This window comes from Pituophis catenifer, unplaced genomic scaffold (genome assembly GCF_029215685.1).
Source record: "Pituophis catenifer annectens isolate HBS135680 unplaced genomic scaffold, rPitCat1.0.hap2 SCAF_7, whole genome shotgun sequence".
Lineage (NCBI taxonomy): Eukaryota > Metazoa > Chordata > Lepidosauria > Squamata > Colubridae > Pituophis > Pituophis catenifer.
This window is the reverse complement of record NW_027256887.1, coordinates 57,905,315-57,977,403: the sequence shown is the minus strand read 5'-3', so window position 1 is coordinate 57,977,403 and position 72,089 is coordinate 57,905,315. Positions and strand designations below refer to the sequence as shown.

Sequence of the window (72,089 nt, the reverse complement as noted above, 5' to 3'; positions counted from 1 at the left end):
TGTCCTTCAAATATACTTTCTGTGCCATTTTTTTCTTCTTCAACTATCTGGTATACTTGCAATGTTCCATGCCCATTTATACTCCTTGGCAAAGTTGCTGCATGAAAGAAGGGTATGATTCGTTGTCATTATTTTTCTTCTCTTCCTATTCATGGCTTCTTCTTTAGCTTGATCACAGTCCATTGTTGCAGCTAGATATTTAATGACTGGAATTACCCAGGTGTTAATGGCCTTGATAGTTTGTCTGCCACTGAGCTTGGACTTTAACGTCTTCTTCACTCTTCTGATAGTGAACTGTATTCACTACTAACTTCCTTCTTAACGTCCATGTGCTTGATATTGTCACTTTGAAGGATGCCCAAGTATTTGTACTGATTTTCTTCATTCAGACTCTTGATATTATTTCCATAGGGCATTTGATTCCTTCAGTATTCACTGTTTTTCCCTTGTTAATGATAAGAGTAACACATTTGTCCAGTCCATTGCAACATCTTGACTGTATATATGGACATTGTAGAGCAAGGATTCTACATCAGCTGGTGTTGCAATTCTATTTCAGATGTTTTTTTCCATACAGTTTCTAATCATTCATGAAAAGGCGGTAAGATGGCATGGCAGATGTTTTTGGTGTTTAATAACCATGGCCTGATTTGTTCAATATTGTTGACAAAGAAGTCATATTCTCTGGGCACTGGGACAGAACCATAACCATCAATAACATTTACCATGGAAGCTGCACCAACTACATTAATAATCACAGTTCATGCTACTGACTTCCTGAGTCAGTAAATAAGCATATAATTTTGTGGCGCTCAAATAGCCCAATGAGTATAACTTTCTCTAGAAAGCTGTTTGGCCTCCAAGCCAAATAACCAACTAAATAGTTTTGCTTACATTAGTCAGGTGCTTATATTTGGCTGTTTTCCTATACACTTAGTCATGATACTCCATTCTTGCAGCACAACTTTCTGGCAACATGTAATAGTGTCTCTGTTAAGGTCCAGTTCACACATTCACTCAACTTGCCTGAATGTTCCAGCAGTCCAAGATGTTTGCTTAGACCAGCGAATCTTTTTTCAGTCTGGTACATATCAGACTAAATGAAGCATGCTTAGGAATAATTATGACATGACACAATCCAGAACTGGAAGCAGATGGAGTTTCCCCTAGGAAGTTCCAGGTCTGTTTTCAGGAGACTGCAGGGAAAGTAAAGTGGTCTGAATTAGTTCCAGCACATCAAACCAAAGACAGAACATGAATGCTTGCAATACTGTTGTTAGAAAATAATGGATGAGATAGAAATGAACTCCTTATTATCAGAAGCAGCTCTTTTTTTTTGCTTCTGTGTCCATTTCCCAAGATATTTTTTTACCATGTCCATTGCATAAAATGCTATTATCACATAGAAAAGAAATAAAAGGAAAGTGGACAAAGAGCCCAGGTTTAAGGCCAAAGCAGATGAGTCAGGAAGAAAATGCTCCATTGCTAGAATGAGTTGGAAATGCCAGTCATTTGGGGGGATGATTTTATGCTTATTTTGTCAGCAGTCTGAAATTTTCTGGAAGCATAATGCTAGTCTATGGGATGGAGCCTTGATGTGGAATTGAGCATAGTCTGTTAAACCCCTTGAAATATAATCCAAATTAAAGAGAAAAGCCTGGCTATTGTTTACATTAGTATGTGTGTATCCACATGGACGTACTTGATACACTGTTGGCAGTAATAATTGAAAATAGCACTGCGCAAAGAGTCATTACCAGGATCCAACAGGTTTAATCATTATACAAAATACAGGAATTATTCAACATGTTCTTGAGCTCCATCTAGTGGTGCTCCATTGGGAAGTAAATGCAGGCAATAGAAATTGTGGAATTATCAAAAGAGTACCATACATTATGATATGCAAGCTTAATGGAAGAAATACAATCAGAAAAGACAGTAATGCAAAATAAGTTAAACTGTACAAAACTGTGCATTTGCATATACATTTACATCTTTTGTTTGCTTTTTGTTAGCAGCAGAGTGCTCAAACATCAATAAGCAAAATACCTTAACTAAATTAAATTTGATAGACAAGAATTTAGGACATCCAACATTTAAAATAAATGTCCTTTTAAAGAGTCACATTTTTTTAAATTTTAAAACAGGATTGGTTATTATGACTAACCCAGGATTCAGCAGAAAGTCTTAGCTCACCAAACATTATTCTCTTTATTCAGCAATTGATTTCTCTTGGCAGAAGATACTCAGACATGACTGGACTATAGTAGAATCTTTATTGCAGACAAGAATAAAATATTTTACATAATTTACAATTTGCTTACTGAAATGCAAAGAATCCCAAATTATATAAATTTGTGGTCCAGATTTAAACTCTATAGCCATTTTCCTTGCCTTTCCAAGTTAACAGAATGCAGCTGAGTTATTATTACATCCTGTTAATTTAACCACTAGTTGCCATCTAACAAGATTCAACTCTTATTTAATAGCCTGATCGCTGTTCACATCAAACTTGTCCATATTTCTGGGAGTGCATGATTACAAGATTATTACAAGATTCGTTTTCTTTAAATCTGACCGGGTCTTTTAGAAAATTGTAATATGGTTGTGGTTTTTAAACATAAAGGGTTTTATAGTTCCATGATCAGCATAGTGATACGGATATGAACTCCAAGTCTCTAGGAAAACTGAGAAAGTTACATCCTTGTTGCCAACACCTTCCATTCTGGGCAACATGTACAGGTAGATTGTAACGGCATTTGATTTTTCTGAAGGAGATTCCTAATGATAATGTATCCATCTTTCTTTCAGGAGTTCAAGACAGCATATAGTCCTCCCTACTTAAATTTATCCCTATGACAAATTAATCAATTAATCTCATATTCTGTCAATATTCTGTTGAAAGGCTATAGTGAGAGAGGGACTACTTATGTTTAACTTCACTGAACTGATCATGGGAGCAAGGCTCAAACCTTTTACAGGGAGAATAAAAGCACCCCAGAGATTCCATAAGGTCTTCTCTTTATATAATGGGAAGAATAAATAGCCTTGAGGAATAGGAGGAACAACCACAATGAAGACAACTTTTGAGTTCAGGCCAGATTTGTAACCTGAGTAAGTATCTCAGACAAAAAGCTTCCCTAGTTCTCACAAAAATAAAGAGAGGCATTCAGATTTGCAAGTTTCTGTTACTATATATTTATGCTGAAAGTCTCATTATTTATTTTTTGTGACTTTGTTTCTTAATCTGGTCTATTTTGGAGACTGACATTTAGATCTTTTTGCAGTTGTATGTGGCAAAAGAAAACAAGTGAGTTAAGATTTAAATATGCTTAAAATTCTGGAATCCCTCTCTTAAAAGGGACTCTACTTTGCCCAGTTCTGAGTATTGACTCTCAAATATGCCGCACAAAGCATGCTGGACCCCTCAAACCAATGGAAGTTTGGATTAAGCAAGTCTTAAAGCAAATCAGACTATCCTAGCTTAAATCTGTAGTTCTTTCAGTGGAAGTAAAATCCCTACAAAGCGATGCAAGCTAAATTGGACCCTGGAAAGCTCAAAGTCTACTAGGAAAACACACTAGTGCTGAATGTACACATGACTTTGAGTCAATTTTTACTCCTGGTAGACTGCCTGGCCAAGTTCCTGAAGTTTTCTTGGCAATTTTGTTTTTTTTCTCAGAATACATTTGCCATTGCTTCCTTCCTAGAACTTGTCTGTCAGTTCCTAGCCTGATATCTTAACCACTACACCAAGCTGGATCTCAGTACTGCTGATAGGGATGAAGGTGTGGTGCTATTTCTTTTTTTTAAATGCAACATTTAGATTTCATATTTCCATGAAAATGCTAAAATGGAAAGGGAATGCAATCAAATGACTAACATCAGAAGCAATGCTTCACACAAAGTTTTATGCTTTGGAGGAATCCCATGCCCGTAACTCATATTATTTAATTCTATCCAAAGACAAAAGTTACACACAATTTCCTGTTTTTTAAAAAATCAATTTTTTAAAAAAGTCAGACTCCCCTTCCCCCTACACATATTTCTCTGAATCTGGCTCCTTATCAAAAGGATGTCTATCATCCCTGTAAAGTTTCAAAGATACTGCCTTTCAAATAAAGTCCCTGTGTGGGTTTGGGATGAGATTAATCAGTCTTTATTTTACCTTTCTGTTTCTAGAGAGTATTTTGCACAACCGTCCTGCACCTATTTGTTAGAAATCTGACAGTTATATTTATGTAGGTCTATTACACAAGCAAATGGCATCCCTTGTGGTAAAACGTTTTTTTAAATACTACAGTTATTTGTGTTTTCCCATGTTAGGTAATGGAAGGCATGAATTTTGCTTCAGGCTTGGGCTCAAGTCAATTTGCACAGTGTGATTTAGCTTGACTTTTTCTAGAACCAAACAAAATTTTGTGATTATTGACAGTATATACTCTTTTTAAATTGGACCAAATCTAGAAGAATTGAGGTGAATTCCTATGGTCATCTGATTGAATGATTAAGAAATAGAGATTCTAATTTCTATATATTTTATATGACAATTCCCATCAGCCCCAAAAAGCACAGTAAACTTCTAGATGATTAAAATCATAGCTCAAAATATCAGAAAAGATTGGGGAAATGTTTGGGAAGCACTTTGTAGTCTTTATTAGTTGCATTTTACAGATCTGTCTAACATTATGTTCCTATAGTTGTTACCATAGTTATTAGCATTTAACCTTCATGTAAATAGTAAATAGTTCTGAAAAATTAAATTTAATTAATTTTGAAGAGTTCTAACATGTAATTTTCTTCCTTTTTCTGGGAACTTGTATTACTTGATAGATAATAGGGACTTCTCAAGTATATACCTTGTATAAAATTTACTACTTTATTGTAAAATAGATTATGTCATATTGTGTAAGTAAATCTACAGGCCATTATTTGAATATCTGAACTGGGTGTGAGGACGACATCTGTCACCCCATTGATCGCCAGGGTTGATTCGGCTGATCTGGCTAGCTAGGCGGGTGTCCCCTTCCTCCCTCACTGCTCCATGTGCGTCCCTCCCAAAGCTGCACACTCGGTAGAAGAGGATGACCATCCCAGAGAGAAGGAGTGTACCGATCTTCAGTCAAGGGTATACGATAGCTGCATATCTGAACCTTCTCAATGGCAGTCACTACCATTTTCGATTGTTCAATGTGTTTAGAATAATCCTGCTATTTTTTTTTAAGAGCCACCATGTTTGATTTTCTGTTACTTCTGGAACTCATCAGCTTTGTTTGATGAGATCTTCTTTTCCTACAGGAATTCTTTCCTCTCTTGGTGTAATTGAAATATAATTTAACAGAATACAATACTAGCATTCTCTGTTTTATTTTTATGTAGGTCAGTTTTAATAGCAAATATAAGAAAAACATTGTTAGATTTATACTTATTTGGCTTATCGAGATATTAATTTTTTAACTAGAAGGATAAGATTTTAGCTTAAGAATAACATACTGCACAGCAAAACACTTGGATCTTTTCACATTCAAAAATTGTGTGTGTGTGTGTGTGTGTGTGTGTGTGTGTGTGTGTGTGAATGAATGAATCTAGAAAGATAAACAGATATCCTGTGGCTGTCTAGTCTTGTCATCTCAACTTTCCTTAATTTGACATCTAATAAAAAACATGTTTCAAAGTCTATTACCTAAATGTACATATTTCTCTATTTTATTTATTTTCAAGGACAAATACATCTTCTTTTATAAGGGTTGAAGCTGGCTAAGTAAAATTCAACACTTCTCATGGTAAACAGAAATGTTTCCTAAAGATGAAACAATTTCTGACTGTTAAAATTAGGCAAAAAACAGCTGTTGACTTGAAGGACCTGATGGTAAAAGTCTAGGTTTTAATATAAAGTATTAGTTCCTTTATTTATTCCTTCAGTAGGAATATCTTCTGTATTTATGTGACTTTTGTCTTCTCTATGTAAAAGCAATTTATCTAGCCATGTCAAATCTGTGAAGTTCTGATGTTACATGAAGTAGCAACTGGGTTTCTGGATAATATTTATTGCCATAACTGATGAAGTATTTTATCTTCTGAAAATAGATTTCAAAAACTAGTTTATAGTTCAAATCATATTTTATTTTGCTTCCGCCACCCAAAGAGGTGCGGAATAAAATTATTAGTAGCCTTTTATAATGTCATATTTTCCAAATCTGTTGAAATTTCAGATTCAGAATTCCTATTTAGCAGCTCTATTGATATGGCAAATCACTTACCTTTTGGATTTCATACTTTCTTTTTTTAATTTGATTTATATGCCGCCCTTCTCCGGAGACTCAGGGCGTCTTACAATGCATTAAGCAATAGCCTTCATACTTTTGTATATTTATACAAAGTCATCTTATTGCCCCCATAATCTGGGTCCTCATTTTACCTACCTTAGAAAAGATGGAAGGCTGAGTCAACCTTGAGCCTGGTGAGATTTGAACTTGCAGTAATTGCAGGCAGCAGATGTAAGTGGATGTTAATTAGTCTGCTGAGCCACCAGAGCCACCAGAGCTCCTTATCAATAAAAGGTAACTATGAAATAAACTTAAATAAACCTTTTAACTTTATTGATATCAGGTTTCTCATTAATTCATTGTCAACTGTCTGGAATTTAATTTAATTGATTTATAGCTCACCTTACTATTCTGGTGAGCACTTAAGGCTACTACCAGATTTAGGCAGGATATAAAAGCTTTAGAACATAAGTTAAAATTAACAATAAAATAAATACTGTTCTAGTTTCAGTTTGAGGATGATAACAAACTCAGGCAGAAGGCAAGAAAATGCTTGTAAGTATGTTTTTTTGTTAGCATATTTACAAAATAAAGGTGTCAACCTACAATGGATAGTCCACATTTGTTTATCTTGGATAATTTTCCTACAATTTCAAATATTTGAACCCACATTAACATTTTTACTCTATTCCTATGCCACTCATTCTTTATAGTCCTAGACCATAAATATTTTTTAACCAAGAGCCTTATACAATGTTTTCTATCCTAGACTTTTTTTTTTTTACATATTCCCAACCTAATATATTTAGCATCAAGACAATAAGAAAAACTCCAGTTGGTTGCTTTTTTTATTTTAATGGCATTTTTAAAATTTTAATGGTTTTAATTTTAATAGTATTATCATAAAAGCAGCTATAAAACTGCACAAGTTCATAGTATTTCTTTTCTAAATACTCTTGGCAACCTATTTTGTTGCGTTTTTTTATCTAACTCGTGACAAATTTTAAGTGTGGAAGGGCAGTGGAAAGAGAAGACATATAAGACTATTACATCCAGAGTCTTAGAATTTTAACTGTACCACTTTTGCTCCCATGTTCTTCACATGTCAGCTATGCAGATATTGTACTCAAAAAGAGAGATTATGGATAAAAAATTAGACAACTGATTTGGAAACCAGGGATGATCTCTTGAGACACTGGCTAGATTCACTATGTATATTCTGCTGTTCTTTGCTCTCCTTCATGTATGCCACAGTTTGTCATTTCTCATTACAGTATTTCTGTAACAGTAGTGCTAGGTGTTACCAAACTGTCATCTAAATGAAACAATAATGGTATAGAAAATACGGTAGGTATTTGTGAGTGTCTTGTTTATTCTGGGCTTCTAAAGGAAATGTTCTTTATGGCAGAAAGGAAAGCACAACTACAGTACAGAAGCCTGATTTATATCATGACTAACCTCTTGGAGGTCTGATTGTGAAATAAGATGAATGCTTCATTTGAGCATTGCCAAAAACAATTATGATTATACCCATAGGTGCATGGGATAACATTCAGAGATTTCCAATTTAAGAAAGTAAAATTGAAGAATTGCCATTTGGGGAATTTAATTAAAAATTAGATATAATCAACTAATGTCAGTTTAAAAGAATCCTGTAAGATTACAGCAAATTATTGCCATTACAAAGCTCTGGTTTTGGCATTAATGTGCTGACAATTATATTGGCAAGTAAGTTGTTTTACTCAGCAGAGGGCTAATAAATCTTTGGGATAGTAAAAGAAAAAGTGGGTAAAGAAAATTGCTTTTTAATGATTAGTTAAGCAACCTGATTTAATTTCCTAACTTGTCTTAAAATCTTTATGAATTCACATCCATCCCCATCCCAAGTTAGCCAACACAGTCTCAAATCTAAATTCAAAGAGCTTGAGTTCCACATGATCACAAGAAGCTGGAAGTATACCTTACTTAAGGATGTTTGTAAAGGGCCACTTCAAAGGCAAGAAATATTAATTTAAATAATTTTCAGAAAATGTCTAATTTCTGGCCACTCTCCAAGGAAGAAGACTTTAAATCCAGAGGCAATAGCTTTGCCAGATAACTTAAGGCTGCTACAACTGATTTTCTGAATCCTTCCATTGTTGATGCTTTAGTATATGGCCTAAAGACATTTAATCTCTGTAATCCATCACCAACAACAATATTTTCTGTTTCCAAAATAGCATATCCATTCTTGTTTAAGTACAAAGGATCTATCATTTTCAGGAGAATCAAAGACCAAAATGGAGCAGACAAATGAAAAATTGTTATTTTAACTTGCTTAATTTAACTTCTAAAGAATAACCTTCAAACTGCCCCTTAAAAAACATTATTTCAGAATAGAATTATGCTGTTTTCCCCTTCATGTTGCATTTTGTTTGTTCTTGTTTCATTTCATCTTCCCTCCATATACTAATCTTTTATATTTGGATTAATGTATATTTTCCAGAAGTAAACAGGATTAATAGTTTATCCAGTCCCTTCTATTATTTTCCCTTCTTTTAATAACTCTTCTTTTTTAGTATTCTTAATTGGATTTTTTCAATGCAATATCTATATACTACTAAAATTCTGATTCCTGTAACCTTTAACTGGGTGAAATGGTGTGTGATAGGGCAAAATGTTTTGAACCAAGTTTCTTCAAATGGGCTAACTTACCAAATGTGCCTAAAATCTGGGACCCATGACTTCCATGAAATTGAAATTTGGCAAATTTTATAGAATACCTATTGATATAAAAGTTACATAAAACAGTTTATGACATAATACAAAATGTAGTAAAATATTTCCTGGGCTGATGTTTTACTGTGCTATGCAGTTCAAAATGGTCTATTTTCAAATCCTGTATTTCTGTTCAAGCATTGATATCATCAATGGTGTATATCTACCAAACTTGTTATACATCACTATGAGACTCCAATCATAAAGAAAACATACAATTAACAGATTTTGATTAAAAAATAGTGTCAGGGTTCCAAGTAAGACCCCCAACAAAAGAAAACTCAGAGGCTTGAATTTCCTCAAAGTTACACTTTATTAGAGACGTCATATTGGCACATCTGGGAAAACCCGATTCTGAAAGCTTCCAGGATTTCCCTACCCAAAGGAAAGTTCAAGCCCCTGGCTAACACCCACATGTCCATCATATGGTCCAATCCAAACACCGTTCCAATTGGAGATGCCTCCCAGTTCCAGCCGCCCAGGTGCAGGGCAAGATGTCCTTGATTTATATCAACCTGGCTTCCATCCTCCCAATTTCCCACAGTAATAAATGTGGCAGGCCTGAAGGCCCAATGAAAAAGATAGCTTCCAGGCCTGACATACAGTTTTTAACTGCAGGCTTTTAGGTCAGACCAGAACTAAATCCTCAAAATGATCATTTTTCATTTTGAAAGCAGCACCAATGTGTTTTTCGCACCCTCCAAACTTGTCATAGGCTATTTAACCTTTCCACTCCACACACACCCACACTTTCACCACTGTTTTGTTAGGAAATTAAAATGAATCTGAAAACCAAATCTCAATATAGGATTCATCCATACATTATTGATAGATCTAATTCACTATTAACTTCTTTGATTAATATCAGATAATAATAACAGATAAATATATAGGATTTAAGTGCTTGTAAACTCTTGCTATCATAAGTTTGTTTGAAAATATTGGGGAAATTTTATTCTCACAAAATAATTTTTCCATTAACCATAATCCCTTTAAAAATGGTGATAGATAAGAAATAAAGTCAAATGGGACTCTGGACAGCCACAGCTTTCTTTGTCATTTTGAAGTCTCTGAAAAATAGAATTCAGGGAACATTTTAGTCAAATAAATCTGTATGAATAATATTTTTTGGGAGATACACTAACACCATTTCCTGATTGGAATTCAATATTTAGAGAAATACACTGAAAGCAGAAGTTGTTACACTGAATTCCCAGTCATTGGCATCCTTCAGTCTCAAGAGACTATGGTATTGTGCTCTGGAAAGAGGTCCTAAAACAGCATCTAGTGTGACTAAAAAGGCCAATTTGGGAGTGGCAATCCCTTCCACACTGAGGGCAGATACATTCTGTCCCCTGATTTCGCTGGTTCCGGGACTGCCTCTTTGCCTCAGCCTGCCGAAGAAGTGTCTCGTCGAATTGGAGAAGGCCATGCTGCGTCTTTAGCCTCCAAGCTGAACAATCGGAGGTCAAGGTTTCCCAGTTGTTAATGTCCATTCACAGGGCCTTTAGGTCCCTCTTGCAGATATCCTTATATCGCAGCTGTGGTCTCCCTCTGAGGCATTTTCCCTGCACTAATTCCCAAAACAACCAGGTAAAAAAGCAGTAGGCAATAAGAAACATTTATTAAATAGACAAATAATCTGACTGGGCAGAAAGCAGCTTCTGGGCAGATTATGCAGGGTGAATATCAGTGGTGGTATTCAGTCGGTTCTATCCGGTTCGGGCAAACCAGTAGCCGCGGCCGCGGGAGGCTCCACCCACCCACTCAGACATCATCATGTCCTGTTTTTGATGCTCTGTGCATGCGCAGAAGATCCTGCACATGTGCAGAGGTGGCATGTGCGAGCGAAGCGACTGCGCATGTGCTCTCACATTTGCGAACCGGTAGCAAAGATAAGTGAATACCACCCCTGTTGAATATCCAATTGGGATTTCTCAGAGTTGAGATAGTAAAGGGAAGGTGGATCTGAACTCCTGCATTTCTCTTTTCAGACCACTGAGAACAACTTTCTCAGTAAGTAAGTAAGTAAGAATAGAGCAGCATTGGGAGAAAATTCCTGGCATAAAAGACTTTTATGAAGCAAAGTTATAGGAATAAGAATGTCCATTAGAATCTCCAAGATAATAGATTATGTATAATATTCAGGCAGATCGACAGGTCACTTAGTAAATTTTGTGAGGTAATTAAAACATATAATTTTAATAACAATATTGTTAGCATAGCATGGAACTTAAGCAAAGTTCTGAGAAACTAGACAATGTCAGTTTTAGTTTCAAATCAGTTTTAATATGAAACCTTCTTTTGCATTTGCAAGTAAGCTGATGGTCAACAATCCAATGAGTCATGTGTAATATGAATGTTCCACAGGATAGTTCATCCTATGAAATATAGAGGATCTGGCTTTAAATCTCCTGGTCCTGAACAACAATGAACAAATACTTTGCAACATCTAATCAGTTAAGTATTTAGTCAGGAAAAGGGAAGTGGTTGGATAGGCATGTTAGTTCTGTGCTAAAAGATCTCTAGTATGAATCATTCAGCTGAGAAGAAAATGTCACTATCGTTTTCTTATTTATTTATTTATTTATTTATTTATTTATTTATTTATTTATTTATTTATTTATTTATTTATTGGATTTATTTTCCGCCCATCTCTTAATGAAATGATTCTGGGCAGCTTCCAACTTTAAAACATTAAAATCTTAACAAATAAAGATCTTTAAAAGAATAAAAATAGAAATCCAATAAAATTATAGTTAAAAGATGGGAAGGGAAGGAATAGGATGCAGAGGGAGAAGATGGGATTACTTCTTAATTCAACAACCACTTCCAGCGTGAAGCTTCCCTGTTAGGGGCCCAAGCCATCTGGCAGAGCCAGGACTTAAGGTTCCTGCAGAAGGACAGAAGAATAGGAGCCAATCTCACTCAGGGGGAAGATGTTCCAAAAGGTAGAAGCAAGGGTGGGATTCAGCCGGTTTGGACCAGTTCAGGCGAACTGGTAGCTCCAACGATCAGCTGAGAGTGAACTGGTTCGCTCCAACAATCAGCTGGGCCTGCCCGTCTGCCCCTGCGCTATACCAACCTAGATTTCCTTTGTTTGAAGCCCAGCTGATAGATACGGCAGAGCAGATTGTTGCACATCAGCTGTTTTACTCACCGGGGCTGCAGTAGAAGGTAAGTTTTAGAGCTGTTTTCAAATGCACTACTCGTGCGCAGAGCACGTGTTTGGCACGTATGTGAGCAAAACGAACCGGTTGTTACATCGGTTGAATCCTACCACTGGGTAGAAGCCATGGCAAAGAAGGCCCTTCACCTGGACCCCACCAGCAGGAATTCCTTGACCAATGAGGATTGCATCATGTCTCCTCTTTTGGTGCAGTTATGGCAGGCCAATCCAATGAAGTGAGATAGTTCCACAAGAAACCTGGACCTGAGCCACATAGGATTTTAAAGATAATAACCAACACCTTGAATTGCACTCAGAAGCAAACTGACAGCTAGAGCAGCTTGAGGGACAATGGTATAATATGGGTCATTCTACCTGCCACACTCTGAAGCTGAAGCTCCTGAATGCTTTTGAAGGGTAGCCCCGTGTAGAGTGCATTGCACTAGTGCAGACATAAATGACCAGAGCATGAATGACTGTGTTATTAATTCACTTGGATTACAGAAGGAAGAAAGTGATAAATATTGTTGCAGAATTTGAAATTCATTTAAGAATCCTTTGCCCTGCACATATATTGTTCATTTGTTCACTACAACTTGGAAAAAGATATTAAGTGACATCTTAATTATGGATTAAGAGCTGTGGTGGTTAGAATGCAGTACCGCAGGCTACATCTGCTGACTGACTGCTGCTGGCAGTTCGGCAGTTCAAATCTCACCAGGCTCAAGGTTGACTTAGCCTTCCATTCTTCCAAGTTCAGTAAACTGAGAACCCAGATTGTTGGAGGCAATATGCTGACTCTATAAACCGCTTAGAGTGGGCTGTAAAGCACTGTGAAGCGGTATATAAGTATCTAAGTCCTATTGCTATATGGTACTGGAAAGTCAAGACATCCCTGCTGTAGGCAACATCCTAGATAAAACTAAATTCAGAAATACTACAAAATTCCTGGAAGATTGCCATTCAGACAAATCAGCCATCAGTAGGCACATAGAGATAAACCACATTTACACACCATTCAAAAGAGACAATAAAAAGCTAAGAAGTAAACAAAAAGGAGTTTGCAGACCAGCTAATCAGGGATTAACAACCGAGAAATAATCAAGCAGAAAACAATGCCCTAATAAATGAACTATCAAGGGGGAGACCACACATACCTATTAACACTGGCAGAGCAACTCCACACTCATAATAGCACTGATATTACATAGTCAGGTAATAAAATATCTGCAAGCAAACAACCAAGTTCAGAGGGGACCAAGAAATCCACAGTTCAACCCTGAACTATTTCTCTTCTATTGGAATTTGGGAAATGTTTTGTTCTGTTCTTGAGATTCAAAAAGGAATCAGATTCAGAAGATTAAGGGGGAAAACGTTTGTGTCTTGGAGAAGCTAGAATTTTTTTAATCAAGAGCGACACTACTGATGATGTCAAAATGACATTGATATAATAACATAATAATAATAATAATAATAATAATAATAATAATAATAATAATAATAATAATAATAATAATAATAATAATAATTTTATTTCTATACTGCCCTTCTCCCGAAGGACTCAGGGCAGTTTACAGCCTATTTAAAAACACAAGACAAAACTGTGATTAAAATTTAAAATGATTAAATAGATTTGGCTCAATTTAAAAGAAATTTAAAATCCCAGAAATTTAAAATACCCCAATTTAAAACTATTATGTTGATAGCCCGGCCTGGTGGTACAACAGGGTCTTCAGTGCGCAGTGAAACACCCGGAGGTCGGAGACCTTACATATTTCCGGGGGCAGTTCATTCCACAGGGCTGGGGCTCCCACAGAGAAGGCCCTCCCCCTGGGTGTCGCCAGCTGACATAACTTGGCCGATGGCACCCTGAGGAGACCCTCTCTGTGGGAGCGGACTGGTCGGTGGGAGGCTATTGCCATGGAGCACTTTAAAGGTGGTAACCAGCACCTTGAATCGCACCCGGAAGACCACTGGGAGCCAGTGCAGCTCACACAGGAGGGGTGTCACGTGGGCACAATGAGTTGCGCCCATAATCACCCGCGCGGCCGCATTCTGGACCAGTTGGAGCCTCTGAGTGCTCTTCAAGGGGAGCCCCATGTAGAGAGCATTACAATAGTCCAACCGGGAGGTAACAAAGGCATGAGTGACCATGCGCAGGGCGTCCTGGTCCAGAAAGGGTTGCAACTGGCAAATCAGGCGAACCTGATAAAAGGCCCCCCTGGCCACGGCCGTCATATGCTCTTCTAAAGACAGCCGTGCATCCAGGAGGACACCCAGATTGCGAGCCCTCTCCGTGGGGGGCAAAGACTCACCCCCGATAGTCAGCGATGGAGTCAGCTGACTATATCGGGGCGCCGGGAGCCACAGCCACTCGGTCTTGGAGGGGTTGAGTCTGAGCCTGTTCCTCCCCATCCAGACCCGCACAGCCTCCAGGCAGCGAGACATCACATCAAGGGCATCGTTGGGGTGGTCTGGGGTGGAGATGTACAGCTGAGTATCATCAGCGTACAGATGACACTTCACCCCAAAACCACGGATGATCTCACCCAGCGGCTTTACATAATTGTTGAACAGGAGGGGCGAGAGGACCGATCCTTATGGCACTCCCCATGCGAGACGCCTCGATGTCGACCTCTGTCCCCCTGCCAACACAAACTGCGAGCGGTCGGAGAGGAAGGAGGAGAACCACCGCAGAACGGTGCCCCCTATTCCTAACCCCCTCAATCGCTGCAGCATGATACCATGGTCGATGGTATCAAAAGCCGCTGAGAGATCTAATAGGACTAGGACAGAGGAGCAACCCCTGTCCCGAGCCCTCCAGAGATCATCCACCAATGCGACCAATGCCGTTTCTGTGCTGTACCCCTGCCTGAAGCCCGACTGGTACGGGTCTAGATAGATAGCTTTATCCAGGTGCCGGGGAAGTTGTCGTGCCACCATGCTCTCAACAACCTTCGCCACAAAACGAAGGTTGGAGACTGGACGATAGTTATCATGCATGGATAATTACCTTCCAGGATCTCTTTCCCTCCCATTGGCTGAACTGATTCTTGGATGAGAAGCGAAACATTTTCAAATGAAAAACTAAGAAAGTCCAGTTGCCTTCTGAGAAAAAGAAAACGCATTTGGACAACGATGATTCTCAACGATGATTGAGAATCTCCATAGACATTCCCACTCTCTTCCGCTTCTCCTCTGTCTCTTATTGCATGTATTGCTCCTGAAATTTTAGGAGACCAATTAAATTCTACTGAAATCACTTTTTTTCTGAACATTTGGATGGCTCTTAATGATTTATAATAAATAACCGCAGTCATTGGCAGAACTGACATCCTGTCTTATTTATTCACATAAATCTTTTTTCCTCACTGAGGTACCAACAGTGAAATACAGCTATGACTTAAAGGACTATGGTGCAGTTCAGGTAGTCCTCGACTTGCAACAGTTCATTTAATGACCGTTCAAAGTTACAACGCCACTAAAAAATAGTGCTTTATGACCGTTTTTCACACTTACGACCATTGCAGCATCCCCCTGGTCACGTGATTTACATTCAGATGCTTGACAACCGACTCATATTTATGACAGTTGAAGTATTCAGGAGTCACTTTGTGACCTTCTGAGAAGCAAAGTCAATGGAGAACCCAGATTCACTTAACAACCATGTTACTAATTTAACTGCAGTAATTCACTTAACAAATGTGGGAAGAAAAGTTGTAAAATGGGACCAATTCACTTAACAAATTTTTCACTAAACAACAGAAATTGTGGGCTCAATTGTGGTCATATGTTGAGGACTGCCTGTAATGATAGCGGTAAAAGAAGTTTCTTTTTATCAAGTGATCAGGCTTAAATTTTCCTGTTCCATTTTTTTAACTAATAGGTTAAGCCCACTCTGTTGAAATGGGCAACTTCATTAGCAGCTGTTCTCCAGAAATGTTGGAACTAGCAATGAGGACCTAGCACCTCATTGCTAGAAATTCTGAAGTATTCCAGACTAGAAAAAAAATCTGATCTACAGAAGTCAGAGGAACAAAGGGCATGTAATTTGTAAAACTCAAATTTGTAAAATTAACTGAAAATATGGGAAGACATGGAAAACTTTCTTCATAAACCCAGATGGAGTGAGAGGGAAAGACACATTGTTCCTTTAAGTAACACAGTGCAATTAGAATTTGAAGGATATCGTGTGTGAGCTCTTCAATGCTGACATCTGCAGAGATGAAAGGCCATTAGCATAAATTAATCATTAGTGAATACATCATGGTGCTATCAAACTAGAGAGAGAGAGAAATCTAGTGCAAAGTTTAGGAGTGGAAAAGTAAGATAACCAGGGAACAGCAAGAATTTTTTTATCAGACTCAAGTTTTGAGTGATATGTGGTCAGTCTCATTAGCATATCTTAATTAGGAATTAGTCTATCATTTGTGGAACAGATTATTATTTAAGACAGATGGGGTTAGAAGTAATTAATTTATGCTTTGAAAAGGCAAATTTGGAGGCTGTTTAAATTATCTAGCTTTATACAATACAAGCTTCCCACTTAACTCTTCGTTTTTGCCTTCCCTTTGTATAAGACAAATAGTTCCTCAGAAAATAGTCTTTTAGCTTTGAAATGCTAATGAAATACAATTCCAGTTTCCCACTTACACATGGCCAGGACTGTTCATCAATGAAAAGCAGAAAAATGTTATCAGTAAAAATAATGATAATAAAAGAAATATTGCTCATGTATAAATTCATGCAGGCCTCTAAATAGAGCTTATTTCACGGATGTCTCCTAAGCATGCTTACTGCAGTTTTGATAGTGTTACAGATCCCAGTCCAAATAATCTGATATCCAGCCAACACATCATAGATGGGAAGCAGTCTTGATACTGGGGGTGGGATAAATTCCTGCTGGGAATGTTTCCTTTAAAAAATCTGAACAGGTATGTATATAGTATAGCCTTTATTGTCATTGTACATCACATATACAATGAAAATGGTTTAGCCTCTCTGGTGCAATCCATAACAGAAAATACAAAACAACATAAATAGTATAGAGAATAATCCCTATACAAGTAATTGGGGGGGAAAAGGCTAGTCACACTTTTCCGTATGAGCGTGGAGTGATTGTGATTGTGATTGTGTTTAAGAGTCTGACAGCCCATGGGTAGAAGCTGTTTTTAAACCTGTTTGTCTAGCTAGCTATGCTTCGATGTCTTCTGCCCGATGATAGAAGCGAAAAGAGACACTGGCCAGGGTGTGAATCGTCCCTAAGTATCTTCCTTACTTTGCTGAAACAGCGAGACCTGGCGATGTCATCTAGTGGTGTTAGAGGGCAACTGATGGTTTCTTGTACCAAATTTATCACTCTCTGTAGTGCCTTCCTGTCTGCAGCTGTTAGACCAGCATATCATACTGTTATACAGTATGTAAGGACACTTTCTATCATAGACCAATAGAAAGAAGTCATCAGCCTTCGTTCCACCTGACTTTTCTGCAGGACTCTAAGGAAATGAAGTCTCTGTTGAGCCTTACTAATCACCAGGGATGTGTTGTTTTTCTAGGTGAGATCTTGACTAATGAGCACTCCCAAGAATTTAAAAGAGGAAACCCTCTCCACACAGCCCCCTCGATATACAGTGGGGCAGGTTTTTCTCTGTGCTTCCGGAAATCTAGCACCATCTCCTTTGTCTTGCTAGTATTTAGATGTAAGTTGTTTTTTGAACACCATATGAATATCTTCTGGACTTCTTCCCTGTATGCTGATTCGTCCCCCTATAATTTCTATTTAGGAATTATAATGATTGCCTCAAGAGCTGATGAGTGTACTCTTGCCAGAAGTTCTTACATTCTCACTCTGTGGCTTTCTTTTCAATGCTGGAAATAATAGTTGATAGATGATAGAGAGAAGGTAAATTGGAATCTATTGCTAATTTATATATTTTATTAAATTTACAAGAGTTGTTTTTCCTTCAGTTTTTAAAGAATGCTAGAAATAAAACTGTTTCCATTTACAAAAAAATTTTAAGATAACAAAAGTAGTTTTTTAAATGAAAGAGAAATGAGAAGACAGGGAGGGAGGGAGAGAGAGAGAGAACGAGAACATATACACACATACATTCTTTCTCATCTCTCTCTCACACTCTTAATAATGGCATCTGGCTTCCATCTCCCCATCTCTGTGTTATTTAGCATACAAAGCCTTTTCCAGGCCTTTGATTCTATGAATTACTTGGAAACTGAAGCTTGAAACAAGAATTCACTTTCATTTAACCATTTAGCCATGCCAACATCTGGACAATTGATTACCAGATTATGGAACTCCCTGAGACTATTTCCCCTTGTTTACTGAAGCCTATTTAAATGTCCCATTTTCATGTTAAGGGATTAATTCATTTTCAATTATTGCACATATTTTGCCTCTAACAGTTATACCACCATATTTTACGTACTCTAAGTCACAAAGACCCTGATAAGGTAAATAAACACTTATTCCAAAAGACAGTTTCAAAGATATGATGTTCCTCATTGATTTGACTCTTTACAACTTTATATACTTCTAGATTAGTTGGACTGAACTCCCACATTCCAGCACTACTAATTCTTGCATAATGGGTGATAGAGATATAATCTACCACATCAAGGTTTAGAAGTGGCTGATCCCCTTTATTGGAATAAAGTCTTGTAAATCTTTAATCTCTCAGCTTCAATTCTTAATCTGTCACATGATAATAAAGATCTGACAGATCATTTAAACTCCCCAGAGATGATGAATAATCCACTGATATAGAGATGTGAAGATAAATCATATCCATTGAGATCATTTTAGAGGTAGCAAATAACAGAGCAGAGATTTTAAAACCAACATCTGCATGGTAGGACATTGAGATGCTGCAGAAGTGAATGTGAGAGGAAGTTTTTTGATAAGTCTTTTGGAGAGTCTTTGGATTTTGCTTGTAATGTTAATCCTTACTGCTGTTGACCAGCTTTAAAAGTAAAAATACAATATGAAGTCAAGACTTTTGTGAAAAGTCTCTGAAAACTCTAGCATGCAACAAGGTCAGCAGATCACATCAGCTAGCTCAAGAACATCTGCAGCTCCAGCTGCTTCCACCAAAATGATGACAGCTGTGTCATGCCACAGGCTCCACCCTTTTTAGATATCCATGTGATGTCAAAAGTCTCATATAAGTAGGGCAAGGCTGGTACAATAATGCTTTAATTAGATTGACTGCTTTGACCTCGTTGTGGCTACTGCTGAGCTAGCTTCTCTTTTAACAGCCATGCAATGGGGTAATGCAGATGCATATATGGGTTGTGATGGATAATGCTCTGATGATTCTCACAAGGGCCTATCTAAGCTCCACTCACAATCTTCCCACCACCACTGGGCAAAATTGTCACTATAATGCTGCCACTAGCATCTTTTCTCCTAAGGAATCCGTCTCTATCCAAAAGTTTACTTAAGGAGGAAGAAAGTGATAATCCTTCTTCCATCCGTAGCTTTAATAGAAGAGGGGGAAAGTAAGTTCGAATCTCACCAGGCTCAAGGTTGACTCAGCCTTCCATCCTTTCTAAGGTAGGTAAATTGAGGACCCAGTTTGTGGGGGCAATAAGCTGACTTTGTATAAATATACAAAAAGTATGAAGGCTATTGCTTAACGCATTGTAAGCCGCCCTGAGTCTCCGGAGAAGGGCGGCATATAAATCAATTTTTTTAAAAAACCTTGGGAGAAGGCCCTGAAGAGTAAGAGAATTGGGTGCGCAGGCATGAGAGGTCCCTTAACCATCCCAGCTCTCTGAGAGCAGAATTACTTATTGCATCCTTGGACTGCCATCTAGTGGCTCTTTTTTAAACTAATCTGGATCCTTTTAGAGAAGAACATGCCAGAAGAGCTGATGCCAGGCCTCTCTATGAGATGTTACTGAGCATTTTTAGATAAAATTTATATTCTCTCAAAATTTGAAGATGGTTGGACAGAGTCCAGTAGGGTCCTGGAGGTAATCTCCCCCCAGAGATACGTATAATAACAGACCTCCGGATTTTTCGTCGGGCCCTGAAAACCCATTTATTTCAACTAGCTGGGCTGGCTTGAGTTAATTTTAAATTGATTTTAAATTGGGTTGTTTTAATTTACGGCCAAAATATTTAATTATTTTAATACTGTTTTTAAATTTTGTATGTATTGTTTTTTACTTTGGCTGTTCACCGCCCTGAGTCCTATGTTGGAGAAGGGCGGTATAGAAATTTAAACAAATAAATAAATAAATAAAATAAATAAATAATCTCTTCAAGGTTATCTGGGAAGACTTCTGCCCCACTAGTGAAACATGAGGTTAGATCTGGGCTATTGTGAATGCTTCATTGCAGGAGGGGGAAATTTTACTGACCTTGAAGAACAGCTGGCTTTAGAGTTTAGACCCAGCTACATTGAACAACTAACACTACCAAGACTCCAAGCCAAACTTGAGAAGACTGGTGGACCAACAACTCCAAAGGACTCTGAAGAAGCATATTATTTGGATCTTTTAAAATTAGAGTTCAGATGTGGATGTGAGGCAGGAATCATGTTGATTATTCTTATGACCTGATTTGAGGTAATTTTTAGATAAGGAGAGTATGACTCTCCTTATTGTTGAATTTCTTTGTGACATTTGATACAATTCATAACTGTATTTTCCTGAATAGCCTGCAAGGGCTGATAGTAGATGATTCAACATTTTCCTGAATTCATGGTTCCAGACAGTGGGTGTATAGGAAGAAAGACTGAGTCCTAGGCCAATTCAATGGATGGTGTCTCGGGACATGACCCTCTTGCCTGTTTTCTCTTTTATCTACAGAGAGATATGTAAGGAAAGTAATTCAGTGGTTTGGTGCACATCACAGATATCATACTGGGGATATTCAAATCAATTCTAATCAGTGCTGTTAATTGAGAAGCTGATGAGAAAAGGACAAATAGAAAATGAAGATTGCCTTCCCTCAGATAAAAGCCCACATGATTAGTTCCTTAGTATTTGATTTTCCAGAGTATTTACCATCTTTACTCACTACCTGGATTGAAAGATCATCTCATATAGTCTTTCTGTGTCAAAATCTTTTGGAATAGGATTTCTTTCCAATTACAACAGTTCTCAACATCTGTTGGACTGAACAGCACATTATTAACAGAGCAACAGGCCAGACCAGGGCCCACATTCTATATGGGGGAATGGATCTCAAGTAAACAGCAGAAATAACTAAAGGTGTGAAAGATCAATATGCTGCAGAAGGGGGAAGGCTGGAAAGGCAGCAAGAAGATGTGAGGGAGATGGAACATGCAGTAGAAAGTGGAAAGCAAAAGAGCAGTGATTGCACTGAGTAGGTTGGGGAAGAAAAAGTACTTTGGTGCTGGGGAACTTTGGCAACATTAATCTGGAAGACCTGAAATGGAGTTTCTGAACATTTGCAAGTGACCATGAATTCTGCATTTCAGTTTAGATCCCAATGGAGCAATAAAAATTAATTTTATGTTTAATTTTATTCAGTAGCAAATTGAGCACCAAAAAATAATGACTATTTCAAAATGATGTCAAAATGTTTGGGTATGTCTAGTTTAATGAAAAGAAGGACTTGGGGTGATATGATAGCAGTGTTCCAAAATCTAAAGGGCTGCCACAAAGAAGAGGGAGTCAAGCTATTCTCCAAAGCCCCTCAAGGCAGTACAAGAAACAAAGATGGAAACTAATCAAGGAAAGAACCAACCTAGAACTAAGGAGAAATTTCCTGACAGTTAGAACAATTAATCAGTGGAATGACTTGCCTCCAGAAGTTGTAGGTGCTATAACACTGGAGGTTTTTAAAAAGAGAATGGACAGCCACTTGTCTGAAATCAATCAGAATAGAGCTGGAAGGGGTTGAGATCTTCTAGTCCAGCCCCCTGCTCAAATACCATTTCAGACAAGTGACTGTCCAGTCTCTTCTTAAAAACTTCCAGTAATGAAGCACCCACAACTTCTGTTCCACTGGTTAATTGTTCTCCCTGTTAGGAAGCTTCTCCTAAATTCCAGGTTGCTTCTCTTCTTGATTAGTTTCCATTCATTGTTTCTTGTCCTGCCCTCTGGTGCTTTGGAAACAAACAAACAAACAAAGAAGAAGCAGAGTGACACTTTGGTTCTGGATTCCTTGCCCGCTTGCTTTAGTCAGGAATTAGAAAAGAGGCAGGACCAGTGGAAAAGAAAAAGGAGGGGTCAATTTCTCTACAAAAGAAATAATGTGTTTGTTTATACAGTGGCACCTTGGTATTTGACTGCTTCAAAACTCATTGAATTTGGTACTCGACACATTTTGATGTAAAAATGTTTCCCCGAAAATAAGACCCTGTCTTATACTTTTTTGAACCCTGAAATAAGCACTTGGCCTTATTGCCATGCGCTCAAAAGCCCAATTGGGTTTATTATCAGGGGATGTCTTATTTTGGGGAAAACAGGGTACTCATTTGTTTGGTTTTCAACAGGCTACGATAGGAAAAAGGGGATGACCACAGATGATGGACAGGAAGTTGGCCATGCTGGGAAGGTCACTGACATAGGAAAAGGGATAGACAGGAAGTACTTCCCAGCCAAAACAAAGGGTCGTGTAGTAAGTCATGTGGTTTATTTGGCACTCATTGTTTTTAGTACTCATAATGCCTCCCAAAACTAGTTAATCACAGGTACTAAGGTACCAGTGCAGGGGTGAAATGCTCCCGGCTCGGACCAGATCGCCTGATCCGGTAGCGATGGAAGCGGGTGGTTCAGAGAACCAGTAGCAAAAATCCCTGCCCCCCCCCCCCATGCCCAGCTGAGCTGCACAATCATCAGAGGCTTTTTTTTTTTACTTTTAAAAGCATTTTGTCTACAATCTCTTCAGTTGTCCTGACATATGTTTATGCCCAGAGCATAAAGAAAAAAAACATTGATATGGAAATAAGACTTCAGAAGTTATTAGATCTTTAGTGTCCATCTCAATTTAAAGTTAAAAAACCAAAAATATTTTGATGCTCTAGGAACCAAAGCTCTGATCTTAAATAGGTGTTCAGGTGTTCTTGAAATCACATTCCACTGCAGTATGATAAGTATACTTAGAACTAGAATGTCTAATCAAGATGGCATATGCTTAACCAGATATTCTCATGCAAAATGTAGGGAGAGACTGGACAAAAAGTAACATAATTCATTACTTTAATGTAATTCAATTCAGTTAAATTTATTTATTTAGAAAGTTTATATGGCTGCCTAACTCACTCTCAGTGATTCTGGGCAGCCTTCAAGGATAAAACCCCAATACAAAAATCAATACCCCCCCCCAACCCCACTGGCAACAACAATCAGATGAACCTCTTGATGGGTTCCATATCAGTCAAGTGCCCAGAACCATGTCTTCAGGGTTTTATGAAAGAGTGCAAAAATAGGGGCTAATCTTATCTCTGCTATGATGTTCCATAGAGAGAAAGCCCCTTTTTTTGGTCCTATTAGATAGACCTCCTTAGGAGAGGGAACCCATAGCATTCCTGGCTCCCACTCTGGTGGGTGAGATAAATATGACTGAGAAAAGATGGACCTTCAAATAACCTGGTTCCAAGCTGTCTAGGACTTTGAAGGTGACAACCAGCCCTTTAACTCGACCCAGAAACAAGTCAGCAACCAATGCAGCTCCTGCAAAACGGTGACTCATGTGCAAATTCAGGCTTGCACAAAACCATACGGGCCACTGCATTTTGTAGCAATTGAAGCTTCTGAATACTTTTAAAGGGCACCCTGCAACTTAGTCAATATATCTTCCTTTCTTTGAACTTATCCTCACTTTGTGGAATGAACATGCTCCATTTTTTAATGCTATATCTTTATGATGTTACTTTTGTCTTATTCCTTGAGACAACTTAAATTCATATTTAGATGTTTCATTTTTTAAGTACTTTTTCCCTTTTTTCTTGCAATATTTACCATGGACATTATTTAGGATGCTTCAGTGATGATGTGAATGATTATATGGCCAGAAATTGAAATCTGCCCAGTTTGTATTGTTGTTTTAGATTGATCTGGCACACCCACTCCTTTTAGCCAATGGACGTTTCCCTCCAAAGAAGGCTACTTTGGCCTGGGCTGTGGGAGACCAGACACTGGTTTCTCTAGAGACATTTTGTGAAGCATTTGCTCAGATACCAGACTTCTCCCAAACTAATAGGCCAAATCATCAGAAAGATTCAAAGACACAGCTCTAGATAATTTTTAATTACAGATAAAATGGATGACGTGTAGATGTTTTCAGTTCTGTTGTTGCTTTATTGTTTACTATGTTTTAAATGAGCTGTTATTTTACATTAGTTTCTTTTTGAACTTTTTGTACACTGCCCAGAGTTACATCACTTTGAGAAGCACAGCCATATGAATGGAGGGATGGAGGGATGGATGGATGGATGGGAAATCCAATAGGTCAAAGAAAACCAGTAAGTGCAGCTGTGGCACTTGAGCCATATATTTAGCTGACCCAAGATTCAATCCTAATTTCTAATTCTATTTCTATTTCTATTTCTCCCTTCCATGCATGTAAAGCCGCTGGGCAAGATCATCCGTGGTTTTGAGGTGAAATACCATCAGTACGCAGATGACACCCAGCTGTACATCTCCACCCCGGACCACCCCAACGATGCCCTTGAAGTGATGTCCCAGTGCCTGGAGGCCGTACGGATCTGGATGGGGAGGAACAGGCTCAGGCTCAACCCATCCAAGACCGAGTGGCTGTGGTTTCCGACGTCCCGATATAGTCAGCTAGTGCCATCGCTGACTATTGGGGGTGAATCATTGGCCCCCACGGATAGGGCTCGCAACTTGGGTGTCCTCCTGGATTCACGGCTGTCTTTAGAAGAGCATGTGACGGCCGTGACCGGGAGGATTTTTCATCAGGTTTGCCTGATCCGCCAGTTGCGTCCCTATCTAGATCGGGACTCCCTACACACAGTCACTCATGCCCTCGTTACCTCTCGTCTGGACTACTGCAACGCTCTCTACATGGGGCTCCCCTTGAGGTGCACTCGGAGGCTCCAACTGGCACAGAGCGCGGCCGCGCGGGTGGTGATGGGAGCGACATGGAGTTCCCATGTAACACCTCTCCTGCGCGAGCTGCACTGGCTCCCGGTGGTCTTCCGAGTGCACTTCAAGGTTCTGGTTATCACCTTTAAAGCGCTCCATGGCTTAGGACCTGGCTATTTACGGGACCGCCTGCTACCACCAATAGCCTCCCACCGGCCAGTACGCTCCCATAGAGAGGGGCTCCTCCGGGTGCCGTCGGCCAAACAATGTCGGCTGTCGGCCCCTAGGGGGAGAGCCTTCTCTGTGGGGGCACCTACGATTTGGAACGAGCTCCCCCCGGAGATACGTAGGATCCCGGATCTGCGCACCTTCCGCCGCGCGCTTAAGACTTTTCTATTTTATCAAGCTGGCCTGGCCTAAATCTTCCCCCTTTTTAAATGTGGAAATTTTAAATTTTAAATTCGTCTTATTTATAGGGTCATGGGTAAGGCGTTTTAAATTGGGGAGCCATTTTGGATTTAATTCTGTTTTAAACGTATTTTAATGTTTATATTGTATGTTTTTTTAATTTTGGCTGTTCACCGCCCCGAGTCCTTCGGGAGAGGGGGCGGTATAAAAATCTAATAAATAAATAAATTCCAACAGGCAGAGAGATATCTGCTTTTGGATAGGAGAAGTAGTCACTGTCACCGAAGCACTTCCCTTGTTGCTATAATGGAATGGGCTGCTTTCAGGCCATTTGCATCTGATTTTGTCCAGTTCAGCCCTCATAGCCTGGACTTACACAGGCTCCTTATTTCCATGCATTTAGTTCTCTTTTGAAAGAATACTAAACCTGTTTTGAATACAGATAGGGTTGCCAGGTCTGCTTCCAAAAAATAGCGGACAAGCAGGGGGGGGGGGGTTAAGTAGTAAAAAAAAAAAAATTACAATTAAATTATATATTTTCTTACCAACATTTTAACACGTATTAAAATAATCACTTCAAAACTTTACTTAAAATTCAAAACATCAAATATATTATAATAATATGTAAAATATTAAATTACATTTTAATTTCATCATAAAGCTTTTGAATAAAAAAAATGTCCACTATTTTGTGAAAAAGAATAGTGGACATAATGTGAAAAAAGCGGACTGTCCGCTCAAATAGTGGACACCTGGCAACACTAAATACAGAGGTCTAGCAAATACTACATCTATATTTTAAAAACAGAGCTAAAATAAAGAATATTGAATCTATAGATATAAGGAATCACTGTAAGACCTTCTTACCATTTCGGAAAGGATTGTACACCAGTGCTCTGTTGCAGAGATTGTTGATTTCAACCAGGAAAAAGTTCCAAATTCTCCTAGTTTTGTGTTGCTGGTTCTGTCACTTATGAATCATGTATCTCCTTTTAAAGCAAATTTTAAACATAAACTGAAATTTGGATGATTGTCCCTTTTCTGTTTCCATTATTCTGGTAGAATGGGGCAGGGCTTTTGTGTCTGCTGAATGGGCACTTTTGACCTGAGTCACTCTATGCTTACCTCTTCTTCAGTCCTGTGGTGATCAACCAGGCTACTTTCAGAAGAATGCTAGATCTGTTTTCAAAAATAGACCACTGGCAGAATAGGTGTGTATTAATGAATTTGCTATGTATTCAACCATAACAGACCGAAGCATCTGTGACCTCTTAATCAGACAGTTGACAGATAGCTAGACATATCAAGGTTGTCTTCACATGATTTTCCTCTGTCTTTTTAATAATTTTCCATTGTCATATTCAACCTTATCATCTGTTGGCAAATTTTTGAAGGGTTTCTGGGTCATGTTGAAAGGTTGGGAACCAATTCAGTGCCAGGACCTCACATTGTGCACCTGGCCCTAGCTAAAACGATTCCAGCATGGAAGCATGACAGCACGTTTCAGTGCTTCTTCACCTTAAAAAAATGAAGTATTTGCATGATATATAAAAAGGAAGACTGTCAGAGAAAAGATTAGAGTGTAGACTTCTCCTTGCCATGTATGCTTTGAATATTCTGGAAATAATTTACTGAAAGGAGCATTTGACTATTTGTTTCCTCCACAAACAGTCTGAAGCAGTACAATCAGATTCTTATATTCTATGAGGCTGCCAATTATTCCGCTTCTCGGTGAGAAAAATATAGCATTACCATTTGCTGGCAAGATTTTTAGACTTTTCATCTCACTTATTTTTTTCTTTTCGCATTACATTTTTGTGCATATCTCTCCAGTCCAATTCATTCTCTCAAAGCTGCTGTTGCAACTTAGTCATAAAATGATCACAGAATCCCATTCTCTCTATTAACCAGTCCAATTTCTGTGGGCTGCTCTAATCTCTTTGCTGAGGTAGAAGCAGCTTTGCAAATTTCTCTTCCTTCAAAAATGAAATAATGGGAGCTGTAGCAGATGAGTGGTCACTGCAGGAGTTTTACAGAGCTCCCTAGCTCAAAATATCCCACTGTTATTTAAACTGAGAGGAAAGCAACAACTGTATGTTTTATCACATAGAGCAACAAGGCACCAAAGACAGGATGCTTGCCCATATCGATTAGAAAGAAGGCTGGGACAGGGATGAAGAACTTTGGGGTACAAGTAGCCAGGCACTAACTCTCCTTAATATTACCAATAATAGCTACTGTAATCTTCTAGATTTTAATGGGAGAGGGAGCTCCATGTAGTAGCAATAAATGGGTTGGATTCAAAAGTAGTATTTTCTCCCAAAGAGCTAGTTCATACCTGAAGTAAAATGCTCTCAATTCTTCTATTATTATTTTTTTCATGTGTAAATGTTTACAATGAAGCACTGGATTTCATTATATCATCATGATTATCTAGCATACTATCTCCCTGTTTCTCATTAAAACAATAATGACCTAAATTGAACTAAATTTTAAATGACTGCTTTCCATATCTATCTGTCTTCCAATTCTTAGTACAAAAATTAAATCCAGTTCTGTTGGATATTTCACTTAAAAGTCACTACTTCAGACTGTTTGTGGAGGTAATGAATAGTCAAATGCTTCTTTCAGTAAATTATTTCCAGAACATTCAAAGCATACATGGCAAGGAAAAGCCTACACTCTAATCTTTTATCTGATAGTCTACCTTTTTATGTATCATGCAAATACTTCATTTTAGGGGAAGAAGCATTGAAACATGCTGCCATGCCTCCATGCTGATACTTCCTTTGTGTCTCAAAGATCATTGATAACTTCATTTGTGCAGTTCTCATACTTCATCAAAAAGCCTCCTGAAGATTAGTAATGTAATGTTTTGCAGATTGAAACATCTGATGGGATTTCCTAGAAGATTGTTGGGCTTTCATAACTACTATGTTAGAAAGGACATTATTTTGATAAGGCATGGGGGACACTGTAAAATGTTGTTAAACTGGTTTGTTTGTTTTATTTGCCAGTGCTACTACTGGTCATAACAGCAGAGCTGCTTCACTGCTCAATGCTACCTCCAAACATACTATATCATAAAAGAATTTTGTGAGAGTTGCTATATGCCCTTGGACCTACTTGGCATGATATAGTGACCAGGAAAGGAAGGAACCATTTACCCCTTTTTTAAACAACTGAAATTTTAAACAAGTTTTTTAAGCAACTTAAATCTGAAGGCAACATATTTTTTTTCTATTACAGCCATCTCACTTACCACACAGCATATAGCAAAGCCTTTAGTTCTCTGTTTTTTACTTTCAGTCATCTTTAATATTTTATTGACAGATCCCATCCTCTAGAGTTTCTCGTAATATGTTCAGGTGTATATACACACACATACACACAAGTTTTTCTCCCTTTCCTTCTGTGATGGATTACCAGGCATTTTGCCAAATGGACCGCAGGTTAAAGTCATCATGAAAACTTCATATTATTGTCTACTATTAGCCACATGTAAGCAATTACAATAATTTTAAATTATTTTCATCTAGTAAATCTGCACTAGATACTAGCTGTAGAACTAAGACACATTTTACGTGCTACAATAATATAGGTTGTAGTATGAATTGAGACTTGGCCTGATCCATTAGAATTAATTCCACACCAGTCAGGAATATAGAGTAAGATTTAGAATTTATATGCACTCCCAAACTTCAAAATTTTATGGCGCAGTTAGCAGACGCAGGCCTATTCCTGGAGGCATTGAGGGCCCGCTTTGAGGATGCCTCCCACAAACATGCACATATTAGGAGGAGTTACTAAGAAAAGTGTGAAAAATAAAAAACTAAGTACAAAAAAATGCATTTTTCTATTGTAGATTGCACATGAAAGGTATGCAGACAAGGAAAAACAAAATCCTGCTTTAGAAATGCTTAGGAAAATAGGTTATCAATAATTCTGCAGAGTTCCCCCCCCCTTTGAAGTAAGAAAGGTAACAGGAATTACATTTGCAGATCTATTCTTCTTTACATAGCACTGAAGAGTCATGCTCTTCCACAGCAAATCCATTGTTATCCAATTTATAATTTACAGGAATTCTATCCAGCCAATGGAAAATAGTTTTACACATCTCTAAGGTGATTAAATATGTTTATTCACCTTAAATATATCAAGTTGATGTTAGCAATGTTTTCCTCTTTCAGTGCTTTTAGCATCTAGCCAGAGTGCATTTCCATTTTGTCCTAATATCCAGGTAACCTAGAAACCTGCAGGTTTCCATATCACACAATACAAATTTGAGGGAATATCTATTATGTACAGAGGGGTTAGTTGCTATGGTTGCAAATTAATATAGTAAATTAAGAGAATAGTATTACTTTATTGAAATGCGCAAGAAAATGATTTGATTTAATGAAGATTTGATTGACTTGTCCCACAATTTATTTATTTATTTATTTATTTATTTATTTATTTATTTATTTATTTATTTATTTATTTATTTTTTAAATTTTTATACCGCCCCCTCTCCCGAAGGACTCGGGGCGGTGAACAGCCAAGATTAAGAAACATTCAATACAAACATTAAAATGCATTTAAAACAAAATTAAATCCAATGGCTTTCCCCAATTTAAAACCCCTTACCCATAAAATTCACCAATAAAAATTCTAAGCCAGCCCGGCTTGCCAAAATAAAAACATTTTCAGAGCCCGGTGAAAGGTTCAGAGGTCTGGGATCAGTCGTATCCCTGGGGGTAGCTCATTCCAGAGGGCAGGTGCCCCCACAGAGAAGGCTCTTCTCCGGGGGGTCACCAGTCGACATTGCCTGACCGACGGCACCCTGAGGAGACCCTCTCTGTGGGAGCGTATTGGCCAGTGGGAGGTTATCGGTGGCAGAAGGTGGTCTCGTAAATAACCGGGCCCTAAGCCATGGAGTGCTTTGAAGATGAGAACCAGTACCTTGAAGCGCACCCGGAAGACCACTGGAAGCCAGTGCAGCTCGCGCAGGACAGGTGTTACATGGGAGCGCCATGTCGCCCCCATAAGTACCCACGCGGCTGCATTCTGCACCAGTTGGAGCCTCTGGGTGCTCCTCAAGGGGAGCCCCATGTAGAGAGCATTGCAGTAGTCCAGGCGGGAAGTGACGAGGGCATGAGTGACCGTGCATAAGGAGTCCCAATCCAGAAAGGGGCGCAACTGGCGTATCAGGCGATCCTGATAGAAAGCCCACCTGGCCATGGCCGTCATGTGCTCTTCTAAAGACAGCCGTGCATCCAGGAGGACACCCAGATTATGCGCCCTCTCCATGGGGGCCAATGTCTCGCCAATTGGACTGACTTCAGTGAAATGAATGAAATCTGATAGCCTCCTGCTTCCAGGTTGTTACAGAATATTTGCTTTTTGTTTTCCTCTTATTTGCAATGCTGGGGAATGACATGGAGTGAGTGGCATAATGGTCTCTTTCATTGGCATGATTAAATAGTTATTGAGCCTTACCATTTCCACAAATTGTCCTTGTTAAAAATGTTTGGGAGAAGAATGTCCCTTTGTTCTTCTGCTCTTTGAACATAATTTTTTCCCCACTGTCTACCCATGATTTTCGTGCTTTACTGTTCATTCTATTTTCTGAGAAAAAGAGAAGCGAGACCATTCTGTTGCTCTGGCTTCTTGTGATTGGTTCATTTTGTGTGTGTTTCTACCTTTTCATCAAATCCATAAACTATTAAAATCCTTCAATCTATCCAAGTGTGACCTCAGGGTATGGTCAAAAAACTAAAAAAAGCAACTGACATAGTGTGATCAAAGCTCTATCTATGTCTTATGTGAAACACATGTCCAACAGACAAAAGAAACAGGCAAAGCTTTGATTGCTCCTGTCATCTTGACTTTCTTTTCCCTCGCTCCCTCCAGACACCCTTGTATTTGTGTGATCTACTCTCTAACTTTACCCTTATACCAACGAATGGAATCTTACATTCTGTGCTAGCTGTTCCAATTTAACTTGAATTTCCACTCAGCACTCTGAATGTCTTAAATTTTATTGACCTATTTAAATCAAGCTTTATTTTAAAGTTCCTTGTGAAAGCAAGCTTTATAAAAAGTTCCAATAAGATGTGTGCTAGGCCAAATGTCACTGTTAAACATTTATTGCATTTAAGAATAGGTGATGGCAAAGCTACAAGTGGCTCTCACCTGCACAAGACAACTTTTTCTCTGAGCTGTCTGTCTCTGTGGCATTATACCTGCGTAGCTGCCTGCTTTAGATGATTCTGCTAAATTGAGCAAAATGTGGTCATAATCATTGTTATCTGTCCAGAAGGGCCCAAACTTTTCCAATGATTCTCGGCATCTCACTGAAGTCAGTAATGAAGAAAACAATTTTGCCAATCAGCTATGTCAACACTCCTAGCTTTCTAGAATGATCCCATTCAGAGGCAAATTAGTGGTCACTCTTTACTCTCATATCAAGCAGTTAACTTTTGACATAGTTTCAAAAATGTTTCTGGTAAGATATTTATTACAGTTGATTCAGCACAACCTGGACTCTGTTGGAGGCCGCGTTCCATCTATAGGCAATAAAACCTCACCCCACCATGATAGTGGATGTGGGTAACCATGCTGTTACCAAAACCCGGCTAGAAACATGATGCTGTTTCCTATTCAAGATCTTCTCACCAAAAAGGGGTGGCAATGATCCTTTGTGAGATCTCAACTGGTACAGGGTACCCTGTTCCATAAGTAGTTGAATACGAATATCTTTAACATAAAGCTGGGCTCTAGAAATAACCTGTGTATCACCACTTTAGCTGCATAGCAGCAATTTTACCTCAGCTTCTGCCAAGCTGGTTATCCTGAAAATACTAGATTGTCCTCATTTTTCCTTCAGGGGAAGAAGTGCTATTGATATATGCTACTGGAAAATCAATAAGACTCACATGTCTGAGAAACTGAATTTTATTTTATTTTACTTTATTTTATATATCCCTACTTCTAGGGACACTTGTATCAAAATATTTACAATGGCTGCACATAAAATAAATGTTGAGAAATGGCAAGTATGACAGAACATAATCTAGCAAATACATGTAAAAACAGTATAATGAAGAAAGCAAGAAAGAGAATACTGTTTATACTAAACTTGCAACCCTGAAGCCCTCCTTACTTTTCGTATCACTCAAGTACAATAAAGCAGAGAGAGTATTAGCAACTTCCTAAGCATAGTTTCCATTATTTTGAACTGATCTCTGTGGCAGGAAGGCAAACGGTAACTTTGATGTAATAAAAAGTCTTTCCACTTTAATATAGCAATTTTCTACTTGGCTCTCTATTTGCAAAATTTAATTAACCAGTCTTCTTATTCCTTGGGAGACGAATTATATGCAATAAAAACAGGGGGGAGGGGTTTAAGATGGGCACACACAGACGCACACAAAACTGAAGCATTGTTTCTATTATCACAGAATTCTGACTCAGGAACCCTGTTTTATAGTACAAATAATTTCTTTCTTGACCAATGCAATATTAAGGTCTGCCTCCGACATACATTATATATTATAGTTTAAATGCAAGTTCCAATATTGAAAGCCCCACTTTAACAATGTTCCACCCCCATCCCCCATTCTATTCAATGAAATGAGAAAATCTAATTTTATCTAATTTGATGCTGGGAGATGAGATCACATGAGCCAGAGTTGAATGCCTCAAGGATTGACAGCTTGAAGAACACAAACTTTATGGACCCAACAGTTCTATCTTCATAGTGTAGCTTTGTAAAATGGACATATCAAGTTTTGCTGAAAAATTGCATATCTTAATGACATGCTTTATAATTAAGAATATTGTTTGCCTTTCTCCACCTTCTCCCATCTTCCTTTACCATTCACCTCTTTTTCATTCCCCAATGGCTACTGCCTTCTATCTTCTTCAACAACAGCAGCAGCACTATTTCTTTACATGACAACAAAGAGTGGAAATTAAATATTTTAAAACATTAAATTTAAAGGGTACAATTTAGATAATATTAAAACAGGTTGATTTTTCACATTTTGTATCTTTTAATTCCAAGGAATTTTTGTATGAAAAAAATGAGATGCACAATGAAGTAACACCTCTTCCATTCCAAATTTGGGAAATAGGCACGGTGATCAATGGAACTGGTTATGGAACAGTTAGATGACTTAGGAGATGCTGGTTAGTTTGAGAAGTAACTACAGTTCTGTCACCCAGTACTTCATTTAGCATCAGATGCCTGAGACAAGGACCTCATTTTATTTTATAATGTGGCCAGCTCTAACAGTGCTTAATTTGGAAGGGAGGTTGATACTTCTAGTGTCTCACTTCATGATACCTTCTTGGAATGGGTGGGTAGCGTTCATTGGTGACATGTCATGGTGCTGAAGGATCAAGAAGGAAATTGAACAACTTATTTATTTCTGCTTTTTCAGCTGTCAGTGAAGGAGAACACTGAGGCCTTTGAATGGAGTCTGAGAGATATCACCCCTCTAAGGTGAAGATTCTTCAACCATCTTCATGGTCTTAAATTCATAACAGGAGAGAGTCTATAGCAATTCTCTCTGGTGGAGTTTTCTGTGTTTCGGCATTTTGGGTGAGTAGTGTATTCATTATTTTTGGCAAATTTCTCATAGCAAAGTGAGTTCACAACCCTCCCACAGGTCCCCCAATTTCTAATCTTCCCTCTCTATTTTACCCTGACAACTCTCACTTTTTCCTGAGGACAAGATACAGGATCCCAATAATGAAGCTAAAGCTAAAGCAAATCCAGGCAAGTATAAAGGAATATCCATGGTGACTGTCTTCATAATAGTGAGAAAATCGGGCAGTATAGATCGAGGCAGCAATCAAAATAAACAGCCCTGTGAAAACAAAAGCAAGCAAGCAAATAAATAATAAAATAAAGTAAAATTTGGAAGGCACTTTAAATCTTAAGTTTATCCAAACAATTGTAGATTTCACAGTGAAAAGAACTGGAAAGAAAAGGATTAACTTCCTTTAATTGAATATTGAAAAAAATCCAACTGCTTTGTTATTATAAAATAAAAATATATTTTGTTTTGAGGCATATGATTTATGATTACCTTATCAGGTGGATTTTTTAAAAAATCAAATTCAAAACCTAACACTAATACTGGTAGGACTCAGTTGCATGTCTGCAGTCATTCCATCTAGATCCATAACTGATATCCTGAACGCTGAACACATTATTTGCCCTTGCCCATTTTTCTGTCTTTTTTCCCTTTCTTATCACCATGCCTGATAAAAAGTTCTTGAAAACTCCAATACCTGCATGCTACTTTGTAATCTTGACTTGGTCTAAAAAAAAAGATGGTCTCAGACTCAATATAGAATACTTCTACTGTATAGTCTCTTATGCATAGACAAAGTTTATCTGAATGCCTTGGAATTATTATATTTTCTTCTCTATAGTAGGCCCCTGATATCTGTAGTAATGTAACTGTTTCTGGAGCCTGTCAATGATGATAGTATCTCTTTCCACATATGGTGAATGTGGGGTTTTGGGTTTTTTCATTTTTAACATTGGGGCCCCTTGTCCAAGTTCCCCAAATGAAAAAAAGTATAGAAGGTAACTATGATGAAAGACCCTTTTCATCAGTAGCCGTCACAATTATAAAATACCCTCCACGTGGAATATTTCCTGGTACCTTAACAGCTATCAAAGAAAGAAGACTTTATGTTTAAACTTTGGTTTTCTATTTTCTTATTTCTGATAAATATGTTATCGTTTAAGCAATGAACTACATGCCTCTTGGATTCAATAAATCTATATGACATACTAGATAATAGTACTTCACATAGTATTAGATAGGGTTTCCTACTTGAGCAGGGGGTTGGACCAGTGGTGGGATTCATCGAGTTCGCACCACTTCAGGAGAACCGTTAACTGTTAACTTTCTGAGCAGTTTGGCAAACTGGTTGTTAGAAGAAATCATTAGGGCAGAGAACCGGTTATTAAATTACTTGAATTCCACCACTGGGTTAAGACTAAAAGACCGCCAAGGTCTCCTCCAATACTGTTATTTTGTTATGTTTACATATCATCACTATATACCACCCTTCTCCAGTATTTTGGACTAATTTCCAGTTTGCTACTATAGACAATGGTTTTCCTTACAGCAAATCAACATAATGGCTCCAGTGATGTAGAAGCGTTTTCCCTTCTCCATGGTGAAGAGCTGTACCACAAACATGACCAAAGAGATGAAGGAAAAGATGATGGCCAGGATCATGAAGGCCTGCACAGCCTTGAGGGCACCTAAAGACACAAGGCAAGAAAGAGAGAAAGGAACGCAGGAGTTCAATGTATAGCAATATGCCATTAAAGCAATATCCATAGATGAAAATAAACAGTATATTACCCAAGTCATCATTGTTAACAATGAGATCCTGGCAACTGCTTTCTGAACATTGCTTCCACAGCCCTGAGTAGTTTGTTTTCTGAGAAATGGTTGTTACCATCCAGACCTAAAATAAAGCAGAAGCAGCTTTCATATTTGGATTACTTCCCTTCAGGAACTGACATCAAGCTAAAACTGGAAGCCAGTTTAGCTGAACTTTTGCAAAACTGTCATCAATAATTACTAGGTTTTCCACAAAGGCTGATGTTTTTATACCAAAAGACAATCTGGATTATGCTGAGATATAACTGATACTAGAGTGCTTTTTCAGCAATGCACATACAATAATATGTGATTGTTTGAATACACATACTATAATTGCAAAAATTGTTATGTTTAAGATAATATAAACTTAGAAAAAAGAGTTTGCCAAAACGGAAGGCAATTACTGATGTGAAATTTAACATTAATTTAATAAGGATGTATAGTAGAATGATTTATCTGAACAGAAAAACAAGTTATTTATAAATATAGTTGTTGTTGCAGGATCCAATCTGGGTTTGTCACTGGGACCAGAGGATTAGTCTTCAAAGTTTTCACACTGGAGCCCATCATCAGGGAATTTCTCTCTACTATAATGTGTGCCTTGGCTATTCTATGCATCATATTTATGTGGTGCCTTCCTATTGGTTGATCGGTGTGTTGATGGTTGGCTATTGGCTGTTGTTTCCTTGTGTTGTCAGGTCCTTGGCTCCTAAGTACTGATAAACTGGTGGTAAATCAGTACTCCTGTTGAGTGACAAAGGGTCCATTCCCAGGTTTCAATCATTTCCCTGGCCATGTTACCTGCACAGCCAACAATCTTAGTCACTGCGAAATTGAATGTATGTCCTTGTTCATTACAATGTATTTGCCTTCATTCAATAGTTATTGTTGCTCAGGAAATACTGTAATTAGCAAGTCCCAATTGGAAGCTCATCTAGAAAATCCATTTTGAGTTTCCTTTATTCTTGGGGAAGGGGAAGAAAGGAGATTGGTTTCCAACAAGTGAAATAGCTATTGATAAAATATTTATTTTTAAAAATCTTGTTATGCTCAAACTACTTGCAAAGTGGTATTAGGATTGCTGCTGTTGTAGTAAATTTGGAAATGTTTGAAACCAATCCTGATCTAAGATACAGAAACTGGGGAAAAGAAACTCAGTGGGTATAAAATGAGAACATTGGAACCTAAGAACTGCCAGCTGGATTAAACCAAAGGGCTATTTACTCCAGCACTATATCACACAGTGTCATGTCTGTTTCATCTGAGAAATTTATGAGACAGCTCTTTTCATTGTTGTTTCCCAGAGGCTAGTGTCTAAAGTACAGTATGCTGCATTTATTCTGGAGACAGTTTACAGCCACTCAGGCTACTAGTCACCAATAGCTATGCCTTCCTGAAATATCTACATCTCTCTTGAAGCATTTAAAGTGATAGCTATTATCATATTTATCTCTCTTGAGATTTGGGCTTCTCGGCTTGTGATAGGAAGACATATTTACTGCTTTGTCCTAGGTAATGAAAATGAATTAGCTTTGACTTTCAACACCTTAATACATGGTATTAAGGTACAGATTGCTTTGAAAACTGTATGACATGGTGATGGTTGCTCCAACTGATGGTGTTTTGTCCTTGTACACTAGGTATGAAGAACTGCCTTGTACTAGTTGATCTATTTCTTCATCAAGTCAGAAACGTAGGATTATCTTTTTCAAAAAAGAAAACAGAGATTCTCAAGTTTAGATTTTACAGGATGTTGCGCTAAAACAGACATTCTCTGATGGCCCCTTGACTTTTTATTGAAGAACTGGAATCTAATAACTAAGATTATCAATTCAGTGAGATTTAGAATAGCAAATTCAGGAAGGCATGAAGTGAATGACATAAAAGATGGTCAATTCAGAAATGTCTACTTTAAGTACTGACAATGAATTAAATAAAGAAAAGTTTGCCTCATCATCTCTTGCAATAATATATCTTGATGCTTGCTCTGTAACACAATGTATTTATAAATCATAAAGAAGGTTGAAACACTCCCATTCACGGACATAGACAGGAGAGGGGGGTCAAAACCACAAAAATTGTAGTGCAAATCACATGAAACTTTGCCCCTCCCTTGTCTGTTTTGACTGCCCCCCCCTCCACCACAAATGAACGGTTCCCATTGCCTTAATACCAGAAGCCAGACCGGCTGTTCCATGAAGGGTCTTCCCTATAGTTTTGAGAGTTCTCAATTACAATGCAGCCACATTCCCAGATTTTAAAAAGTGTAAATAATTTATTAACAAGTATCCTTTAAGAATCATTAAATGCTAGATGCCTGGAGAATGTGATGGAAAAGGTCATATTTCTGATATCATGAATATTATAGTCCTTCAACTGGATTTTCTCTGTGAGCTAAGCAGGGTCAGAGTTATTTGCTTTTTGATGCATTTGTATCTTTAAAATGTTTTTAATGCAATCTGATATATTTATTTCATTTATATATTGACCCCTTAGGCTAGAACTATATTTTCTATGCTTCTAGGTTATAGTGAACAGAATAGAGACCCATTTAGAGCAGATTTATTTAGAGGAGAGCCATTGAAACAAATGAAAATGCAGTTGTTTGTTTCTTTATATAATTTCCTTATGATTTTGGAGGCTTCCCAATTCTTAGGTTAGTATGTATATTCAAATAAACATAAAGCAACTTTAAAAACAAAAGTTAATGAGATATATGGGCATAAATTTTTCAGAGCCTAGTCTAAGATATAGATTTAGTATTACTTTATGAAAGGAATTCTTATAACTTCCAACATGAAAATGGTTTCTTGGGTTTTATTCCTTGTAAAACCTATCCAGATGAATGTAACTGAGTATTCCTAAACTTTTTAAAAAAATCTATACATTATTTATACAAAAAAGTAATTAGGCTGAGTACTTCAATGATACCCACACAGTTGATAGGGCCCATTTGGTCTAAGAAAATCTGAGGGAGAAAACATGGAAAAGCAGAGTAAAGGACAGAGCATTTTTGTTCTCTCCTCTTACTTCATAAAATATTTTGGAGGAAATCCTTGGGGAGAAATCTAACTGCACATTTGCTATCTTCCATATTCAAATGAGAGTCATGAGAATCTGGAATGCATATGACAAAGATATTCCTAAATCTCTCTCTTTATTCTATTCTCATGGATTTATGATGAGGGGAGATAGATGCCAAATACTGGAACAACAGAGTGCTGAGAAAACAAAGAACGTATTATGGTTTCCTGAGTTTTTTGGCTTCTGAATATCTTTCCTGTTTTTGTTCAATAGTATGTTGGCTTGTGTGCCATGGGTGTGTATGAGTGTGTGTATGAGTGTGTATAAAATAAGTAGGCTGCTTCAGATAGAAGTATCCAGCAGATGTCATCATAAACTAAAGCAAAGGAGCCAGTTGATATGTAAATATAAATGTGGCCAAAGCAATAACGAGTAACACATCCCACTGTCTTCCTGCTTAGTTCACTTCTACTGTTCATCAGCTAGCCGTCCAGAGTCAATGCTGTGAAATCCAATGAGGCTTCTTTCCTAATAAGTATACTTATTCATGCAACATTGGGTGTGGGTCATTGAAAATCAGTCCACAGCTGATTTTTTTAGTACACTGTTTTCTTTTCCAAAGGAAGTGGTGGAAAAAGAATCTTGAATTTTGAATCTTTTACCAGAAGTTTTTTAAAAGCCACAAGTACTTCCCCACTACCCCCAGAATTGCTCAACCATGCTGCTGAACCATTATAAAATAAATAATTGGGGGAAAAAACCTGTATCAACCGTACATTAACTTTACTGAAATATTAATAATAGTTTATAAAAGGAATAACAATAATTGGGGGATTCTTTTGTCTTTTGTAAAGGAAAAAGAATTTGATTGCTTGTTTTTTTATTGATATTAGCAAAACTAAAACCATCTTAAATTTATCTTCCTAACCTGATCATTGCTGGACTTCAAGCCACATTACCAGCTATATAGATTTTGGATTGTGGAAATTTTAGCACATCAGGAGAGAACCAAATAAGACCATGTTGCTTCACTTTTAACCCTGGTTCTTTTGAAGTACTGATCAACTTAAACATGAAAGGTTTATAATATAAGAGAGAGGGAGAGGGAGAGGGGGAAGGGGAGGGGAAAGTGAGGGGGCAGGGAGGGAGGAAGAGAAAGAGAAGAGAAAGCGAGTCCACAAGGCAATTCCTGCTCAATTAGAAAAAAACATTGGACCTCAAAACCTATTCACACAGTCACCAAGGGCAATCAAATATCAGAAAAGCGTCTAGCATGTGTTGAGTTAATTTTTTATATCTATTGTAGGAGAAGAGCCATGCTAGTCTATGGTAGACAAAAATCAGGACAACTCTGGGATCACTTTCCAGACTAACACATTTTATTAAAAGACATAAGACTTCACGAGCCACAGTATCAAATACTGAGCCATAGTTCCCAAAGGCCTATGCCTTGTAAATAAAATGTGTTAATTTGAAAAGTGCTAATAGACTCTTTCTGATTTGTGTATCTGTGCCTGTCCATGTATGTGTGCATATGTGTGTCCATGTGAACTTTGTTTTTAGTGAACTGTATCTAAATACTAAACTAAGTAGTTTCAATTCTTCAAGCAATTTTTAAAAAAGGCTACTTTGTGACCAAATTACATACTAACAGGTCCTTATTGCCTATTGCTCATCCGTGTCATTATAGCATTTTTGACAATTGTAGAGTCCTTGGTGTTCCCTGAATTTGGATGTTTGTGTGTTTGTGTGTCTTTGTGGGTGTGTGGGGGTTTTTTTTTTTTGTTTTGTTTTTTGTTTTTTGTTTTTTTTTGCAGGCATTTCATTAGCCAACTAGGTAAAATTCTCAGAGCTTGAAGGGAGTGGAGTTTGCTCTCTGTTTATATACAGTGGCTCATCCTGTTACTGTTGATATTTCTTGACATTTCTTTGGACCTCTTATCTTTTGTCAATCATAATAACAAATTAAACAAATCTTAAAATGCATGCAAATTTTGTTCAGAGGAATTTCTACAATGTCGCCCAAAATGCCAAGGACTAGGGAATTTAATGGGCGCATTATCTCAAGCCTACTTTTGAGAAATTCTTTGCTTCCTGACCAAGGGTGTGGTAGGGGGGCCTGTCTTTTTCACACAGAATGAAAAAAAAAAGCCTTTTTGGAATTTACGGGGTGGGATGCATGATTGTGCTTAATTTATTCAATGCATAAATAAATGCCAAAAGCTTGATCTATCTTTTTTACATTAAAAATGCCTTATCTGCGCCATTTCCTGGAATGATGTATTTAATTATTGAAAGAAATACTGATCAGAAGAAAGCTATGTGTAATGATCCAATCCTGACATCTAGAGTTCCTTCTCTTCTGATTCTTGGTTAATTTATTTGATGCTCTAGGACCGTGATGGCGAACCTATGGCATGCGTGCCACAGGTGGCATACGTAGCCATATCAGTGGGCATGCCAGCTCAGCTCTGGGGTGCATGCACTCGCCTGCTAGGTGATTTTCGGGCCTTCTGGGCCCACCAGAAGTAGGGAAACAGGCTGTTTCCTGCCTCCGGAGGGCAGGGGAGGGGGGAGGCCCATTTTTCTTTCTTACCTGGCTCCAGACCCTTTCTATTTATCTGGGAAGGGCGAAAACAGCCTTTCCCACTCCCTCGGAGGCTCTCCAAAGGCCTGAAATGGCTCATTTCCCAACTCCCGGTGGGACAGGAAGTGACTTTTTTGCTGTCCCCAGCCTCCAGAGACTCCTAGAGAGGCTCCTAGAGACTCCTAGAGGGGCTCCTAGAGACTCCTAGAGAGGCTGGGGAGGCTGGGGACAGCAAAAAACATCACTTCCTGCCCACCAGGAAAAAGAAATGGGCCATTTCAGGCCTTTGGAGAGCCTCCAAGGGAGTGGGAAAGGCTGTTTTTGCCCTTCCCAGATAAATAGAGAGGGTCTGGAGCCAGGTAAGAAAGAAAAACGGACCTACCAGGCCATTGCATGCCAGGAGCATGGAGGGGGAGGGGGGTTGTGCGCGCATGCGCAGGGCAGGGAGCATAGAATTATGGGTGTGGGCACGTGCGCGCGCAACCCTCCCCCGCCCCCCTCTCCTGGCACGCGATGGCAAAAAGGTTAGCCATCACTGCTCTAGGAACAAGGCTTTCAAGCTCAACATTTTGGAAGAGTGGAAGGATCTAATTTAGAAAAAGATTGCCTTATGTGGGGTCTTGCAAAGGGGTTAGACCAATTTTTCTCAACCATGGCAACTTTAAGATATGTGGACTTTAACTTCCAGAATTCCCAGCCAACATTCCCGAATTTTGAATACTGTTCAGCTACAGGTAATTCCCAGTCATAGAATCATAAAATTACAGAGTTGGAAAGTACCTCAGAGGTCATTTAGTTTAACTTCTTGCTCAGTGCAAGATGCAGCAAAACAGATTCCATGAAGTGCTAATCTAGCCAGCCAAGTGTAAGCTTAATTCTATTGGTTTTTAATTATCACAGAGGGCAAGTAAAATTGGTACATGACAGTCAAAAGAAAAATAGTTATACGGATTCATTATACAGTATAGTATTAATAGTGTATGTGAATGCAAGCAGATCTAATCAGTCATAAACTGAAGATTTTAAAAGGGTTCAGTTAATCAAAATGAGTTAATTTACCATATCGTTGCTTTTGTTACTGATTTTTTAATGCAGAAAAGACATTTGTGTAATAATATTGGAAATGAATGATGCCAGTCTGCTTGTCACAGTTTGATAGGAGATGGTGAAATAAAAGTTAAAGCTTTGAGAGGAAGAATTAAATCTGTTTTCACTTATTATTTGAATTTTCCACTCAGTTCAAGGGTGTCAAACTGGCGGCCCGTGGGCCAGATGCGTCACGCGCAAGCCATGCCTACCTCAGCTCTGCGTATGGGGAAAATATCACAAAACATCACGGCAACATGACACTATGAGTTTGACACCCATGACTTAGTTCTATGTTTTTGAATAGAGAAAGAGAGATACAAGCACGCTCCACTCAGTGCTAATGTTCATGTAGTCATAAGAACCTATTTTAATAATTTTAGTGCTAAACACATCTGGAAAACATCAGAGTGTGGATGGCTGATGAAATATATAGCTAGCTATTTAAAAGAACATTGTCAATACTGGTTTATATTTTTCTTTTGCATTAATTCAATCACATTTATTAACTTAGTTTTAGAAATGACAACACAGAAATGTGTACATCCTTTGTTCCTAGGTGTTATTGTGCTTTTGTCTCTGCTGCTCTGTATTTGTCAAGTTCCAGAAACTTTTATTCTTGAAAGTGGGAGAGGACACAGTGTTTCAGCATGGACAGGAAGGAACCAAGCTAGTCTTGTCATACAAACCAAGAATCCTGCCAAATGATATCCCCTTCTCCCCCATTGAGTTTGGCTTTGCCAAAGAGTTCATGAGAATGTTTTATGATTCCAAAACAGACAAGCTGGGAAAGACCTTGTAATTATACAACAGACTGTCTGGCAGGTGGGAGAGCAAAGCATCTTATAACTAGTATGTCCTAACTCACTCAACTTGTTTCTGAGTGGGCTGGGTCCAGGTGTTTTGAGGATCAGGATAAGAGAATGGAATGATCTCTATTTCACGCCTTTAGGCTGTTTTGAATTGCTGCTTTGTTTCAGTTAATAAATGAGGAATACGCCAAGCCTTAGGGCGTTACTTCTTTTGTAATTTTGAACAATCAGATTTAGAAATCTTAACCCACATAAATAAACCAGAGGAATTTTCTGTTGCCTTTTTCTGGAAGTAATTTGTTTTTGGAAAGTAGTTTAGCATAAATATATGGTTGATGAACTGGTTTTTAAGGATGTGTAAATCAAGAACATAGTGACCTGTCTTTCCCATGTCTGCCACTCTCCAAATACAGTCAATTATATTTGGTCCACACAACATCCAAAACTGTAATGTGATTTATTTGGTTTTGTTTTAACATGCCTTGTGTGATCACAGGCACTGTCGTTTGCATACCATGGTTAAAGGCTCATTATAGTGTAAATTGTTGTTTATTTCATAAAATGTAGTTTAAAAGATCCATAGTTTAGTGTGATGTCTGAAATCAGTGTAAGTCCCAGATTCTTAGGCAGGAAGAAAGGAGAAGTTGAAGTCTAACGCTATTAGATGATCCTGCATTTAGGAACATGTACTGGACTCAGTCTGAAAATGAAGGGACTGGCAGCTCAGACCACATGGCTCAACAAAATCTCTAGCTCTAGCCTACTCTGCCTTATTACAGTGATAGGATTTTTACTGTTTTATTAGCCAGGTAATAAGTAAACTGTATGTGCAAAACTTCCAGTAAGACTCACACATTTGTCTTTTTTTCAAAATTCTTGTGCTCCTTATCTCTCCCTTGCCCCATAGAAGGGAGAAGCAGGATTGAAAATTCTTGATTACCCACTCTTATACTTCCATCCTGTCACTATCATGGTGCCCACAACTACCAGATGCTCCCAAACACAGAAAAGCTTCTGACTACAAAAGCATTGCTTGCCGTAGATCTGAACCAAGTTGAGGAGACTAACAGCTTATGGCTGCTACTCCAGATCATAAACATTGAGAAGGTTTTGCTACTTACGTTAGCAATAGTGGAGACAAAGAGCATGATGACAGTGGCAATATGAACCACAAAAATTCCAGCCAGTAGTACCAACATCTTGGCTCTTCACTTCAGGAACGATCTCAGATGCAGAGAAGTCTTTGGGAGAGAAACAGATCTAGGTTAATCTAAAAAGCAAACACTGAATGTAAGAGCAGGGTTCAATATTAGCTCTATGCAGGCAACAAAGGACATATTTTTAAAAATCTGCCAGTGACAAAATGCAGTAAATTGGATCTGCAAACACAGGTTGACTTACAACCACTGTCAACTTATGACCACGATTGAGCCCAAAATTTCTGTTGTTAAATGACACATTTGTTAAGTGAGTTTTGCCCCATTTTACAACATTTCTTGCCATGGTTGTTAAACGAATCTCTGCAGCTGATAAGTTAATAACCCAGTTTTTAAGTGAATCTGGCTTCCCTATTGACTTTGCTTCTCAGAAGGTCGCAAAAGGTGGTTGCATGACCTTGGACACAGCAACGGTCATAAATAGAAGTCAGTTGCCAAGCATCTGAATTTTGATCACATGATCATGGGGAAGCTGCAGAGGTTGTAACCAGTGGTGGGATTCAAATTTTTTTACTGCTGGTTCTGTGGGCGTGGCTTGGTGGGGATGGCAGGGGAAGGATACTGTAAAATCTCCATTCCCTCCCAATCAGCTGGGACTCAGGAGGCAGAGAATAGATGGGGGCAGGGCCAGTCAGAGGTGGTATTTACCAGTTCTCCGAACTACTCAAAGTATCTGCTACCAGTTCTCCAGAACTGGTCATAACCTGCTGAATACCACCTCTGGTTATAACTGTGAAAAATGGTCATAGGTTACATTTTTCAATGCCGTAGTAACTTTGAATGGTCACTAAATGAACTGTTGTAAGTCAAGGACTACCTGTCCTAGAAAATCTTCAGTTTAATTATTTTGAGATGTTAGTAAAACACTGAGTAAAAGTCATACATATTTGAAAAAGGAGCCTAAATAAATAAATAAATCCATGAAAATGTATAGATGTGTAAACCTTTATTACATTCATTTTAGTTTAAATCCTATTTCTTTACTATTTCTTTACTATTACTATTTACTACATTTTATCCCATCCTTCATTTAAAGCAGAGATGGAAAACATGTGTTCCCTTGTTCTAATTTCAGATCTCACACAGTTTTCAAACTTTGCCCTGCCTCATTGGCTTTGCATTTGCCAACTTTTGCTCTGCCTTGCTCCCTCTAAATTAACCTTGGCAACATTAGGACTTCATCTCCCAGAATTCTCCAGCCAGCATGCTGGCATCTTGGCAATCAAGGAAACACAGGCATAAACAAGGAAAAGTACCGCAAGCAGTACTCTTACCTAGAGGTAAGGTGGGGCAGCCTATAAAATTTATAAATAAAGAAACAAATAAACAAACTTGGGAGAATCCTGGAAGAGGCTCATCCACCTGCTTTTATTTCATTACTATACTGTAAACTCAACAAAGGATTTTCTTTCCTTTTTAGTGGTTGGGGCTTTTCTCCTGGTCTAGTTCTTTATTCCAGGCACATGCTACACTTCCAGGGTCTTTGGAGAAAGCAAATATGTTATTGCTTACTCAGTTTAAAAGCTCCGATCCTCACTATAGAGACAATGACCTGTCAATCCGGATATTCAGATTCAGTAGTCTATGGTACACAAGCATATCAAATAATAATTTGCAAGCAAAAAAATATTGGTTTATGCATGATATAAGGTCTATCAATATTAGATGGCTAATGTTAAGCAGAGTTGCCTGAAGGCCAAGTCACATGTGTCTTTTGAATGTCTTGAGAATAGTACCTAAAGACTTTAAACGTTTTTCCAAATTGCAACTGTTAAAATGATAAAAGGGAAATATTTGCTGTATGACTAGTAAGTTACACATTACAAATTATCATATCATTGCTTAAGAGTTGCTTAAGAGAGGCAGCCATGTAAATAAAAAGAAATAAATTAAATTATATATTAACTGTACTTAATTTTAATTAAATGTAAATTCCAATTAAAATTATGCTTTGCCCTGATTTCAACTACAATTTTTGGCAATGTAGTTCCAAGCACACTGTTCAAAGACCCAGGAAAGCCTTGCCAGAAAAAAGGTTGCACACCTCTGAGGTGATTTGTTCTGTTTATCCCATTTAAATACTTCATTTTCTATCTAAGTTCATATAATGCTTTTCTAACTCTGACCATAAAGTAGGAATAAGAAAAGATCTATGGTTTTGCTCTGAGCAAAACAATGCTCATCAGAGAGATACCATCTTTCATTTCAGTAATGACCCGATCTTCCAAAAAACCCAGCCATGTAAGCTTAATGAGAATTAATGTCAACCATGGAGTGGGTTGTTGGCATTTGTTGATGGATTTTATTGAAAGTATATTCATGTCATTATGAAACTCTCAAAATTACAGTTAGCAAAGTATTGTGCTTGGGATCACATCAGTGGTGGGTTGCTACTGCATATGCACAGAAGCGCCCCGGGCATGCGAGCGAACTGGTAGCGATGGGATTTGGAACCCACCCCTGGATCACATCCCGCAGAATAGTGGGTGAAGTCAACGCAAACTTCAAGGAAGATAGGAAATGTGGCATGATATTGCAACATTAGAATAAGTGGGATTATTCTGGAAGCAGGATTCTCTTCCCACCACCACCCTTAAGCCAATGAATTCCATTTGTGATGGCAATGTCTTCATATGTATTTGCTTCCATAAACACCTCCAGGTGTTTATGGACCCTAACTCCCATGACTCCTTGTCATCACAACTAAATGAGATATGGAGTTTTTAGGACTACTGGACATGTCCATTTTAACATGTATTGTAAGTTTTTGTTTGAATTTCCCATAGCTAGGATAAACTGTTCTTCCTGATTTTATTTAAGTGATAATATATCTTGTCCTGTGTTTTTTTTTTTTTTATCAGTTCAGCAAGACAAAAACCTGCCAGAATATCTTATGAATGGGAAATACCTAAAGAAAAAATAATTTGGACTTCAAAAGGCAAAGTATTCCACAGAACCAATGGCCAGTTCCATGAAGGCCTTCACTCTTGTAGACTCAGCCTTCTCCATGTGTTCTTCAGAAAGACTCAAGGTGAAATAGAAACTGGTTTCATATATCAGAACAACCTGAGGGCTTTAAAGGTAACAAGCTGGCAGCCAATGCATGGTAGTTGCAACATGATCCTGGTTTTTTAAAAAGGTGCCTATTACCATCCTTGCTACTCCATTAGGAGATGTTTATCTGTGAGTATGTGAGCACTCTAGCAAGCAGTCTCCCCACGTACAGACTGCATTGGTTATTTCCAGATGGCAAGCTTATTGTACAAGAGTCTGACTGGCATCTGCATGAGAACATGCTAGGCTACTATCAGACTGGATGCAGTGACATTTAGGAAAACCTGTTGTTGGAGAAGAGGGATCAATGATGTTACTGTGGAGTTTTCTGCACAAGAACAATCTAGACTTTGTAATGTGGGACCCACCCAATTCTTTTTAATACAATAAGTCTGTCTCAGTACATTTCTGAAGAAAGCTGTCATTTATTTGTAATTAAGTTGATTCATGTTCCTATTCTTTCCTGACTGAACAACTAGTGATTATCTGTGGGATTTCTTAATGGCGCTGCAGTGTGTTTTTGTTAGGAAGTGGAAAAAGCTCAACATCTTAATCATCTGCGATTCTGCAGCAATATAGAAGCAAATGCTAAATCCTGCATGACAGTGTTGGAATCTCTGGTCTCATGGCTTTTTTTTTTTTTTAATAAGGGGATAGCTATACATATGCTTCCTGTTCCCAAGATACTACATTAGCACTTTTTTCATCTCTGACAGTGCTTAACTTTTGGTCTACCTCAGTGGTGGGTTGCTCCCAGTTCTGTCTGGTTCTATAGAACCGGTAGTAAAATCGGCGGGAGGCTCCACCCACCCGCACAGACATCATAAATGACGATCTGCGCATGTGCAGAAGTGCGCGCGCACATAGCCCCATTGCAAACCGGTAGTAAAGGTAAGTAGAACCCACCCATGGTCTACCTCACATCTCTGCCACACCAACAGATAGAGAACTACCAGAGTGATGGCGAACCTTCTCGGCACCAAGTGCCCAAACCGGAATGTGTGTGCATGTGCGTGCGCAGGAGCTCCAGAAACCCAAAGACCAGCTGGCCGGTGCAGTGTGCACATGCATACCAGCCAGCTGGTCTTCAAGTTTCCGTCATGCGCATGCGCGCCATCCAGCTGCTCTTCATGCATGCCAAAGCACTGGAAACCTGAAGACCAGCTGGCTGGCACACGCATGCCTTTTTTTTTGGCTATTTTTCAGGACGTTTTCAGGTCATTTTAAGGCCAATTTTTTGGTCATTTTCAGGACGTTTTTCAGGCCATTTTCAGACTGTTTTGGGAGCTGCTTTCTGGGCTGTTTTCCGATGCTCCGATGCCCACAAAGACCAACTGGCCAGCACACTTGTGCACACCCTAAACCAGAAGAGCAGCTGGCAACAGCGTGCATGCCCATAGAGAGGGCTCGGCGTGCCACCTCTGGCACGCGTGCCATAGTTCGCCATCACAGCCCTAGAATGAAATGAGTTCAATGCTATTTTACAGGATTGCAATTCAGTAAGGAGCACTAGAAGAATTTCTGTCTTAAGGAAAAGCTGGGAGTGGCATGGCAGATTAGCAGTTTAGGCTGTTATGCAGCATTGCCGTCAGACTAAAAACAGCTGCAAATAAGAGGTTGGGACTGTGGAGGCACTTGCAAAATAATCACTTTAGGGGTGGAGCAAATTTGCAATTGGATATCATGAGCTACACACTGTGAAAAAAATGAACAGGAAAGTGCAAATATCCATCTTGATTATTCTTGATAAGTAACATGAATACAAAACAGGCAAGTGGAACTACATGATCATGGAAATGCATTAATGCTAAAACTTTATAGGTGAGTATCATTGCAGCAAAGAGATAATAACCATGGCATAACTCATGACAGAGATTTAAAATAAATGTGCAATTTTAGGAAACAACTATTAGCTGCTCTTACCTCCTTTGTAACTCAACAAGTAGAACTAAAGACTAGTTGTTGCTTCTATTTCTCTAAAAGCTGGGAGTCAGAAATTCCTGTTGATCTATTCAGAGGTAGACAACTTGTTTTGCTTACCAAGATTACAAATAAAATTCCTGCTATCTCCTAGCAGAGCTGGGAAAAATTATTTTATGAAATCATGGAGAACCACCACCAGTCATGGTAGAGAATGTTAGGCTAGATGAACCAAACTTGCTTCTTGATATTAGGTTCCTGCTGCAAATCACTCAGAGTGACAAATAAATGCTGATATCCACTCCGATTTGTTAGTTATGCAGCTCTATGCGTTATTCAGAAATAAGTTCTGTAATTTCCAGTAGGGTTTATTCCTAGATACAGATGGTTAAGAAAGCAACTTTAATAAGTGGAGAAGAAAGTGTATTAGTGCCATTTTTGTTGCCAGCAGGCATTGCGCCTGTGATCAGAAAGTTAGAAACAGAATAGCTGTGATGATAAAATATATAATAATGCAAATTTCCTTTAATAATGCATGTCATGGAAACCTTAATCATAGAAATTTATAGAATCACATGTGTTACTCATTTATTCTATCATCCCCATTTGCTTTTCTTTATCTAATTGCAGGCCTGCATGCATGAGAGAACAGTTTTTAAAATTTATTTGACCTGTTTTGGAACAAGATATTGTTTTTACTAGGTCTATCCAATTTTATCATTTCTTCTCTAGCTGTCCTTCATCAAAATTAGTAACCAAACAGAACACTCAAGATTATAGAAGCAAGAGACAGAAATGACATATTTTGTGCTCTAATCCAGGTATTTTCTTCTGTGAATATATTCTCAAAGCCTTTTTCCCCCCTAAATCCCTTTCTGCTGAAATATACTGGTCTCGCATGTTGAACACTAGCTGTCCTTCCAACCTGTATTTTCCTGCTATTGCTTTGGCCTTATAGCTCCATTACCTTCCTTTCCCCCAGTACAGTGTAATAAATGGGAGGCTTATAGTGATGGCAGGAGATGATATCATAAACATGCATTTTCATTTAATATCTTCAGGTAAAGATATTCCTTTTATAAATGCCTAGAAGTGAAAGCCATCCAACGAAGAGATACTTATCCCAAAATGGTGATTCTTCAGGGCAAGGAAGTTGTTGATTTACTTAATTGGTAGTTCTATTCCTCAGTAATTATGGCTTAAATCCACTCCTATTCTGTGAATTCCAACAGTGATATTAGTAGTGGCAGATCTATATTTAATTATGGTATGACAAGTTTAATGTAGCTTATTTTCTAGAGAACATTATATTCAGTATCGCAAACCACAAAGATTGATTCTTTTTCTTTTCTAAGAAACATTGCTAACAACTCCTACAGTATTCACAGAGAAGAACTCTTGAACAGACCCTACCCTCAGAAAAGGGAATGTATGATGAGAAACACCTTTGCATTTTGTCTGTTATTTGTCCCTATGATGCAAAACTTTCCTGTAACTATCTAGTTTGTCTTTATTTATTGGAAAACATTTCTACCCTACCACTTCTTGTATATCTGACACAAAAGAGAGAATCAAGATGGCAACAGACATACTTCATTGGAAAGATTATTCCAAAGGCAGTTGGCTATCACAAAGAAGGTCAGTTCTGGGTAGCCACTTGCTGAACTTCATCATGGAGGATATCAGGAGTATGAGGCTAATGGAATTGCTATGCCCTAGTCATCTGTTAATTAATTTGTTTAAACTTCAGGAATCACCAACTTAAACTTTCATGTTTCAACGAGGAACTATACATTTATCCTACACAATATTTACTTACATTTGTCTATTTCCCATAAAGAGGTTTTGATAACATATTTCAGGGAACACTTGGAAATGCAAGGTTTCTGAAATCCTAGCAAGTTTTGCATTTTCCATGCTCATATAGAAAGGGTAGACTGAAGAAAAAGGAATAAATTATATTCTCTAGTACAGAAAAGAGATATGTAGTCACTCCTTGATTTGCACAGCTACTAAACCAGTTATGAACAGAATTTAGATCAGAATTTATCAATAGATGTGATTTGCAATAGTTCTATAAGGATATCATGCTCCCAGCTGCTTAACAATAGCAGAAACCAACCAATCTGCTCCATGCCTTAAATTTTACTGCTGACATGAATAAAGCTTGGGATAATAAGCATTGGAATTTGCTGCAAGCTCCAGTAAATTCTGGTATTCAAAACAGTTTTTTGGACTCAGAATTCTTTTAATGTTAAGCATATGTTGTTTGTACCAGGCTATGGTTTGATAGATTTTGGGGCTTCAGTACAAAGCAGATTCCATAATTTTGAAGTGTTTCCATCTCTGCCTTTAACTATATTTCTTCAGTGTAAGTTTCTTCAGTATAAGTTTGTGATGGAAAATTTTGCTATCCTAATGAGCTCAACCTTTGATGGCCAATTTGAAATTCCTCCACTAAGATCATATACCTTTGCTGATTACACACCTATTATTGCTATTAAAACAGCGTTTTTAAACTTGGCAGTTTTAAGATATGTGGACTTCAACTCCCAGCATGATGGCTAGGGAATTCTGGGACTTGAAGTCCACACAATATAAAGTTGCCAAGTTTGAAAAACACTGTATTAAAGTAATGAAAAGATGCAGCAATTCTTCAGTTATTTATGTGAGTGTCCTCCATTCCACTATTCCTTCCTGACCAATTCTGTGAGCTGTGTGACAGTTTTAATTTTATAGAAATATTGTTTTTCTTAACATGTTTTCAAAATCTCCTTACCCAAAAGAAAAACAACCATTTATTAAATGATAGATACAATTCGTATTTTGATGACATGTATGGAAAGACAAGGATGAAATTTAATCTAATGAAAGCATGATGATGTTAAAGTCCACCTGAGGCATGATTTTTTTTAAATGCCCACAATACATACAATAACTTGTCTAGAGCTACTTGCTTCTTTCACCCAAGTTTTCCGTCCCTCTGAAGAGACAAAATAATAATAGAAGAAAACCTTGTCTCCCACTTGCACTGTCAAGTGAGCAGTTGTTGCCCTGCCACAGTAGTATTTCATGATATGCAAGAGGATTGCCCTAGACCCGCGGTGGCGAACCTATGGCTATGGAGCCATATCTGTGGGCACGTGAGCTCAGTTTACTGACTTATGTTTCCGGCCTCTGGGGGGGGGCTCTGGGGGCACCGTTTTCATCCTCCCCAGGCTCTTAGAAAGGCTCTGGAGCATGGGGAGAGCAAAAAACGGGATTTCCAGTCCCACTGGAAGTTGGCAAACGGGCCATTTCCGGCCTCCGGAGGGCCTCCAGGGGGTTTGGGAAGGCTGTTTTCACCCTCCCCAGGCTCCTAGAAAGCCTCTGGAGCCTGAGAAAGGTGCAAAACGGGCCCACTGTGCCATTGCGTGCCAAAAGTGGGGGGAGCACAGGGGGAACACGCTCAGGCGCAGGGGGCAGAGCACATAGAATTATGAGCATGGGCATGCATGCAACCCCCCCCACTCCCCACATTTTTGGTACACAGTGGCAAAAAGATTAGCCATCACTGCCCTAGACCATGGGCTAGAGAAAATAGTTGCAAGACAAAGGGAAAAAAGTTGTTTCCAGAGCAATGACAAAACTCATCCCTGCCTTTCTGGTAGCAAGGAAAAGCTTCAAGTATTCGAAGTATTCATAAAACTCTGGAAGATGCATAGATGCAGAAGGCATAGGAGTGTTTGCAAAGTTCCAAACAGCCATCATTTTGGCAGTTGCTCATAGGCAGGGATTCCTCTTAGACTCAGAGGCATAATTATATGTGCCTAAGAGCTGTCTCATTTCAGTGGGAGGAAGGGGGTGGGGGAAATCAGCTTACCTGGGAACAAAATGCTTTTTACCATTCAGACAGAAGTGCCCTCACTAGTCTACAGCACTTCTGATCAATGGAAACCATGTAGTAAGGCGTAGTTTCTAGAGAAAATTAAAGGAGAGGGCTGTGATCCAGTGCTGTATTTTAAAGTATTCTTCATCTCCCTTCCCACTAACCCTACCCACCCACAAACTCGTACAAAGTGAAATATAAATAGGGGCTGGCAGGGAACATCCTCATTGATTCGCCTTGCAATAAATGACTTATTTCTAACTAGCCAGTTATTCATTTTCTGATGGATAAGACTTCCAAAGACATGCTCTCAAAATTCCAAAAATTATCCTTCCTGATTCTATTGCATTGTGAGAAAAAGCAAAGTGGAGATTCCTTATTCGCACAGTGATGGAAAGAAAGGTACTAGCCTTGATGAAGCCAACCACCCAAAAGCTGTTACTTGCAACGTTGTTCCTCTTGTAATTCACCCATCCTTCTGCTTGTGGATAGTTTTCCGAATAGCTGGTGGCATATTCTAGCCTATTTGACATCCAGAGTGTCGTTACCCAGAAGTGCCTTCACTTGCCAAATCACATTGTGAGGCCTCAGGAGCACCACTGGGTTTTGAGCAGCAATGACCCAACTCCACATCTGCCACTATCTCTCCAGATGGTCTCCTCCTCATCTTCAGCAGCATTCCCTTATTGTCTACCCCATTCTTTTATTTAAAAAGTTTTAACAATCATTACAACAATTTTCCCCCCTCCCCCTCATCCTCCCTCTCCCTCCAACCCCCCTCCCCCCCCGACACCCACCCCCCGGACTTCCCAGAGCAAAAACAGGGTATAGCATAACAAACATAAGCTAAAATAAGCTATCTTTCTGTGTTCTCCAAACTCCCCCTTGCTCTTTAACTCCCCTGTCAACTAACTAAACATATTCAAAAAGAAAACGTTGGTTTCATTCATAAGCTATTTGAAACTTTTTAGTCCGATATTTGTTTTGAATATAGTCAATCCATCTTCTCCATTCCAATATATATCTTTCATTTGAATGGTCCTTCAAATACGCTGAAATTTTAGCCATCTCTGCTAAATTCACTATTTTTAGTGTCCATTCATTCTTCAATAGTAGGCAAGTCTTCCTTCTTCCAGTACTACGCCACCAAGAGTCTGGCTGCTGTTATTAAATTTAAAATCAACTTAGTCTCTATAACAGTACAATCTGTAATTATGCCTAACAAAAAGAACTGTGGAGTAAATTTTATCTTCTTTTTGAGAATATTTTGAATAATCCACCATATTTTTATCCAAAATGCCTTAATTTTTTTACATGTCCACCATATATGATAATACGTGGCATCATCACATTCACATCTCCAACACTTAGGTTGCACACTTGGATACATACAGGCTAGCTTTTTAGGATCCAGATGCCATCTATAAAACATTTTATAAAAATTCTCTCTTAAATTTTGGGCTTGCGTGAACTTCACATTTCTAACCCATATTTTTTCCCATGTTTCCATCATTATTGGTTGTTCAATATTTTGTGCCCACTTTATCATACAGTCCTTAACTAACTCCATTTCTAAATCTATTTCTACCAACGCATTATACAACCTTTTTATATGCACTTGACTTTGATCCCTAATCTGTTTTACCAAGTTCTCCTCATTTTGCAAAAAACCAATTTTCTGATCTTCTCTCCATCTAGCTTGCAACTGTACATATTGAAACCATGTTCGAATTGTCCTTTCTTCTCTTAGTTGATTCAAAGATTTTAATTGTAGTATACCTCTTTCCTTGTTAAGAAGCTCTTTATATGTAATCACATCCTGCCTTTGCTCTACACTTATATTCTCTATCGCGTGTCTGGGTATTGCCCACAATGGTAACTTCTCGTTTAGTTTATACTTGTACTTTTTCCAGACACGCAATAGAGCATTCCTTAATGTATGACTTCTAAAAGTCTTGTCCACTTTCTTATCATATAATAAATAAGCATGCCACCCGTAAACCAAATCATATCCCTCAATATTCAATATTCTTTCTTCTGTTAAATTCATCCAATCACTCATTGCTGATAGAACAGCTGCCTCATAATATAGTCTTAAGTTAGGCATTTTGAGACCTCCTCTTTCATGTATATCCTGCATTCTTTTTTGTTTTATTCTCGGTCTCTTCCCTGCCCAAACAAAATTATTAATACCCTTCTGCCATATCTTCAAATTCAACAGGTTAACAACTTGCCTTACATTACTCTTCATTTGTCTACCATTTATAAAACCAGTTTGATCATTATGAATCATTTGTTGCATGACTGTCATTAACCTTATTGTCTACCCTTGATGTGCCATTGTGAATACTATTTATTATTTATTTATTAGTCATATTTCTATGCCTCCCACTCTCCGAGGACTCTGGGCAACTTACATCAAAGACAGTATACTAAATAGCATATTGCCCCCAACAATTTGGGTCCTCATTTTACCCACCTTGGAAGGATGGAAGGTTGAGTCAACCTTGAGCCGGTGAAATTTGATCCGCTGATCTGTTGAACTAGCAGTCAGCTGAAGTAGCTGCAGTACTGTACTATAACCACTGTGCCACCTCGGCTCTTAGGGGGAATACCCCTTTACACTCATCATACATAAATAGAAAGAAGTGGTAAGGAAGATAAAAGAGGCTTGGCAGTAAAAGGAGGGAGGGAGGGAGGGAGGGAGGGAGGGAGGGAGGAAGGAAGGAAGGAAGGAAGGAAGGAAGGAAGGAAGGAAGGAAGGAAGGAAGGAAGATAGATAGATTTATGGTTGACTAGCCAGGATTTGACAGAAAAGGAAAAGCTAATGTTTTATGTTGCACACTAACTACAGGCCTCTACAATTTTGTATTTCATAGTGAAGAGATGGCGGTAACAGTACTTCTTGTCAGGAAGCCCCTTCCCCTGGCATTTGCTTCTGCCTTCCTCACAAATGTGATTCACTGGCCAAAAGTTAGCTCTTTATCAACAGGATGAGTAACAGAGCAAATCAAGGACTAGGACATTTGAAAATTAAAGTAATGAATCAAAAGCAAATACATGGTAAGATTTGTGATACATCAAGTGCTGAGTGCCACCCTAAATAAAATATGCCATTCAGCTAACTGAAATCAGGCTAACTGTATTTGGGAGTCCTGGCTCATTTAAGTGGTACAAGGACCCCCATCTCCCTGAAAAGAAAGGAAAGAGGTTGAAGTATGTCACTTTTTGTTGTAATCATGTTTCTGACGAAATACATATACTACCTGTTCACTAAAGTAGGTTTTAGCAACTCAACATTGTAATTAAGGGATTGTTATATTTACTTTATTTTGGAGGAAATTATGTTCATGTTAACATATTCTCCTGAGCAACAGAAGAGTGACAGATTAGCATTAGAACCTGATTTGCAGGAGAGTACACATTCTGGGATCTCCAGGAACAGAAGACAGACAGCAGATGAGAGGAGAAGACTTATCTATCTCTGACCCTGGAATGCTACTAGCAACAAAGAAGAATACTAGGCTAGATGGTCATGTAGCCTGACTTTGTATAAAGACTGAATAGGCAACATAAAAATAATTGCAAATAAAACTTCTGACCAGCATATTAATCACATTCTATTCTTCCTTATATGTGAAGTAACTGACCAGTTTTATCAGTCACCCACAAATAAATAAATCATGAATTCGGTCTAGAATGTATGATGGAAAAATCATTATCCTCTGATGATTCTAAAATGAACATTTTATGCAATTCAGTAATTCATTTTAAAAATCATCATTTCTATTCCCATTTCTGCAACTTGCTAAATTGTGGGAATGTGTTAATGTGTTAAGCAGAAGGCAGTGAAGTCGAATCATAATCCCAACAGGCTCTGACCAGCGGTGAAATCCAGCCGGATCTATCCGGCTCACACAAACCGGTAGCACCAGCGGCAGGAGGTTCCACCCACCGGGACATCATTTCTGTTTTTGACCCTCTGCGCATGTGCAGAAGAGCGTGCATGCTTGCACTCCCAAACCGGTAGCGAAAGTAAGTGCATTTCACCGCTGGCTCTGGCCATATCTGATCCTCTTGTTCCCATCTGTTAAGCCACAAATGGGCTACTACAAGAACTTGTACACTCTGTTTTGACACTTCATCCTGATGTAGCAAGTTCAATAATTTAAAAGAAAGGCAAAAGGATATCAATATTGTGGATACAACTTTTAGTTGTATTTTATGTATTTTATGACATTTTATTTATGAGCAGTAAATAAAAACAGTTAAATATATACTCTTGTCGATATATAATAGTCTGAGGATATACTAACTGCATAGGAGTACACAAACATGTGCATGATGAACAATATGGTAATAGGATATGCCAGTAAGCCAACTGAGCATGTGTTGGCTAGTTTTTTTAGGAAAGGTTTTGGTGAAGGAAAGCCCGTGAACCACCTGAGCAATGGAAACCCTCACTGAGCAAGCCTGAACAGCATCAATCAATACTTAGAAAAGTATTCCTGGCAAGACTAACTCTGCTTTTACTTGTGTGGTTAGAGGGATGGAAAACATGAGCAACATCTTGCTTTCCTGGTGGCTGTGATTCATTTGGAGAATGGATGACTCTGCTGAAGAGTAATAAATACAGCTGACATTTGCTCAGAAAGTGACAACTGTCGAGCATTAAGTCATGCAAGAATCTCTAGAAGGGAGAGGTGCAGGCGGCTGCTTGAGGCTGGAAGGTAGCCAAGAGCAACCAGGGAGGAAAATACTGTATCTCTTTGGTCCCACCCACTTTTATTCCAGACGTGCAGGAATGAAGGAACAAGAAGGAAGAAGCAGGGAACAAGAAAGGGGGGGGCCATCATGGATGAAAGCCACACAGAGATCTTTCCTCCCCACTTTCAAAGCATAAAATGAGTCAATGGGTTGAGATGGATGGTAATAAATAAATAAACAAACATCCTTCTCCAGTTTTACAGAGCAGGACATAATTAAATTGGTGCATCATTCACATCCAGTGCTTTTGCAAAAGCTGCTATTGAATTCTGATTTTCTTCTGGTTTACATATAGCCAAAGGCTTTAGAGCTCTTGACACTTTCAGGAAGGAAGGAAAGGAAGGAAGGAAGGAAGGAAGGAAGGAAGGAAGGAAGGAAGGAAGGAAGGAAGGAAGGAAAATCAGAGCAGAAAAAGAGTGGAAACATTAAAACAGATTATAAGGCTGGACTTTAATATACTGATATGGAACAGGATTGATACTTAGAAAGAGTATTACATTTTATTGTGAGAGTCATAACTTTTTATTGCATGGATGTGCAAACCTTTGGTGAATTAGTCACATTTAATATGGGAAGAAGCCACTTAGAATCACTAAGTGAATAAATAGTATCATATAAGAGGATGGATTTAATTTAGGACAGTTTGAAGGGTTTTCTTATGATATGTCTATCTGAGTTGTACTACAGTTGTCTTGCATTTCCAGAAAAAAAAAATAAGAAACTATGGTGTCAGCTTTTAGCAATTATACAGAGGTCCCTCAGAATTGCAAAAATGAACTTGGGAATTATTTACACACTTGGTACTACTGATTAAGTATTCCTTTGAAAAGGACAGGTGAACTTCTCTCTAAGACAGTAACAATACTGTGTTCCTAACCATTCCTCATGTATATGACTTTGCACTTGTGTCCCATTATGGTTTGTGTGCACCACTAAAAACCCAGGCTATGAACTAATATGATATCATATTACTTTTGTAGTATGTGGAAACTTTTGGCAATTCTGATAACAAATATGCTGCCTCACACACTACATAAGGAATTGGGAAATTGTGGTCCTTGTAGAAATTCTAATTTTCTTATGTTTGCTAGAGCTGTTGGTAGTTGGAGTGCAACTACATCTATAGGAGCATTGCTTCCCATTCTTGCTCCAGACCAAAACAAGCCTTACTCCCAATTGCTCATTGGTTAAGATCTGGAAGACATGGTGCCTTCTAGGTTCCAGCCCTTAGGGAATATGGAAGCATGAGATCAGGCCTTGTCAGAGGCTACATGGGGTCAGGCCATATCAAGGGCTGTCCTCCTTTTCTGGAACAGCATTTCCCTGAAGTCAAATTAGTCCCAACTTTTAGGGCTTTCAAAAGCAATCAAGATCTGGCTTTTTCAGTGGATCTTCTGGGTCTGGTGTTACAGTTGTCCTCTCCTGTGTGGTAGTAGTTGGAAATGGGTTGATGCCTGACAGCATGCAGTATTTCTTATGCTGATTATTATTATTATTATCTCTTTTACTCATTAAGCATAAAACTCAGTCAACTGAACATTTAAAAATGTATCACAAATATCATTGACTGGTGCTGATGGTTGATATGGGTTGCTGTCAGCATCCTAGGTATCAACCAAGTATCTTCTTAAAATGTACAATTGTTGTTGTTGTTGTTGTTGTTGTTATCCAACCACAGCATATATAAATAAAGAAACTAGGAAGTGGATACTGGTTGTACTAATGCAATAAGTGTTCTTATATGAGGGGGTCTTTCAAACATTACCCCAAAAATGAGGAAATAAAACACAAGTGGAATTATTATACAACTTCTCTTAAAAATGCATTAAGTCAATGCTTCTGTCTCATTGCATGTTTTTAAGAAGTTTAGGATATTAATGACGAAGGAGCTTAGAAAAATATTGACGGTGGTCAGGCTGTCTAAAATTCACCCCTGAACTCTGTAGGTTTTTGTCTGAGCAAAATAAACAGGGATTGCACTTTTTCTAACCCTTCTTTCAACTACATCAACATATATTTTCCTAAACTGGAAATATTAAATGTGGGACCTGAATGAAATACATCTATATGCATTTGTTACATATCACTAAATGAACAACGTAGGACAACTATCTATGGAAAGAAGCTATTTTTTTCATCTTATATCCTGTATTTCTATCCAGAGGCCACTCAGGGTATCTCTTCCACAATTTAATAAAAAATGATCAAAACATTTTTTGTTGTTGTTGAGGAAATGGGAAAGTAAGTTAAGGATGAAATTGCTTCAATGGAGGAGAGAACATTTATTTGGTCTAGCAATCTTGTTTTCACAATTGACTATAACCATAAATTCACCTGGGTAGCCTTAGGCAAGCCACTCTCTCTCAGCTCTAGTCCCAACACGTGTAATACAACTATTATATTAACTAGCATGGCTGTTGCAGTGAGTGCTGAATAATGTGAATAAAGCAAAGCAATTTACCACTGGGTAGATCCAGAGCTCTTAGTGCTTCTCAGAGGGAATGGTTTTGTCCTGCTTCAAATTCTTCTTATGATTTTTTTCAGGATGTTAGGATAATAAGGTTGGTTCCACTTAGAACTCCAAAGTGTGTAATCTCTTAGAGCTATAATAAAGTTCATGCTGAAACAGGCAATGTGATTCTTGGCTTTAATCCTCATACAAGTATCTACATGTACAGTACTCATTCTACCTCTGGAAGTGAAATAAAACATGCATATTTTGTCATCTGAAAACTTTTTTTCTCATGCATGCCAGTGTGTTAAAAACACATAAAAATATGAGTAGATTTTCAAAGGTTGCAAGGAATTACCTGATGGTTTATTAGAAATGCCACATACGACCAACCACTGAGATCTACCAACTTTTTAGTAGCTTGATCAAATACAATTAGACAAGTTCTGTAGACTTTGTTTATTGAATTTATTGATTGAATTTATGTCACTGCCCATCTCACTAGCAAGTGACTCTGAGTGGCATATACAATCAAAATTCAAACTAACAATCACAAAATTGAGGATCTTCTGGAAAGCCTGCAGGGTTGGGCCAATCTCACCTTTATTAGTCATACATGGATAATTTCCCATTAATATGCTCTTATACATTATATAATTATCAAGAATTTGGTTTAGGCACTGTATATGTATATAGCATGAGAGAGAAAAACAGAGGAATTATTTATCAATTAGCCCACCACCTCTTCCTGTTTCCCAATACACACTCCTGCTTAGTTTCCCTGAAGTCTTCACTGCCTGCAGTTATGCTTGATTTAATGAGTTGCTCTGCAATAAAAAACAAGTGGCAATATTTCTAGTCATGTCAGGAAAACTACTGCTAATTGCTGAATATCAAGCAGTTTTAAAGGCATAGTCAAAAAGCTGAAAGCCCTTCAAGTGCTTTTTGCAAGAACAAACATGGCATTAAAATGCTTAAAACAGGGTTGCCGAATGCTGCTTTTCCCTGTCTAATCAGCATCACCTGCAGAAAGGCGCCACAGTATATTTTCCAGGTATACATTTTGTATCTTTGGTAGAAAGAGGTGGGTAATAGAGGTCGGTGTAAAACATGCAAAAATGACAGTCCAGAAAACAGAACTGGGAAGACCTTGCTAGACCCTGGTCTAAAATAATAAAACAGTATCCTAATTTATCTAGAAAAATCGTATCACCCACAACCATTTTCAACACAAACTTGAAATCTTTATTTTACCCTAAATATATAGTGAAAAGAGGGAAGTATGTGTAACCTGAAGAGGCTGATTTGGATGTATAAGGAAGTGTTAAAGAGTTCAAAATTAGTTCATTTAATATTATGAGTATCAACTTTTATTACAAAAGATAACATTTTGCTCCTTGAGTAAATAAATATTTTTCTTATCTTGGTTTTGCTTCTACTCTTACTGTAACTCCATCTCCCTTCTAGTTGGATTTCTCACCTCAAAATGAACACGTCACACATGTGAACATTGAACTCCAACATTTCCTTTGCAACTCTTCTCAAACAGACTGCTCCTGTGTTTCTAAGATGGAAAAAATGTTTCTTCTTTCCGTTCTCTTTTATCCAAAGGTGTGTCTTCGAATTTACATAATTCATGTAAACACCCTGGAGAATTCCCAAGTAAGGATATGGAATGGAGAAGAACAAGGAGTGGTCATGTGAGAATGCAAGAGCCAAAGCATCCACAAATGTAGCCATGAACTAGGACACTGCATGGCCACATCATGCCATTTTCTACTTAAAATCGAGCAATGTAAGTCTTAGGGATGTGGATGACCTTGGTTTTAGTCCCCCCCAAATATCAGCCATGAGATTATTCTTCTTTCTCATCCCAAACTATAGGACCACAGTTGGGGTTAACCTCACTTGAATGTTTCATTTTTCCCCTCCAGTACAAGAATATTGAAAGCAAAATAGAACTGGAGTGGTGTTCTGATAGATTTTCTTCCTGAGCTATAACTGACAGATGATTTTAAAAAGTATAGCTGCAGTGTAGTGGTTTGCAAACTGGTGGAATGCTAAACTATATGGCTACCATATTTGAGCTGCAAGAATCCACCAAGACAATAACTAAAATGCAGGAAAAGTATTGGCATTTTCCTCATCTCTTTGCAGCCTTCTAGTGGTTATCTAGTTATGGTGACCTAATCTGTAAAGCTACATTGTTTATTTTAAAATTCTTTTTAACCTTTTACCCAAATCGCTTCCTGAAAATTCAGCTCTGCCTTCTTTGCGTTTTAAAAACCTCTCCAGAATCCAAAGGCATTATGGGAAAAGAGTTCTCGCTGCCCAACACTTAAAATAAGGACTATTTTATCCCATTTGAGATTGAATGAAAGCTTTCTGTTATATTAGATGGAAAGCTTCAGAATACTCATTGTGTCTTGAGACATTGTACATGATGTGGCTTGGTCTCAACAGAGAGTCCTGTTTAGGAGGAGGCGCTACGTTGAACATCTCTGTTCTTTCTGCTTTTGCTTTAGGTTTTGTACAATCTACTAAAAACAAAGGAAAACATGCAAATATAAAATGCCCTTCAACTAACAGTGATTTTCTGTATTATGCGAATACAGGACCTGAGGGGAGCAGCCCTCGGTAGTCCCTTCCCCTCTGCAAGTAGAACTGCACATTTGTAGGAAAGCTCTTTCCTTAATGATGGTTTTGAGAACTTGCTTGGCCCTTTTGCTTTGTTACTGATGGCAGAAGACAATTTCTGCTCTGTCTCTTTGAATCCTGTCTAGAAAGCAAAGAAATAATCTCAAACCAGTGGTGGGATTCAATTTTTTTTACTACCAGTTCTGCGGGCGTGGCTTGATGGGCGTGGCTTGGTGGGCATGACAGGGGAAGGTTACTGCAAAATCCCCATTTCCTCCCGATCAGCTGGGACTTGGGAGGCAGAGAATAGTTGGGGGCGGGGCCAGTCAGAGGTGGTATTTACCGGTTCTCCAAACTGCTCAAAATTTCCGCTACCGGTTTTCCAGAACTGGTCAGAACCTGCTGAATACCACCTCTGTCTCAAACATTTGAATCTAATTCTTTGACTCAGCAGGGTGCTACATTTTGAAAACCAAAGATCTTAAAAAGGCATGGTGAAGACTAGACACAAAAAAGTAGGCTAAGCCTGGCAGAACCAATGCAAGTATGGCATTTGATTTTATTAAACTGAAATCAATTAACATTCAATTAATTAAATGCTGCAGAGATCATGCTTATTGTGTAAGTGATCATTTTCTACTTCAGTCACCTAAAGAATTGCAATTTGATAGTGAGTTTTAGAAGGACTCTGAAGTTGCACTGAGGTTGCCTTTGGGTCCCACAGGGACCCCTTGGCTTTAAGAAGGCCAGAAGCAGCCACTGGAGTTTCACATATGCTGGATTAAATTAAATTTCTTTTTCTAGCAATCTTTCTGTTCAATAAACACATAGCTGGTTCTTGGAAAAAGGAACCCAAATAGCTGTCAATGCTCCAGAGGCTGAAGATACAGATTCAGAAGTATAAAGTCTGGCACCATTCTGGTTCCAGACCATACAGATCAATACAGAAAAATATAACTCCTCAAAGTTATAAAGTGCTTCAACCAAGCTTTGTAACACAACATTCTCTCTTACGAGAGGTGTGATTCTGTGTTCTGGAAAGAATTAGGGTATCTATCCTGCCAAAGACTTGAGCTGATTGGCTTAGTAAGCATATTAATCAAAGCATAAGTCCTTCTCATATGTATGTAACCTTTTTGAACAGTATTTTTCTTCCTACTCAGACTGCTGTCCACTTAATCACCTTTTGTATTTATGGTATATCTTCCTGGAGCCCTCAAAGTGAGCTTAGAATTTTTTTCCATTATTTTAAATATTTTGATATTTATCATTATATTAATATAAATATATTAATAGGTTTCAAATGGTGCCTGTTCAAATGGTAGTCTATTCTCCAGTTCATACTCATCTCCCTTTCATGGGGTCAACCAATGACAGACAGACAGATAAATCAATCCACTGCAGAATGAAGGCATTTTCATTGAAAGTTATGGAACATAACCATACCCAAGAAGTGGGGAGAACAGGCTCTAGTCTTCCTTTAGGCACAGAAGGTAGGTGGATAACTTCAAGACAGTCACTTTCACTCAGCCCTAGCTTGGGAAATGGAAGAATATCTATCTACCAATCTACAATGAGCAATTTCTCTCTCTCTCTCTCTCTCTCTCCCTCCCTCCCTCCCTCCCTCCCTCCCTCCGTGTGTGTGTGTGTGTGTGTGTGTGTGTGTGTGAAAATATATTATGTCCCACTTTACAGCTGATCTTTTGAAGCTGCTTTAAAAAAACCATTTAAAATAACAATAAAGCTATTCTAACATTAACAGCCACATAGGAATACATGCCCTAACCATAAATATTGGTAGTCATTATTTATTTTTTCATTAGCCACTGAAAAGCTTTAAAGGGTAGCAGAAAAGCTAATGTTTGGGAATCACATCTGAGCATCTACGGGAACTAGCAACCTTCCCTGCGATTTTTTTTTTTCAAAATTGTAACTTTGGGGGCAGTACCCTGGCCCTCATATGAGATTGCACAATGATATCATGTCACCCTCACCTAACATTGTTCATTCAAATCAGTAGCCATTTGCTATGATAGTTAAACTGATCCTGTGTTTTTACACTTCTGTACACCAGACATTGAAAAGCAAACCTGATAGCCTATGGCCTGGCTTGTACCCATCCCATTCTTGCCACTATTGGAAATTGGATACTGGATGAACTGAACACGTGGCCTGATCCAGCAGTGCTGTATCTAATTAGTAGCATTCTAGGACATGCATGTGTCCCACTCCCTGCCATATGATTTTCCTTGAGCAAGAATATTATTCTCTTCCCACAACTACATAAATTGAGTCATCTGAAACTTTTTGGCATGGCTGTTATTTCAATCTCATGCTTTCTATTAATGTGAAGTACTGTCCATCATGTCTTTCATGAAGAACACATAAACTAGTGATCTTGGGCCCTGTAAGATAAAGTGCTTAACTCGTGACCCAACTTTGGTTTTGTTTGTTTTTTTTTTTGTTTTTTTTAAATCCTTACTGTTGAGAATCTCTTTAGCCAATAAGTCCATCTGGTATTCCTTTTTAAAATAGGCAGCAAAATGGAAAGGAACAGGAAATTAAGTGGGAGGACAGAAACTACAGCCATTTGCCTGCCAATAGCCCCATTTTTAATAAATAAGGTTATTTTCACATGATGGCCCATTAATATAGACCACTTAAATGTGTACACGTTCACTTGAAAAAAGAGACTGTTATGGTCCATATAACCCATTAATGCATATTCACATATGTATATGAGGATCAGGTCTGAAAAGTCTCTCAGAAAGACTTGCATTCTGCGATTTGCAGAATGAACGATTGAAAAAATGGAAATAAGCCTATCAATTTCATAAATGGAATATTAATGCAGTTGATATGACACAAGTCTTTTCAATAAAAAGCTGCTAATGCTGTGAATTGGTAGGAGATGGTAGGTCATTACTGCAGAAGTGTCATAAGGCCTTTTATGCCATGATTCTGCGCCACTATCTTATCTGAAAGCAAACCACATTTCAGTGTGAGCTCCATAATCCTGGAACTCTCCCATTTCAACTTCTCCCAAGCATCTTTTTTAACATGAATGGACTCCAGGAGCAGAACACAGAATAGGACTAATGTCATTGCCATAAGAGGAGATGAACAAGTTCTTCATCCAAATCAGGTGGAATGTTTTTATCCACTGTATTACATATTCACATACACAAAAATTACCTCATTTGAAACATGCTGAAACAGGCCACACCTAGGGGAAACTGTTTTCCACCAAACACAGTATCTAAGCCTCTTTAAGCTACTTGTTCATATACACCCACACATATATTATTATTAAGAGGACATTTGTGCCTCTTAACTTAGGAAAACATCTTTTCAACAAACTTCAATGCAGTCTTAGAAATGTCTTTTTCTTCAATCCCTCCTTGGAATGTGACTGTCTTCAGGGCAAAAATGCAAAGCAGTATCTATTAAGACATTTCTGCAAAGTAACATCTAATCTTCATCAGAGATTATTGATCTATGCTATTATTGAATGATTAGAAGTTTCATATTGCTTAACTGCCTACATGTTGATCAGTGAATAGCATTAACTAGACACTGTTCTTTAAAGCTGATATTAGGCAAGGACAGCATCAAGCTGAGTTGCAAGCAAATTGCTTATAGCCATAATAGCATCAACATTATGAAACATGGCACAATGTGGATTGTGCCATATATACATGGCACAATCCACATTCAAATGATGCATCTATAATGCCCGTTAATTAATCTTAAACCACTCATCTAAACAACATATATGTTTTATTTGATTATGTTTATAACTTGCTTCTCTGCCCAATGTATAGCTAAGGGTATGAAATATATGAAAAATTAAGTAAAACAAATAACACATAATAATAAAGTAACAGTAGCCATGAATATTAGTAAAAATGTAATAGGTCATTACATGATTACTAATGCATTACAACTTACGTAAATCTATATAAAGTATAATGAAGAAGAGCAAAGTTGCTCTAGAGTGTTACTACATGTGTATTATTCTAAGGAACCCCTGTCTCAACTGCCTACAAATGTAATCCACTGGTGGGAATTCTGATGATGAGGGCCAATTAGGAGAAAGTTTCAACTGGGAGAAAGTCCAGATATTCTACTTCTCAGTCATATTTTATGTCTTTATAGATTAGATCCAACACTTCCATAATTTAAGACTGGAAACAAACTGGAAGCCGGTGCAGTTGATCTAAGACTATTTGTAACGTGATTTGGAAAGTGCACAGACAGCAGTGTTTCTAACTTGCTGAAGTTTACAAACATTTTCCAAAGCATCCTGCATAGAACATTAGGTTTATAATCTAAAACTGAAGCAATAAAGGCGTGAGTAATTCCTAGAGAAAGCAATTAAGAGAAATTACTAGCAGTTAAAAATTATATCAGTGTGTAGGTTACCTCTCCAAAACTTTTGTAATCAATTAAGCCACTCAAATCTAGGTGCATCTCCTCCTCCCATTTCCAATTTGACTTTCTCTAATTTCTTAAATTATAGACAGTCATCTTTAACATTCATCCTTACACTGGGAATTTTCTTAGAGTAAATTACTTTGCTCTAGGTTTGGAGGGGGGGGAGGAATCCAATGCCGGAACAGACCTATTAATAAAATCAAGTTATCTAATCACAGTAAGGTTGGAAAACATTTTACAGTCCACAATCCCTTTCTTCTTTATTCCTGTGTTAAAGAAAAGGGATCTTTCCCAGAAGATTCTTCACTGTAGCTGTTTCTGTTTCCTCCAGTTCAAAATTGTTACACGTTGTGTTTTCCTCACAAGAGAAATTTGCAAATGCAAAAGTTGCACCTTAGACTCTCTCTTCTCCACATGCAGGCTTTAATTTTGGCAAAGAACAGCAGCCTCTGCAATTCCCTTTCCTTTTGTCTGGGATGCCTGCTAGAGGAGTGGAGCTGCTAAAGTACGTGCATGAACAATCAAAACTTAAAAATCCACTGGAAACCCTAAGCGTGCCTGTGTGGGAGAGGAAAGTCAATCTACTCCAAGATCAATGTGAAAATGGGATCTCGCAAAGACAGAGAAGCAATTGGCAGTCAGAGTTGTGGAAAAGCAGACTTACCTTAGTGAAAGGGCTTCTGTGATGAGAGCTTCTTCTGCTTGTCCTCCGACTGCCTCGAAAACCAGAGATGCACTGTAGGGAGTGCCCCAGCTGGTGGGGTTATAAGTTTTCCCAGCTGTTGTATTGGGATGTTCAGTTGGGTGGTGTCCTTTGACTGTGTTTGAGAAGTTTCAATGAATCAGACTCTCTTTACAGAGAGAATGAGAAAAAAATTAATCCACTCCACCCTGTTTTCTTGGATCTGAGCCAGAAGCTGTTGGGCGGGAACCGGCAATTGCAAAGTCTCTTTCTTCATGACTCAGTGCAGCAAAAGCAGCAGTGAGAGAAGACTGTATAAAAACGGGAGACTTCCAGCCCGATGAGTAATAAAAGAGGGAACAAAGATTCAAGCTCTGTCTGCTTAAGAATAAAAAGAATTCTCGTTGCCAATGATAACAGATAAACAAACACTAACAGCTATAAATGTTGCAAAAATGCCAACAAGATCGAATACACAACTTCTGGGTACAGAGGGTGGTGATAGTCTCATGAGTCATGCTCCAACACCACCCTCCTTGGCCTCAGTGTGGAGAATGTTGACCATTCATAAAAAAAACAACACTGAGGAGGAGGGGTGGAGAGGGAATGGAATGTGGTGAACTTTGGCTTATTGGAATGTCAAGTTCTCCAATTTCAGGGTGTGTCCATCATGGAGTTCTGTGACTACACTGTGACGCCAGCTCATATCTTCAATGTCAGAAGGCATTTGCTCATACAAAGCGTGAATTTGGTGGACTTGATGTCTGGCCATGGGAAACCACGGGCATAATCATTCCCTAGTGGCTCCAGATTTGGAACCTTAGGCAAGAAGTTTTAAGAACCCATTTCCAGGAGCAAGCTCATTTCTTTCTTTCTACTATCACTGCTGCATCTTCATTTGTTACTTACATCCAGTCATAAAACTTGCCCAGAGGAAAAGCACATACAAATGACAGATGATCTTCTTAGAGAAATCGCAGAGGACCAATCACCAAAAAAAATAAGTACCATGGTATAAGCAATATTGGCATGACTCTGTTGCTATGCCAATACATACCAATATCAGGTAATGGTTAAGGTGCTGAACATACTACATATGTTTCCTTGAGCTCAAAATTTCCGCTACCAGTTCTCCAGAACCTGTCAGAACCTGCTGGATTTCACCCCTGACAAAAGGTATCATATAAACATCAAACAGATAGAATTCTAGATCCTCAAAACAACCAAGCTGCCTTATTTTGATTCACCTTTGTTTTTACAAAGTTGAATGAAACAAAATTATAATACAGTAGTAGCAAACAGTGCTTGTAAATGACTCAAAGTGAACTGGCACCTTCAGGAGGTTTTTCCTGTGTTGTTGCATGATGATTAACCAAGGACATTTTGAAGTTTGGGATGAAAAGCAGTAGGGTTCCCATCCCTATCCAACTCAACCACATAAAGCCACAATTGTTAATAAATGAAGAGTTTTTTATACATTACAATTATTTTAGATGCCATGCCTCATTAATGCTGGTGACTATACTAAGCATTGTTACTAGACCCTTAAGTGTCCATCCTAAAATTTGAGACTAGGATGTGCATTTCAAGGTCCAGTAATAACTTAACATGGTCATTACCAATTATTCAGCTCAGTCTGCACTTTCCAATAATAATAATAACAACAACAACAGCAACAGCAACAACAACAATAATAATAGGCCATTGCATAATAATGGCCACCGAAACTACAAGACTATGGAAGAAACATGTAACCGTGATACCCATTGTCATCAGGGCACTTGGTACCATGTCCAAGAATTTTACAAAACACATCAAGAAATTGCAGCTTCCTGCAATAACACCAGCGGAACTGCAAAAAACTATTCTACTTGGAACATCAAATATTTTAAGAAGATACTTGGTTGATACCTAGGTTTCTGGCAGCAACCCGTATCAACCATTAGCAACAGCCAATGGTATTTATGACACATCTTTAAATGTTCAGTTGACTGAGTTTCATGTTTAATGAATAAAATAAATAAATAAATAAATAAATAAATAAATAAATAAATAAATAAATAAATTAAATAATAATAATAATAATAATAATAATAATAATAATAATAATAGTAATAATAATAATAATAATAATCCTGTTCATGGCTTGGATAGACTATAAGAAAGCGTTTGATTCAGTTCCCATAGCTGGATCAAGAAATGCCTGGAAATCTTTGGCATCAGCAGCAACATACAAAAATTCATGGAGTCTTCAATGAACCTCTGGAAAATGAAACTTATGGCTAATGAAGAAGAACTGGGTGAAGTTGAAATTAAACGAGGCATTTTCCAGGGCGATTCCCTTTCACCCCTACTTTTTATACTCTCCATGCTACCACTGACAATCATTCTGAAGAAGATGAACTGTGGATACGAACTTGCAAAGAAAGGACTGAAAATCTCGCACTTGATGTACATGGATGATTTGAAACTGTTTGGTAAAACAAAAGCTGAACTGAATTTATTAATTGAAAACACAAAAGAATTCAGCCAAGACATTGGTATGCAGTTTTGAATTGACAAATGTGCAATAATAGCAACCAAAGCAGGCAAGATCACAGAAGAGGATGGAATAGAACTAGAGAATGAAGAAATGATAAAGGCAGTAAAATCAAAAGAAGGCTATAAGTACTTGGGGATTTTAGAGGCCTCTGACTTAATACATAATAAAGTAAAGGAATTAACCTCAGCCAAGTACATTCGGTGAATTTGTAAGATATTAATGTCCAAGCTGAGTGGAGGAAACATCATAAAAGCCATAAATACCTGGGCTATACCTGTGATTCGATACTCTGCAGGAATAATTGACTGGACCCAGATGGCGTTAGACAGCTTGGACAGAAAAACAAGGAAGCTTATGACAATGAATCATGCATTGCACCCCAAAAGTGATGTTGACCGATTATATTTACCAAGAGCAGAGGGTGGTCGAGGACTCCTACAAGTAAAGCAGACTGTGGAAGAAGAAAAACACAGCTTGAATGATTACATCCAGAAAAGTGAAGAACCAATGATTAAGGAAGTAAATAAAGGAGGCCTTTTAAAGACAACTAAAACCAAAGCAGAATATAAGAAAGAAGTAATTGAGCAGCGAGCTGAAAATTGGAAAAGCAAAGCTCTGCATGGCCAATACCTGAAAACTATTGAAGGCAAAGCTGACCAGAAACTAACTTGGAACTCGTTAAGATCAGGAGTACTGAAAAAAGAAACAGAAAGCTTTATTTTGGCAGCTCAAGAACAAGCCCTAGCCACAAACTGCATGAAGGCAAAAATTCAACATGTTACCACCAACAGCAAATGCTGCCTCTGTAATGAGAAAGATGAGACAGTCAACCACCTGATCAGTGGGTGCAGCAAAATTTCACAAACTGATTACCTACACCGCCACGACCGCGTTGCTAAGATCATTCACTGGAAATTGTGCCAGAAGTTTGGATTTGAGTATAGCAAAAACCACTGAGAA

At 38.2% G+C, this 72,089-nt stretch overlaps 1 protein-coding gene across 1 annotated transcript; it reads right to left on the bottom strand.

The window, feature by feature from the left end:
* Positions 1-32,631: 32,631 nt before the first annotated feature.
* EMP1 (epithelial membrane protein 1) lies at positions 32,632-68,679 on the bottom strand. The gene is made up of 5 exons (XM_070947061.1): positions 68,570-68,679; positions 44,675-44,794; positions 36,021-36,126; positions 35,777-35,917; positions 32,632-34,499 (listed from the first exon to the last, which is right to left on the bottom strand). The coding sequence occupies exons 2-5, from the start codon at positions 44,750-44,752 to the stop codon at positions 34,345-34,347; spliced, it is 480 nt and encodes a 159-aa protein (XP_070803162.1). The 5' UTR covers positions 44,753-44,794; positions 68,570-68,679; the 3' UTR covers positions 32,632-34,344.
* Between the last annotated feature and the right edge of the window lie 3,410 nt (positions 68,680-72,089).

What these genes read in the sequence shown, in the direction of transcription:
- EMP1 (XM_070947061.1), bottom strand. Translation starts at nt 44,752, where the DNA reads ATGTTGGTACTACTGGCTGGAATTTTTGTGGTTCATATTGCCACTGTC. An exon ending in TTGTCTCCACTATTGCTAAC is followed by an intron (nt 36,127 to 44,674) that starts GTAAGTAGCAAA and finishes GCTTTATTTTAG; the next exon opens with GTCTGGATGGTAACAACCAT. An exon ending in TGTTAACAATGATGACTTGG is followed by an intron (nt 35,918 to 36,020) that starts GTAATATACTGT and finishes TTGTGTCTTTAG; the next exon opens with GTGCCCTCAAGGCTGTGCAG.